General features: G+C 46.3%; 3 protein-coding genes and 1 pseudogene across 9 annotated transcripts; 2 read left to right on the forward strand and 2 right to left on the reverse strand.

Annotated features, from left to right (window-relative positions):
• Window positions 1–22974: 22974 nt before the first annotated feature.
• On the reverse strand, window positions 22975–24730 carry LOC125556300 (rubisco accumulation factor 1, chloroplastic-like). Its single transcript, XM_048719063.2, has one exon. It carries the CDS (start codon window positions 24626–24628, stop codon window positions 23207–23209), a length of 1422 nt encoding a protein of 473 aa, XP_048575020.1. The 5' UTR covers window positions 24629–24730; the 3' UTR covers window positions 22975–23206.
• Window positions 24731–24803: 73 nt separating this feature from the next.
• LOC125556314 (uncharacterized) lies at window positions 24804–26669 on the forward strand. The gene is made up of 3 exons (XM_048719069.2): window positions 24804–25167; window positions 25285–25437; window positions 25917–26669. Exons 1-3 carry the CDS (start codon window positions 25093–25095, stop codon window positions 26490–26492), a joined length of 804 nt encoding a protein of 267 aa, XP_048575026.1. The 5' UTR covers window positions 24804–25092; the 3' UTR covers window positions 26493–26669.
• Window positions 26670–30105: 3436 nt separating this feature from the next.
• Window positions 30106–31775, reverse strand: LOC147990734 (uncharacterized; annotated as a pseudogene).
• A 1169-nt stretch (window positions 31776–32944) lies between these two features.
• Window positions 32945–58118, forward strand: LOC125556325 (transmembrane protein-like protein). 7 transcript variants are annotated; one of them, XM_048719079.2, is made up of 14 exons: window positions 32948–33344; window positions 33818–33876; window positions 35034–35142; window positions 35764–35873; window positions 36672–36740; window positions 36859–37545; window positions 38503–39020; window positions 39172–39236; window positions 41928–42007; window positions 42803–42907; window positions 56418–56557; window positions 56639–56767; window positions 56948–57100; window positions 57380–58118. In XM_048719079.2, the coding sequence occupies exons 1-14, from the start codon at window positions 33191–33193 to the stop codon at window positions 57519–57521; spliced, it is 2520 nt and encodes an 839-aa protein (XP_048575036.1). In that variant the 5' UTR covers window positions 32948–33190; the 3' UTR covers window positions 57522–58118. The 7 variants fall into 7 exon arrangements, with proteins under 7 accessions (XP_087374092.1, XP_087374086.1, XP_087374080.1 ...); XM_087517966.1 differs by lacking the exon at window positions 57380–58118 and having other exon boundaries at window positions 32945–33344; window positions 56659–56767; XM_087517954.1 differs by having other exon boundaries at window positions 32946–33344; window positions 56418–56767.
• Window positions 58119–72089: the final 13971 nt, after the last annotated feature.

The raw sequence follows: 72089 nt of genomic DNA on the forward strand, positions 1-72089 counted from the left end.
GTTAGCCGCTCTATCGCGGTCACAAGGTGGTTGATCCGGCCGGTTGGCCGTTTTTTTTCCGGCTGTGTGGGCTCTAAGGCCTCATCATCGAATTCAGGTAATAGCTTGCGCTTTGGATAGCTCTTTGTGTGGTAGCTTCCACCATACTTTTCTTCTTTGTCGAGCACTTTGTTCCACCTACTGTTGAGCGTATTTTGTGCGGCCTTAAGCCTTTGCTTCTGCTTCTTCAGACTCCTCACTGTGGCAATAAGCCTTCTGCGGAGGTTCTCTTGCTTCAAGTGCGTTTCTGGGATGATGTGTGCATCTTCGTCCGGACTATTTTCCTCCCCAGAGGGGGTTTGATGAGGTTTATCCTTGGCGTCTCCGTATTCGGGCATCGGATCCGTACTATGTTCGCCGTTTGCAGTTTCATCGTGCTCTGCCGCTGGGTCGATGTGGTCGCCGTTTCCTCTGGAGTCGACTGGAGTGTTATTTTCTCTTGCGCCGTTATCGCTGTTTTTGCCGAGGCGGGATTTTGAGCGGCGCCTACGCCGACGCTTTGATTGCTTCTCGAGGGATCTACTCTTTGCTGCATCCTGCCGTTCTTCATCATTATTTTCTTTGGGTGTATCCACCATGTATATGTCATGTGGTGGAGTGGTTGTCCAGCACCCTGTGGGTACTGGTTCCTTTTCCTCTCATGCATCGTTGTCCATGCCGTTGATGTCTTCGGAGTCGAAATCGAGCATGTCGGTTAGATCGTCGACAGTGGCTACTAAGTGGGTGGTGGGCGGGGAGCGAATTTCCTCGTCGTCCGCATCCCATTCTAGTCGGACATAGTTCGTCCAAGGTTCTCCTGACAAGGAGAGAGACCTTAATGAATTTAGCACATCGCCGAAAGGCAAGTGCTGAAAGATATCCGTGGAGGTGAACTCCATGATCGGTGCCCAATCGGGTTCGATAGGCACGGATGCAGGCGGCTCGGAGTCCGTGGCCGGTGACGAATCCAGTGGTTCGGCAACACAGCTCTCATAAGGGTTGAAGTCAGTATCCGGCTCCATCGCCACTGAGAGTGCGGCCTCCATGGCGGGGTCTATCCCTCCATCCTCGGATGGCGCAATTTGCTCCAGATTGAAGGCCGGAGTAGTTGCAGATGCGATCTCCCAAACAATGTCCGACGGCAGAGTTACGTCATGCTCGTCGTGATTGTGCGGTGCACCTGACATGGGCTCGAATCCGTCGAAGATCAAGTCTCCACAGATGTCGGCAGTGTAGTTTAAGTTTCCAAACCTGACCTGATGGCCAGGGGCGTAGCTCTCGATCTGCTCCAGATGGCCAAGCGAATTGGCCTGCAGTGTGAAGCCGTCGAATACGAAGATCTGTCCGGGGAGGAAAACCTCACCCTAGACCACATCGTTACCAATGATCGAAGGGGCCATTGAGCCTTACGGTGACGGCACAGTGGAACTCTCAATGAAAGCACCAATGTCGGTGTCAAAACCGGCGGATCTCGGGTAGGGGGTCCCGAACTGTGCGTCTAAGGCAGATGGTAACAGGAGGCAGGGGACACGATGTTTACCCAGGTTCGGGCCCTCTTGATGGAGGTAATACCCTATGTCCTGCTTGATTGATCTTGATTGTATGAGTATTACAAGAGAGGAGGCAGGGGATACGATGCTAACCCTAGAAGCTAGCCTATGGTATGATTGTTGTTGTCCTATGGACTAAACCCTCCGGTTTATATAGACACCGGAGAGGGCTAGGGTTACACAGAGTCGGTTACAAGGGAGGAGATCCACATATCCGTATTGCCAAGCTTGCCTTCCACGCCAAGGAAAGTCCCATCCGGACACGGGACGAAGTCTTCAATCTTGTATCTTCATAGTCCAACAGTCCGGCCAAAGGATATAGTTCGGCTGTCTGGAGACCCCCAATCCAGGACTCCCTCATGCGGTTTGACCGATAAAGATCTCCGTAGAATATGTAGGAACCAATATGAGCATCCAGGTTCCTCTATTGGTTATTGACCGGAAGTGAGTCTCGGTCATGTCTACATAGTTTTCGAACCCGTAGGGTCCGCACGCTTCACGTTCGATGACGATCGGTATTATGAGTTTATGTGTTTTGATGTATCGAAGGTAGTTCGGAGTCCCGGATGTGATCACAAACATGACGAGGAGTCTCGAAATGGTCGAGACATAAATATTGATATATTGGAAGGCCATGTTTGGACATCAGAATGGTTCTGGATGAGTTCGGGCATTTACCGGAGTACCGGGGGGTTACCGGAACCCCCCGGGGAGTCAATGGGCCTTAATGGGCCCTAGTGGAGAAAGAGGGCAGCACGCAAGTGGTGGGGCACACCCCCCTAGGCCCAAACCAATTTGGTTTAGGGTTTGGGGGGCCGGCCCCCCTTTCCTTCTCCTCTCCTCCTCCTTCCTCCTTCTCCTAGTAGGAACAGGAAAGGGGGGAGGGCGGCAAACCTACTTGGAGTAGGATTGCCCCCCCCCCTTAGGCGCGCCTCCTCCTAGGCCGGCCCTCTCCTCCTCCCCCCATTTATATACGGGGGAGGGGGCACCCCATAGACACACAAGTTGATTGTTTAGCCGTGTGCGGTGCCCCCCTCCACAGATTTCCACCTCGGTCATATCGTCATAGTGCTTAGGCGAAGCCCTGCATCGGTAACTTCATCATCACCGTCATCACGCCATCGTGCTGATGAAACTCTCCCTCGACCTCAGCTGGATCTAGAGTTTGTGGGACATCACCGAGCTGAACGTGTGTAGATCATGGAGGTGTCGTACCTTCGGTGCTAGGATCGGTCCGATCGTGAAGACGTACGACTACATCAACTGCGTTGTCATAACGCTTTCGCTTTCGGTCTACAAGGGTACATGGACAACACTCTCACCCCTCGTTGCTATGCATCACCTAGATAGATCTTGTGTGTGCGTAGGAAATTTTTTGAAATTACTATGTTCCCCAACAGTGGCATCTGAGCCAGGTCTATGCGTAGATGTTATATGCATGAGTAGAACACAAAGGAGTTGTGGGCGTGAGTATATACATATTGCTTGCCGTCACTAGTTGATTCTTGATTCAGCGGTATTGTTGGATGAAGCGGCTCAGACCAACATTACATGTACGCTTACGCGAGACTGGTTCTACCGACGTGCTTCGCACACATGTGGCTAGTGGGTGTCTGTTTCTCCAACTTTAGTTGAATCGGTTTCAATGAACAGGGTTCTTTCTGAAGATCAAAAAGCAATCACTATACTACGTTGTGGTTTTGATGCGTAGGTAAGAATGGTTCTTGCTAGAATCCCGTAGCAGCCATGTAAAACTTGCAACAACAAAGTAGAGGACGTCTAACTTGTTTTTGCAGGGCATGTTGTGATGTGATATGGTCAAGACGTGATTATATAAATTGTTGTATGAGATGATCATGTTTTGTAACACAGTTATCGGCAACTGGCAGGAGCCTATATGGTTGTCGCTTTATTGTATGAAATGCAATCGCCATGTAATTGCTTTACTTTATCACTAAGCGGTAGCGATAGTCATAGAAGCAATAGTAGGCGAGACGACAACGATGCTTCGATGGAGATCAAGGTGTCAAGCCGGTGATGATGGTGATCATGACGGTGCTTTGGAGATGGAGATCAAAGGCACAAGATGATGATGGCCATATCATATCACTTATATTTGATTGCATGTGATGTTTATCCTTTATGCATCTTATTTTTCTTAGTTTGGCGGTAGCATTATAAGATGATCTCTCACTAAATTTCAAGGTACAAGTGTTCTCCCTGAGTATGCATCGTTGCTACAGTTTGTCGTGCCGAGACACCACGTGATGATCGGGTGTGATAAGCTCTACGTTCACATACAACGGGTGCAAGCCAGTTTTGCACACACATAATACTCGGGTTAAACTTGACGAGCCTAACATATGCAGATATGGCGTCGGAACACTGAGATCGAAAGGTCGAGCGTGAATCATATAGTAGATATGATCAACATAGTGATGTTCACCATTGAAAACTACTCCATCTCACGTGATGATCGGACATGGTTTAGTTGATATGGATCACATGATCACTTAGATGATTAGAGGGATGTCTATCTAAGTGGGAGTTCTTAAGTAATATGATTAACTGAATTTTAATTTATCATGAACTTAGTACCTCATAGTATTTTGCATGTCTATGTTGTTGTAGATAGATGGCCCGTGCTGTTGTTCCGTTGAATTTTAATGCGTTCCTAGAGAAAGCTAAGTTGAAAGATGATGGTAGCAACTACACGGAGTGGGTCCGTAACTTGAGGATTATCCTCATTGTTGCATAGAAGAATTACGTCCTGGAAGCACCGCTGGGTGACAATCCTGCTGCAGATGCTGCTGACGATGTTAAGAACATCTGGCAAAGCAAAGCTGATGGCTACTCGATAGTTCAGTGTGCCATGCTTTACGGCTTAGAACCGGGACTTCAACGGCGTTTTGAACGTCATGGAGCATATGAGATGTTCCAGGAGTTGAAGTTAATATTTCAAGCAAATGCCCGGACTGAGAGATATGAAGTCTCCAATAAGTTTTATAGCTGCAAAATGGAGGAGAATAGTTCTGTCAGTGAACATATACTCAGAATATTTGGGTACCACAACCACTTGACTCAGCTGGGAGTTAATCTTCCTGGTGATAGTGTCATTGACAGAGTTCTTCAATCACTACCACCAAGCTACAAGAGCTTCGTGATGAACTATAATATGCAAGGGATGGATCAGACAATTCCCAAGCTCTTGGCAATGCTAAAGGCTGCGGAGGTAGAAATCAAGAAGGAGCATCAAGTGTTGATGGTCAACAAGACCACTAGTTTCAAGAAGGGGAAGAAGGGGAACTTCAAGAAGAATAGCAAGCAAGTTGTTGCTCAAGTGAAGAAGCCCAAGTCTGGACCTAAGCCTGAGACTGAGTGCTTCTACTACAAAGGGACTGGTCACTGGAAGTAGAACTTCCCCAAGTATTTGGCGGATAAGAAGGATGGCAAAGTGAAAGGTATATTTGATATACATGTTATTGATGTGTACCTTACTAATCCTCGCAGTAGCGCCTGGGTATTTGATACTAGTTCTGTTGCTAATATTTGCAACTCGAAACAGGGGCTACGGATTAAGCGAAGATTGCCTAAGGAACGAGGTGACGATGCGTGTGGGAAATGGTTCCAAAGTCGATGTGATCGCCGTTGGCACGCTACCTCTACATCTACCTTTAGGATTAGTATTAGACCTAAATAATTGTTATTTGGTGCCAGCTTTAAGCATGAACATTATATCTAGATCTTGTTTCATGCGAGACGGTTATTCATTTAAATCAGAGAATAATAGTTGTTTTATTTATATGAGTAATATGTTTTATGGTCATGCACCCTTGATGAGTGATCTATTTTTACTAAATCTAGATAGAGTGATACACATATTCATAGTATTGAAGCAAAAGATATAAGTTTAATAATGATAGTGCAACTTATTTGTGGCACTGCCGTTAAGGTCATATTGGTGTAAAGCGCATGAAGGAACTCCATGCTGATGGACTTTTGGAATCACTTGATTATGAATCACTTGATGCTTGTGAACCATGAATCATGGGCAAGATGACTAAGACTCCATTCTGTGGAACAACGAAACGAGCAAGAGATTTATTGGAAATAATACATACTAATGAATGCGGTCTGATGAGTGTTGATGCTCGTGGCGGGTATCGTTATTTTCTGACCTTCACTGATGATTTGAGCAGATATGGGTATATCTACTTGATGAAACATAAGTCTGAAACATTTGAAAACTTCAAAGAATTTCAGAGTGAAGTGGAAAATCATCGTAACAAGAAAATTAAGTTTCTACAATCTAATCGTGGAGGTGAATATTTGAGTTATGAGTTTGGTCTTCATTTGAAACAATGAGGAATAGTTTCGCAACTCACACCACCTGGACCACCACAGCGTAATGGTGTGTCCGGACGTCGTAACCGCACTTTATTATATATGGTGCAATTTGTGATGTCTCTTACTGATTTACCGCTATCGTTTTGGGGTTATGCTTTAGAGACGGCTGCATTCACGTTAAATAGGGCACCATCGAAATATGTTGAGACGACACCTTATGAACTGTGGTTTGGCAAGAAACCCAAGTTGTCGTCTCTTAAAGTTTGGGGATGTGATGCTTATGTGAAAAAGCTTCAACCTGATAAGCTCGAACCCAAATCGGAGAAATGTGTCTTCATAGGATACCCAAAGGAGACTGTTGGGTACACCTTCTATCATAGATCCAAAGGCAAGATACTCGTTGCTAAGAATGGATCCTTTCTAGAGAAGGAGTTTCTCTCGAAATAAGTGAGTGGGAGGAAGGTAGAACTTGATGAGGTAATTGTACCTGCTCCCTTATTGGAAAGTAGTTCATCACAGAAATCAGTTCCAGTGATTCCTACACCAGTAAGTGAGGAAGATAATGATGATGATCATGAAACTTCTGATCAAGTTACTACCGAACCTCGTAGGTCAAACAGAGTAAGATCCGCACCAGAGTGGTACAGTAATATTGTTCTGGAGGTCATGTTACTTGACCATGACGAACCTACGAACTATGAGGAAGCGATGATGAGCCCAGATTCCGCAAAATGGCTTGAGGCCATGAAATCTGAGATGGGATCCATGTATGAGAACAAAGTCTGGACTTTGGTTGACTTGCCCGATGATCGGCAAGCCATAGAGAATAAATGGATCTTCAAGAAGAAGACGGATGCTGACGGTAATGTTACTGTCTACAAAGCTCGACTTGTTGCAAAAGGTTTTCGACAAGTATAAGGAGTTGACTACGATGAGACCTTCTCACCCATAGCGATGCTTAAGTCCGTCCGAATCATGTTAGCAATTGCCACATTTTATGATTATGAAATTTGGCATATGGATGTCAAAATTGCATTCCTTAATGGATATCTTAAAGAAGAGTTGTATGTGATGCAACCAGAAGGTTTTGTCGATCCAAAAGGTGCTAACAAAGTGTGCAAGCTCCAGCGATGCATTTATGGACTGGTGCAAGCCTCTCGGAGTTGGAATATATGCTTTGATGGTGTGATCAAAGCATATGGTTTTATACAGACTTTTGGAGAAGCCTGTATTTACAAGAAAGTGAGTGGGAGTTCTGTAACATTTCTGATATTGTATGTAGATGACATATTGTTGATCTGAAATGATACTGAATTTCTGAATAGCATAAAAGGATACTTGAATAAGAATTTTTCAATGAAAGACCTCGTTGAAGCTGCTTATATATTAGGCATCAAAATCTATAGAGATAGATCAAGACGCTTAATTGGACTTTCACAAAGCACATACCTTGATAAAGTTTTGAAGAAGTTCAAAATGGATCAAGCAAAGAAAGGGTTCTTGCCTGTGTTACAAGGTGTGAAGTTGAGTCAGACTCAATGCCCGACCACTGCAGAAGATAGAGAAAAAATGAAAGTCATTCCGTAAGCCTCAGCCATAGGTTCTATCATGTATGCAATGTTGTGTACCAAACCTGATGTGTGCCTTGCTATTAGTTTAGCAGGGAGGTACCAAAGTAATCCAGGTGTGGATCACTGGACAGCGGTCAAGAACATCATGAGATACCTGAAAAGGACTAAGGATATGTTTCTCGTTTATGGAGGTGACAAAGAGCTCGTCATAAACGGTTACGTCGATGCAAGCTTTAACACTGATCCGGATGACTCTAAGTCACAAACCGGATACGTATTTTTATTGAATGGTGGAGCTGTCAGTTGGTGCAGTTCCAAGCAGAGCGTCGTGGCGGGATCTACGTGTGAAGTGGAGTACATAGATGCTTCGGAAGCAGCAAATGAAGGAGTCTGGGTGAAGGAGTTCATATCCGATCTAGGTGTCATACCTAGTGCATCGGGTCCAATGAAATCTTTTGCGACAATAATGGTGCAATTGCCTTGGCAAAGTAATCCAGATTTCACAAGAGAACCAAGCACATCAAGAGACGCTTCAATTCCATCCGCGATCAAGTCAAGGAGGGAGTCATAGAGATTTGCAAGATACACACGGATCTGAATGTTGCGGACCCGCTGACTAAGCCTCTCTCACGAGCAAAACATGATCAGCACCAAGACTCCATGGGTGTTAGAATCATTACTGTGTAATCTACATTATTGACTCTAGTGCAAGTGGGAGACTGAAGGAAATATGCCCTAGAGGCAATAATAAAGTTGTTATTTATATTTCCTTATATCATGATAAATGTTTATTACTCATGCTAGAATTGTATTAACCGGAAACTTAGTACATGTGTGAATACATAGACAAACAGAGTGTCACTAGTATGCCTCTACTTCACTAGCTCGTTAATCAAAGATGGTTAAGTTTCCTAACAATATGAGTTTTCATTTGATTAATGAGATCACATCAATAGAGAATGATGTGATTCACTTGACCCATCCGTTAGCTTAGCACGATGGTCGTTTAGTTTGTTGCTATTGCTTTCTTCATAACTTTTACATGTTCCTATGACTATGAGATTATGCAACTCCCGAATACCGGAGGAACACTTAGTGTGCTATCAAATGTCACAACGTAACTGGGTGACTATAAAGATGCTCTACATGTGTCTCCGATGGTGTTTGTTGAGTTGGCATAGATTGAGATTAGGATTTGTCACTCCGTGTATCGGAGAGGAATCTCTGGGCCCTCTCGGTAATGCACATCACTATAAGCCTTGCAAGCAATGTGACTAATGAGTTAGTTATGGGATGTTGCATTATGGAATGAGTAAAGAGACTTGCCGGTAACGATATTGAACTAAGTATTGAGATACCGACGATCGAATCTCGGGCAAGTAACATACATATGACAAAGGGAACAACATATGTTGTTGTGCGGTTTTACCGATAAAGATCTTCGTAGAATATGTAGGAACCAATATGAGCATCCAGGTTCCGCTTTTGGTTATTGACCGGAAATGAGTCTCGGTCATGTCTACATAGTTCTCAAACCTGTAGGGTCCGCACACTTAACGTTCGATGACGATCAGTATTATGTGTTTATGTGTTTTGATGTACCAAAGGTAGTTCGGGGTCCCGGATGTGATCATGTACATGACGAGGAGTCTTGAAATGGTCGAGACATAAAGATCGATATATTGGAAGGCTATGTTTGGACATCAGAATGGTTCCAGATGAGTTCGGGCATTTACCGGAGTACCCGGGGGTTACCAGAACACCCCGGGGAGTCAATGGGCCTTAATGGGACCTAGTGAAGAAAGAGGACAGCAGGCAAGTGGTGGGGCACGCCCCCCTAGGCCCAACCCGAATTGGTTTAGGGTTTGGGGGCGGGCCCCCTTTCCTTCTCCTCTCCTCCTCCTTCCTCCTTCTCCTAGTAGGAATAGGAAAGGGGGGGCAAACCTACTTGGAGTAGGATTGCCCCCCCCCCCTGGGCGTGCCTCCTCCTAGGACGGCCCTTTCCTCCCCCCCTTTATATACGGGGGAGGGGGCACCCATAGACACACAAGTTGATTATTTAGCCGTGTGCGGTGCCCCCCTCCAGATTTCCACCTCGGTCATATCGTTGTAGTGCTTAGGCGAAGCCCTGCATCGGTAACTTCATCATCACCGTCATCACGCCGTCATGCTGACAAAACTCTCCCTCGACCTCAGCTGGATCTGGAGTTCGTGGGACATTACCGAGCTGAACGTGTGCAGATCGCGGAGGTGCCGTACCTTTGGTGCTAGGATCGGTCGGATCATGAAGACGTATGACTACATCAACCGCGTTGTCATAATGCTTCTGCTTTCGGTCTACGAGGGTACGTGGACAACACTCTCCCCCTCGTTGCTATGCATCACCTAGATAGATCTTGTGTGTGCGTAGTATTTTTTTGAAATTACTGCGTTCCCCAACAAAATATTTGCCTCCGCGATCAGATCATAGAAACTTTATTTTCTTATCACGATGATTTTCCACTTCACTCTGAAATTTTTTGAATGTTTCAAATGTTTCAGACTTTGTTTCATTAAGTAGATATACTCATATCTTCTCAAATCATGTGTGAAGGTCAGAAAATAACGATACCCGCCGCGAGCCTCAACACTCATTGGACCGCACACATCAGTATGTATTATTTCCAATAAGTAAGTTGCTCGCTCCATTGTTCCGGAGAACGGAGTTTTAGTCATCTTGCCTATGAGGCATGGTTCGCAAACATCAAGTGATTCATAATCAAGTGATTCCAAAAGCCCATCAAGATGGAGTTTCTTCATGCGCTTTACACCAATATGACCTAAACGGCATTGCCATAAATAAGTTGCACTATCATTATTAACTTTGCATCATTTGGCTTCAATATTAAGAATATGTGTATCACTACGATCAAGATTCAATAAACCTTATGACCACAGAAGGTTTTGTTCATGTAAACAGAATAACAATTATTCTTTAACTTAAATGAATAACTGTATTGCAATAAACATTATCCAATCATCTTATGCTCAACGCAAACACCAAATAACATTTATTTTAGGTTCAACACTAATCCCGAAGGTAAAGGGACTATGTGATGGTGATCTTATCAACCTTTGGAATCACTTCCAACACACATCGTCACCTCACCCTCAACTAGTCTTTGTTCATTTTGTAACTCCTATTTCAAGTTACTAATCATAGCAACTGAACCGGTATCAAATACCCAGGGGCTACTATGAACACTAGTAAAGTACACATCAATAACATGTATATCATATATACTTTTGTTCACTTTGCCATCCTTCTTATCCGCCAAGTATTTGGGGCACTTCCATTTCCAGTGACCATTTCATTTGCAGTAGAAGCACTTAGATTCAGGTTAGGTCCAGACTTGGGTTTCTTCACTTGGTCAACAACTTGTTTGCCGTTCTTCTTTAAGTTCCCCTTCTTCCCTTCGCCCCTTTTCTTGAAACTAGTGGTCTTTGTCAACCATCAACACTTAATGCTTTTCTTGATTTCTACCTTCGCCGATTTCAGCACCGCGAAGAGCTCGGGAATTGTTTTCGTCATCCTTTGCATATTATAGTTCATCACGAAGTTCCAGTAACTTGGTGATAGTGACTAGAGAACTCTGTCAATCACTATCTTATCTAGAAGATTAACTCCCTCTTGATTGGAGTGATTGTAGTACCAAGACATTCTGAGCACATGCTCACTAGCTGAGCTATTCTCCTCCATCTTGTAGGCAAAGTACCTGTCAGAGGTCTCATACCTCTTAACATGGGCATGAGTCTGAAATATCATTTTCAGCTCTTGAAACATCTCATATGCTCCATGGCATTCAAAACATTTTTGAAGTCCCGGTTCTAAGCCGTAAAGCATGGTGCACTAAACTATCAAGTAGTCATCATATCGAGCTTGTCAAAAGTTCATAACGTATGCATCTGCTCCTGTAATAGGTATGTCACCTAGCGGTGTATTAAGGACATAATTCTTCTGTGCAGCAATAAGGATAATCCTCAAGTTACGGATTCAGTCTGTATCATTGCTACTATCATTTTTCAGCTTCTAGGAACATATCAAAAATAAACGGGGAGCTAAAACATGAGCTATTGATCTACAACATAATTTGCAAATACTATCAGGACTAAGTTCATGATAAATTAAAGTTCAATTAATCATATTACTTAAGGACTCCCACTTAGATAGACATCCCTCTAGACATCTAAATGATCACGTGATCCATATCAACTAAACCATGTCCGATCATCACGTGAGATGGAGTACTTTTCCATGGTGAACATCACTATGTTGATCATATCTACTCTATGATTCACGTTCGATCTTTCGATCTCAGTGTTCCGAGGCCATATCTGCATATGCTAGGCTCATCAAGTTTAACCCGAGTATTCTGCATGTGCAAAACTGGCTTGCACCCGTTGTATGTGAATGTAGAGCTTATCACACCCGATCATCACATGGAGCACGAAGAACTGTCGCAATGGTGCATACTCAGGGAGAACACATATACCTTGAAATTTAGTGAGGGATCATCTCATAATGCCACCATTGTACAAAGCAAGATAAGATGCATAAAAGATAAACATCACATGCAATCAAAATATGTGACATGATATGGCCATTATCATCTTGTTCCTTTGATCTCCATCTCCAAAGTACCGTCATGATCTCCATCGTCACCGGCATGACACCATGATCTCCATTATCTTGATCTCTATCAACGTGTCGTCACATGGTCGTCTTGCCAACTATTGCTATCTCATAGCGATAAAGTAAAGCAATTATATGGTGCTTGCATCTTATGCAATAAAGAGACAACCATAAGGCTTCTGCCAGTTGCCAATAACTTTAACAAAACTTGATCATCTCATACAACAATTTATATAATCACGTCTTGACCATATCACATCACAACATGCCCTACAAAAACAAGTTAGACGTCCTCTACTTTGTTGTTGCAAGTTTTACGTGGCTGCTACGGGCTTAGCAAGAACCGTTCTTACCTACGCATCAAAAACCACAACGATTTTTCGTCAAGTGTGCTGTTTTAACCTTCAACAAGGACCGGGCGTAGTCAAACTCGATTCAACTATAGCTGGAGAAACAGACACCCACTAGCCACCTGTGTGCGAAGCACGTCGATAGAACCAGTCTCATGAACGCGGTCATGTAATGTCGGTCTGGGCCGCTTCATCCAACAATACCGCCAAATCAAAGTATGACATGCTGGTAAGCAGTATGACTATTATCCCCCACAACTCTTTGTGTTCTACTCGTGCATATAACATCTACGCATAGACCTGGCTCTGATACCACTGTTGGGGAACGTAGTATTTCAAAAAAATCCCTACGATCACGCAAGATCTATCCAGGAGAAGCATAGCAACGAGCGGGGAAGAGTGTGTCTACGTACCCTTGTAGACCGAAAGCAGAAGCATTTAGTAACACGGTTGATGTAGTTGAACTTCTTCGCGATCCAACCGATCAAGTACCGAACGCACGGCACCTCCGCGATCTGCACACGTTCAGCTCGGTGACGTCGCTCAAACTCTTGATCTAGTTGAGGTCGAGGGAGAGTTTCGTTAGCACGACGGCATGGTGACGGTGATGATGAAGTTACCGACGCAGGGCTTCGCCTAAGCACTATGACAATATGACTGAGGTGGAAAACTATGGAGGGGGGCACCGCACACGACTAAAGATCAACTTGTGTGCCTATGGGGTGCCCCCCTCCCCCGTATATAAAGGAGGGGAGGAGGGGGCCGGCTGGCCACAAGGGGCGTGCCCAAGGGGGGAAATCCTACTCCTAGTAGAAGCGCCTGTAATGAATCGATATTCCCAGATATTTAATCGGGAATTGGCCATGTGCGCAACCAAATAGGTCAGCATAATCGGACGCTACCTCATCGTCTTCTCTAAAGCAGAACAATTCGCTTTTATGGAAGTTTATTTTGAGACCCGACATTTGCTCAAACATTGAAAGCAAGAGTTTTGGGTTTCGAGCCTTGTCTAGATCATGCTTCATAAAAGAATTGTGTCATTAGCGTATTGTAAAATAGAGAAGCCACCATCCATAAGTTGTGGCATTACTCCTGCAATCTGGCTGTCCTGCTTTGTGCACTCAATTAGAATAGTCAACATGTCAGCAATGGTGTTAATATTGGAGACATGGGGTCATCCTACCATAGTTCTTTTGTTACCTGAGAGTAATGGTCTACATCATCATTGACTTTGATGGTCACACTACCTTCAGTTACAAAATTGTGGATCCGGCGCCATTTATCGGAGAAACTTTTCATCCTTAGGGCCTGTTGAAGGAAAGACCACTTGACCTTGTCATAGGATTTTCCAAAGTCAATTTTGAATACCACTCCACTCATATTCTTTCGATGCATATCATGGATGGTCTAATGCAGGATTACTACACGATCTAGGGCGTTTTGGTTCAAGTTTTGAATAGTAGCTGCATTGCATACACTTCTCAACCCAGCCTGGTTGAGCAAAAACAACCCCAAATGTGTCATCTGCAAGTTGTTTGGTTGCCTGCATCTAGGCTCCCTGCATTAGGTAATACGCAAGCGCACTTTAGTTGGTTGCCTGCATTGGCCCAAGCGGCACATGAACATGGCATTTGGTTGCATACGGCGTACATGGTGTGCTTACCTTGTACCCTAGTTGGTGAGCTTACCCACAAATGATCACACCTAGCACACCAACGCCACAACACAAGAATGGCGATGAACTGGGCGAAGATAATGAAGTTCTTCATCTTCAGCTCAAACTGACGATCCACCTTAGCACCTTCCACTTTTACACCTCCAACCTTGCCACTGTCAACACTGCTGCCTTCGTGCTTTCGCACCCAGTCGGAGTAAGCTTGTTCTGCTGCCTGCCTAGTCTTGAACCCTCTATGGTGCTGTTGTTATACGATGCCACTTATGCACTGACTTCTTCCCATGAACTATAAACCCTGAAGCCTTACCGATGAACACGACATACCACTTGCCCTAGCAATGCACAATAGCAAGAGTTGAAGCAGCAAATCAATGGAGCACACAAGTAGCAAGCAAAGTAGCACACAAACAACAATGGAGCAGAAGAGAAGAAGTAAAGCATGCATGATCATACGGCATAGCAAGTTCTACCTAGCACTACCATGGTGTTATCCTACCTCCACATTCAAAAGAGGGTGTCGTCCTACCACCGCAAGTTCACCATCATCGTGAGGGGTTAGTATGTATCACCTCACCAAAATATACATACCATCAAATAGTTTTCTAGCCCTAGCTACAAAAAATGTACGTCGTCATCGTCATCGTCGCCACCGCCATCACCGTCGGGGATCATGCACGCTCACAGGCAACACTACTCTAGTAGTAGTTCTTGCCCAGCCAGCTCCTGAGCCACAGCATCCTGTGAGCGTCTGCCATGGCAACGAACCCAACACCTTGGGCCTTGTTGTCAAGCAGGTGGCTGAGAGGTGCCATGAGAGCCTCGTCGCTGAAGCCACCCTGGGTCATGACAGCGCCATACAGGTCAGGGTGGACGTCGAGGGGCTTGCACTCCCTGATGTTTATTGCCACCTCCTTCACCGCCTCAGTCATGCTGCAAAATACATTGATCTCCTCCTCCATCAGGCCTCCTCTCTTCCTTTTCCTATCATGGACGGGGTCAAAGGGCTTGTCGAAGGGCTTCTCGAAGGGCTTGTCAGGGCCATCAAGGACCTCGACGTCCGGGGTCCCAGGGGAAGTCTGGCATGTGAGAACCAAGAGGCTCCCCCAAGCCCATGGCATGCTTCCCAGTTGCCAGCCCGAAGGAGAAGATGTGCTGCATATGGTTGTAGTTCTATATGGGTGTGTTGAGGAACTCAGCATCCCTTGGGTGGTCCTAAGAATGAAACACAAGTGTTGTTAGTTGCGATTAGGAGTAGATAATGGTGGACAATATGAAAAGGAAGAGCACTGTGAGCTAACCGTGACATGGCCGGCATAGTGCTCTGCCTCCAGAACTATGGAGCAAGTGTTCTCATCCCATGAGACGCCGCTAAGGTCTCTCAGCTTGGACACTTGGATCTATCGACCTCTCCACTTCCTCAGTGGTTGTACACCTGGGTGGCGGACACCTCCTGCCCACAGAACTTGAACACATGCTTCGCAACGGTGTTCAAGTGCATCTCCTTGAAGCCCTTGTCAGTCCTAACTCCACTAGAGATGAGCTCACACATCTTATTCAGCACGAACGTGGACATGAACGGCTGCCACTTCATGTTGTTCGAGCTATCATCCTTCTTTGCCTTTGCTGTTGCTACCTTGAGTGCAGCGGCAGCAACAACAGTAGGAGGAGTTTGCTCAACGAGCACTACTGGCACATAGACAGAATCAGACGCGAACACCTCTGGATCAGGTGCCATCTCGGACATAGGTTGCGAGTCCTTGGAAAACAATGGAGGAAACTGGTTGTCGGACAGGACAAGGGCCCGACTAAGATCTTGCGTCTGTGTGGTCATGTCCTATAATCGTAGCACACATTGGCAGTAAGCATATCACACAACATACCGAACAATCCATGAAAGCAGGATCATGCATGTACATGGTTCATCACTATCATACCATGCACATGCTTCATCACTATCATACTAAGCACATGGTTCATCACTATCATACTAAGCATACCAGACAATCTATGAGCAGAAACATACATCTATAACAAACAACATGCTACAAATGGACCACCAATAGCTACAAATCACAGATCTAAGCATGAATCAACACAAGCACAAGATTCAACTTCAAACTCTACTACTAATCTAGCCTACCACATGCTTGAACATCGAACCCTACCACAAATTGCAACCGCAGCATAGCAATCAACCATATGAGCTCACAGATCAGAGCACTAATCAACCATGCATCTACATCAAACCCTAGCTACAACTCAGATCTAGCTAGAAGGAACAGTGAGAAAAGGGGATTGAACTCACAGAGGCCATGGATGCAGCTTGAGGACGAGGGGGGGTCATAGAATATCACCGCCGGCCGGTGAAGGACTGCCGACGCCATGGACCGCCGGCCGATGAAGATGCGCCGCTTACTTGCTCGTCGGCGCCGATGCACGTCGGCGGGAAAGCTCGAAGGGAGGGAGAATGGTGGCCGGAGTTGGGGCAGTGAGGTAGGGGGCTAAATAGGGGCGTACTCGACAGGAGGTGAGCCAAAATCCTCCCGCCGATTTTTCAGCGACGCGGGTGAGCTCGCGCCATCTCCCTGGTCGCACGAGCAGAGAAGCGCGTCACCCTCCCCTGCATCGCACAAGATAGGCTCGCGAGCTACTGCCGATTCGGGGCGTTTCCCCTGGGCCTGGCCTGAAGGTGCTTTAAGTTTCGTGCCATGTGGGCCACACAGTAAACGCAGGCAACCAAACGAGCCAATTTCTTCCCGTGCGGGCCAGGCTGAGCCATATGCAGACAACCAAACACACCCCTAGTATATTCCGTCCTTGAATGAAGGACGTTTGAGATGGACGGACAACATGGTCAACTATCGAGTTTAACCTACTCGTAGCAACTTTGGTCAAAATCTTAGAGCTAACATTAAGGAGTGGCATATGTGTCTGAACCGCTGAATCCGTTCAGCCTCCTTAATACGAGCAATATCATTGTTCCCCATCTCATCTTTTGATTCAGACTAAGGGACTCAAATACTCGTCCGGATACATAAGATGGAAGTATTCAGACTAAAGTATATTTTTCGTCCCTTAATTCTTTCGATAGTATAGAAATGGTCCCTCAACTTCAAAACCAACACATCTTGGTCCCTCAATTTTTCAAACCGGATAACTTTAGTCCCTCTTACCGCTTCTGATGGTTTCGTTGATGACATGGCATGGTATTAACCCTGGTATTTTGAGTTGACTACCACCTCATCATTTTCTTTCTCTCTCACTTCCCATCTTCGTTTTGTTTTCCTATGCATGCGATGTGCACACTCGTAGGCACCTGCTGCATGGGCGCGTTGGCCTCCTGATGCTCTGATCTTTGGAACTGGATTCAAACGGGACCGGAAGAGCAGGATTTGCAGAGACATGGAGAGCTGGGTGGAGCTGGTGTGCATGGTCGATGAGTCAAGGTTCTTGCTGTAGTTCGAGATGTGCAAACTGCCACACCCATTTGCCACAGGCTCTGGCGCCGGCGGCGTGGTCGCGGCCATGCTGGTGGCGTGCGGCGAGGACGACGCGCGGCCGCGCTTCTCCGTGGAGGACGTGCTCCCGTTCTTCGTGCGCACCCATCGCCATGGCCGGTCGTCTTCACCGAGAAGTCTCTGTGCGCTGATCCGAAGTTCGTCCGACGGCCCTGCCTTCTACAAGTTGTTCGGCCACCTAATGTTGGGGACCCGACGCTGCCAGCCTGCCAGTGCTCGTCCAGTGCTATGAACCTTGCTATGGGGAGCCGTACCTCTTCTCCCACCCCATCGAGTAGGCCCACACGCGGCCATTACCATGTTGAGCAGGCACACACGTGCGCCGTCACATGATTGCGAGCGCTTCAACCGTTCGACGAGGTACTGTCGGCGTTGCGCGCTTTGTGACGCACGGCGAGGCGGGCGTGCTCCGGGCGTCGGCCATGCATCTATGCCGTGCCATACTGCCGGGGTCGTCGCCGTACCCGCTGTTGTAACTGCGCCACGGCCCTCCCAGTGTCCACGACCCCGATGTCGGCAGGTGAGCGACGAAGTGGTCGTGGTGGTTGCGTGCCATGGGGCTATGGTACGACGACTTATGGGCGGCGCCGTAGGCCCATGGCCTACCAGCGTGCTCAGCTTGTCGATGGCCGTGGGGGAGGTGACGCATATTGGTGCCGCATTCACCAGATTGCAGCGAGTATTTGTAACGCCCCGGATACAACTTGCCATATTTGTAACTCCGACTCTTTCCATTTTCGGCTTTAAATTACGATATTCCCTTCGTGGTTGGGTTTTGTCTTTGTTTTTCTTTTTGTTCATGTCATGCATTTCATATCATTTCATCATGTGCATCGCATTTGCATTCGTGTTCGTCTCATGCATCCGAGCATTTTCCCCATTGTCCGTTTCGCAACCCAACACTCCCACGTGCACCGGCGCACCCCTCTTGTCTCTTTTCATGAGCGGGTGTTAAACGTTCTCGTAATGGACCAATATTTGCCAAGTGGCCTTGGTACACCACCGGTAGACCGCCTATCAAATTTCGTTCCATTTGGAGGCCGTTTGATGCTCCAACGGTTAACCGGATAACCGCAAAAGCCTCTTTGTGTTGCAGCCCAACACCCCTCCAAAACGGCCCAATAACCCATCTAAACCTTCTCCATGTCCTCCATCATCGGATCACGATCGTGTGGGCGAAAACTACACCTCATTTGGACATTCCTACCTCCCTCTACCTATATATATGTGATCCCCTCTGAATTTTTCGCGCAGTCCAAACCCTAGCACCGCTCCCCTCGCGCCGCCGGACGTTTCTTCCTCCGCCGCCGGACATGTCCGCCCTCCACATCGCTCCAGCCAATCCCGTCGTGCCACCTCAGCTCCGCCGTCTCCCGCGGCCAACCCAGAGGCACCACGTGTTGCCGCCGTCCCCCCCCCCCCCACCGCGCGAGCCCGCGAGCCCGGAGCAGGCCCGCCGGGCCCGGTCGTCGCCGCCCGCACCGCCCGGCTCCCCGAAGCCTTCGCGCCGCCCGAGCGCGCCTCGCTCCTCCCGCCGACGAACCTCCCGCTGCGCCCCCGCATCGCCCAGCCAGCCGTCGTCCGCCTCGCCGGCCCCTCCGCCTCGCCATATCCGGTCTCCTCCCCTCGCCGGAGCGGCTCTCCGTCGCCGGAACCGCCATGGCCGCCGGCTGCCCAGCCGTCGGGAGTCCTCCGTCCCTGGACGTCGTCGTTCCCCGATCCAAACGGTGTCGCCCGCGTCCGGGATCCCGCTATCCCGCTCGGCTCCGTCCAGTTTTTCGTCCACGGGGTATGATTTTCCACTGTCTTTTCCAGTCCCTAATATTTTTATGCCTCCTTCATCGCATCATATCTCGGTGTCCGTGGGTCCAAATCATGCATATGATATGTCAAATTGTTTATCACATTGAGCTCTTCATGTTAGAAGCATTTACATGCATGTTACTGTCTGTTATGATGCCATTTTCATTGATGAAAGAGTGCTATAAAATGTTAGCTGCTGGTGATTACCAGACCATGAGGTTTTGTCATTTTTGTTGCATTTGATGTGTGCATCGTATGAGTATGAGGTCTACATGTGCTTTGAACTACATCATGCCATCTTTACAGAGGTGCTTGTCTTGTATTTTTGTGATCAATATGGTGACTAGCACAAGCATGCAAACTAGGCTTCATGATGTTGCTGTTTTCAGGGACTTAGCATTTTGCTAAGTATTTTTCCTGTTGTTATTTTTTATGCCATGTAAACTTGATGCGACATAGTGATCCATGCTTATTTTGGGATACTTAAGTAAGGGTGTTTTGAACATGTGGTTATGCTCTATCCATCAATGCCCCTGTTTACAATTATGGAGTGCTCTAGCATGTCTTGTTCTTGCTCTACTTTTGCTATAAAATGTTCCAGGCAGAATGTTAACGTGTTAATCAATTTTGCCATGGTTGTTGTTAGTGATCCATGCATCCCATTAACTTGATCTTGCCATGGTTAGCTTCATGAACATGTCATCTTGCTATTGGTATGCTTATATTGTCATGCAATACTTTGTGGTGAGTGACATGAGCTCGCAAAGTTGCCTTCACAAATCTGTTTATGCCATGCTCTGTTTTTCTGCCAAGTCTGAAACTGTTAATAAAACTTGCTATGTTTACATGGGTGCCAACATATCTTCTGTGCCTTTTTGGCTCACGATCAGTAAGGGAAGTTTGATCTATGCATTTAGTACAATCATGCCATGCCTTGTTTTGCTATGATATGTTCCTGTAGCATTTTGTTTGCTTGCTCTAAACTTTGCTTCCTGATGTTATTTTGACATGTTAGTATTTTCACTAAGTTTGTGAAGCTGATATCTTTTGCACTTTTGTCATGCTTGTTTGAACCTGTTCTGGTGTGTTTTAGCCATAGCTCAATGTTCATGTTTTGTCAAGCATCTCTTGTGCATCACTGCCATATGCTTTGTTGCTATGTTGGAGTGTAGTAGCTTAGTTTCTTGTTGCATTCTAGGTGGCATCGTGCTGTTAATCACAGTTTTGCGTCATCCTTGTTTTGCTTGCCATTTGCAAACCGTGCATCCGCTTCCGGTGATCTCTATATCGATTTCGACCGAAATCACCTCATCTTTTCAGCGGCATACTTGGTTTTCCAAGTTAATGTATTGATCATTCTTTCCCTTCCGAAGCACGCATATGCATTGCATATCACATCTCGCATATCATGCCATGTATTGCATCATGTTGCTTGTGCATTGCACCGTGATTGATTATTGTTCCATTGATTGTGTTCTTGCCTTGGGTAGATCCGGGAGACGAGTACGTGAACGAGGAACCTGTTGAGTACGCTTTCGAGGATCAAGCTTTCGACAACTCTGAGTACATTGCAGGCAAGATGACCATACCCTCGAAATCACTTCTATCTTTGCTTTGCTAGTTGTTCGCTCTATTGTTATATCGCACTACCTACCACTTGCTATCATGCCTCCCATATTGCCAAGTCAAGCCTCTAACCCACATTTTCTAGCAAACCGTTGTTTGGCTATGTTACCGCTTTTGCTCGGCCCCTTTTATAGCGTTGCTAGTTGCAGGTGAAGCCGAAGTTTGTTCCATGTTGGAACATGGATATTGTTGGGATATCATTATTATCTCTTATTTAATTAATGCATCTATATACTTGGTAAAGGGTGGAAGGCTCGGCCTTATGCCTGGTGGTTTGTTCCACTCTTGCCGCCCTAGTTTCCGTCATACCGGTGTTATGTTTATTGATTTTGCGTTCCTTACGCGGTTGGGTGTTATGGGAACCCCTTGACAGTTCGCTTTGAATAAAACTCCTCCAGCAAGGCCCAACCTTGGTTTTACCATTTGCCTCACCACCACCTACTTTTCCCTTGGGAGTCGCGCTCCCGAGGGTCATCTTTATTTTAACCCCCTAGGCCAGTGCTTCTCTAAGTGTTGGTCCAACCTGGGCGGCGCCCCCTGGGCAACCAGGGTCTATGCCAACCCGACGTCTTGCGCATCCGGTGTGCCCTGAGAACAAGATATGTGCAGCTCCTATCGGGATTTGTCGGCACATTCAGGCGGTTTTGCTGGTCTTGTTTTACCATTTTCGAAATGTCTTGTAACTGGGATTCCGAGACTGATTGGGTCTTCCCGGGAGAAGGAATATCCTTCGTTGACCGTGAGAGCTTGTGATGGGCTAAGTTGGGACACCCCTGCGGGGTTTGAACTTTCAAAAGTTATGCCCGCGGTTATGTGGCAGATGAGAATTTGTTAATGTCCGGTTGTAGAGAACTTGACACTTAACTTAATTAAAATGAATCAACCACATTTGTAGCCGTGATGGTCTCTTCTCGGCGGAGTCCGGGAAGTGAACACGGTTCTTGTGTTATGCTTGAACGTAAGTAGTTTCAGGATCACTTCTAGTTCACGACCGTTGCGTTGCTTCTTTTCTCGCTCTTATTTGCGTAAGTTAGCCACCATATATGCTTAGTGCTTGCTGCAACTCCACCTCACTATCCTTCCCTACCCATAAGCTTAAATAGTCTTGATCTCGCGTGTGTAAGATTGCTGAGTCCTCGTGACTCACAGATACTTCCAAACAGTTGCAGGTGCCGATGATACCAGTGCAGGTGACGCAACCGAGCTCAAGTGGGAGCTCGATGAAGATCTTGGCCGTTGTTATGTGTCTTTTCCGGATGATCAGTAGTGGTGCCTAGTTGGGACGATCGGGGATCTAGCTTTTGGGGTTGTCTTCTTTTATTTTGGTTCCGTAGTCGGACCTTTGATTATACCTTGGCTGATGTATGGATTATTTTATGTATTGTGTGAAGTGGCGATTGTAAGCCAACTCTTTATCCCTTTCTTATTCAGTACATGGGATGTGGGAAGATTACCCCTCTTGCGACAAGCCTACCATGCGGCTATGCCTCTAAGTCGTGCCGCGACACGTGGGAGATATAGCCGCATTGTGGGTGTTACAGTATTGCTGAGCACCACCTCTCTTCTCGGTCTTCTACTGCTAGCCCCAGTGTCTCCCGCTCTAAGTTAGAGCGGAGGGGGGGGGAGAAGACGAATGTGAGGTGGACAATGATGTGGCGAGGTCAACTGTCAAATCCATGCCACATTAGCTCAAAACCACCAAAGTAATCTAAGGAACGAAAAATATTCGGTTTCAACAATTGAGAGATTAGGTTTTACTGGTTTTGAAGTTGAGGGACTATTTCAAAACTATCGATAAAGTTAAGGGACAAAAAATGTACTTCTCCCTAAGAATAATATGCGTGTATCTAACCAGCTGATTTCAGCAAATATAAGCACTGACAGCAGTAGCAGCATCTAAAGCACTGCACCTGTTTAATACTAAAGCACTGCACATGCCAATTTTCCTACGACTTGCAGAACAAAGGAGGATTGCATTCTCTTATTCATGTACTGCTGTGAAGAGAAGCAGGGAAACTTTTTTACCAAACGAAAACGAAAACGGAAGCATGTGCCAAAAATCCTCTCTAAAACTCTTTAGTCCCACTCGTCGCCGACGATGATGTCTTCCTCGTCTTTGGGTGGCCGGACGACGGTCACCACCTCCGCGGCGGCCTGGCTAATGCCTTCCTCCAACAACTTCTTGCCCCTCTCCACCACCAGCTTCCCTCCCTTCTCCAGCACGTATATCCCCTCGTCCACCACCTCCTTCCGTTTCCGGTCGGCCACCACCAGCACTCTCTCGTTCTCCGCCGACCGCCACGGCAGCACCCGCCCGTCCGCCAACTCGATCACCACCGCCTCGTCGGCCACCGCCATGACTGGGGCCCAGCCCGGCAGCACCGCCCAGCGCGCCCACCCCTTGTCCACCTCCACGATGCCGAGGTCCGCGTCCGTCTGGCTCCTCCTCGGCGCGAGGTCCACGGCCTTGACGCCGTCTGTTTCTTTTACAACCGGCAGCAGCAGCACGATGGACGCCTCGGAGATCTCGCCGTACATGAGCCGCACCACCGGCACCGCGGGCCGTGCGTCGATTTCGGCCTCGAGCTCCTCCACCTCCTCTCCGGCGGCCTTCTTGATGGCCCTCTCAATCTCGAGCTCCACCCGCGCCCTGGCCGACTCGGTCTCGACCACGTCGAGCGAGCGCTCCAGCTCGGGGATGCGGTCCTCGTTGGCGATGGCCTCCCGCGACAGCCGGAAGCGCGCGTACGCGAGGCAGTCGCCGGCGGAGTGCCTGTCGAAGGCGTCCCATCCTTCGTCGCCGCGGCGCTGCGGGAAGTCCTTCATAGAGCGCGCGAGCTCGCGCACGCCCTTGGACTCGAGGCGCCTCTCGATGGTGTGCTTGGTGGCGACGATGCGCTGGCGGGCGTTGAGGAAGCGGAGCTCGTACAGGAGGTCGGGCCCGCCGTAGGAGTCGAAGTAGTGTAGGAGATCGTCGGGGAAGTCGTCGGAGATGAGGGAGTCGCGGACCTGGGAGGCGACGACGAGGCGGTTTTGCTCGACGCCGGACATGCCGGTGGCCTCCTCGATGGAGGCCGGGGTGAAGCCCTCGCGGGAGAGGGAGGAGATGAGGGGCGCGTACTCGTACCAGCGGCCCATGCGGTCGCGGAGCACGGCGAGGCGCTCAGTGAGGTCGAGGTTGCGGTAAGTCTCGGGCAGGGGGTTAGGCGGCGGGTGGAAGGGCTGGTACAGCTGGCCCGGCGGGGCCGTCGGTGGCGGGGTGCGGGGGAGCATTCCACCGCCGCCTCCCCCTCCGCGGCCCCCGCCGCCTCCGCCGCTGCCGGGGAGGATGAGCTTGCCGCCGTTCGGGGGGCTGCCCCGGGGTCCACCGCCTCCGGGGAGGATGAGTGCGGCGATGGTGTAGGTGCATCGACGCCGGCGGTGGTGGGCGGTGGAGAGGGGCTTGCGGTGGCGCGGGCCGGTAGAGGCCGCCGGGTGGGGGTGGGAGACGGAGAGCATGGTGGTGATAAGGTGAAGGGAGGAGCGCAGAGGAAGCAGGGGAGCTTATCTCATCTGCTCTCGTCTCGGGGAGGGAATGGCAGAGGAACGGGGTTCGGTTAAGTGTTGATTCGAGTGAATTGCAAAAAACCATCATATTTGAAGTTGAAGCATCCAATTGCCATCATATTTGTTGCGCGTCCCAAAAATCCATCACTTGACTTGTAAATTTTCTCAATAAAAACAAATGACCGGTTTGCCGCAGTTAACACGATTTCTGACTAGGCTGGCCCACCCGTCAGGTGCCACGTGGGCGAGGCCAGACGGCGAGTGGGTTGACGGCCGTTAGGGCACGCGGTACAAAACAGAGCCCCCACTCCCCGCCGCTCACACTCCACTCCACTCGCACACTCTCTCACTCTCACCCCTCTGCTCTGTCCCCTGTTGCCGCCGCCGGAGGCACGGTTCCCTCCCCGCCGTAGAAGATGTCGTCGTGGAAGGATGGAGAGGAGAGCAGCGATGAGGAGGAGCTGCTCGGCATGGATCTGGAGCAGCACTGGGTAAGATATCTGCTTTGCACCTAGGGTTGGGGTTAGGGTTCAAGTGTTCTTCGATTTAAGACCATGTTTGGAGCAGTTCCTATCTTTTCTGTGGTTCACTAGTGTGCTACAATGCAGGCGAACCCTGGCACCACTATAGATGCATCCTTCTGTGGTAGAGTTGCAGATGCAAGCATCACATGTAGACTGCACTTGGCCCCATGCATGAAATATGTTGCATTTGAAGGAAGGGACACTGGGAGGAGGTTCTATGGATGTGTTGTTCCTCAGGTCAGTAAATTCAGTGGTAGTTAGTCTGCAGATTCAGTTAACTGTGTTAATGGTAGTTAGTCTGCAGTAAATTCAGTTAATTTGGACTATCTGCAGTTGCAACAATCAAATGTTAGTTTGTATGCAGTAAATTTGCACTGTTTGCAGTAAATTTGGTAGTTAGTATGTAGTAAATTTGGACTGTCTGTAGTTGCTGTCAGTAAATTCAGTTAATTGTGTTAGTGGTAGTTAGTCTGCAGTAAATTCAGTAAATTCAGTCATTTTGGACTGTCTCTAGTTGATGAAACATGTTTTTAACAGTGATTTTGCAAGCATCAGTTTGTGTCAGTAAATTGAGTAAATGAAACATGTTTAGGACATTGATTTGAACTTGAAGTTTCCTGAATGTCTATTGTATCTGCAAGTATGACTGAATCACTGGATATCTCATCTATTTTATTTTTGAAGTTAGCATCTTTGTTTTCTAATACTTGATGCAGGATGGTATTGACTGTGGAGTTGCTCAGTGGGTTGATGCCCCATGGCCTTCTATTCTGCAAAGATGTTTGGAGAAGATATGGGAGATGTTTCATGAGGAGAATTATGGCAGAGTGATTGACCATGCTAAGTATAAGAAAGAGTTGGACAAGGTGAACAAGCAGTTGGATACACTTGGGGATCAGTACAGTCAGCTGGTTGAGGAAGTCACCAAGATGTTTGATTGGGCAGATCAGAACAACAGGGTCATGAGTGATGAAGAGTTCAAGCAGAAGCAGATGGATGTGGACAAGGACATGGAGAAGCTAGCTATCAGCAAGGAGAAGTATAGTGCTGACTTTGGCAAGATGAAGCAGATGGAGAAGCTGGCTCAGGAGCTGAAGGAGATGAAGTGCATTCTTAGGTCTCAGGGGAAGATCATTAGGAACACAAGGAAGGAGAGGGATGAGATGAAGAAAGAGAGGGACTGGCTGATAGAGGAGAAGAAGAAGCTGGAGTTTCTGGTGGGTGATCTTATGAAAGCTGGTCATGGCAACAAGGACAAGCTTGCCAAGATCAAGTCAATCCTTGATGAGTGAACAATGTTGTTCATCACCTCAGTTATGTTAAGCTAATATGTGGCCTTGGAACAATATAGCTGGCCTTGAGGTTGTATATTTTGGGAATCCCCTAGTTATGTAATGACTGTGATGTTTATCTGCAAAACTACCTCCAGTTAATTTATGTAATGTATGTAATGACTAGCTGCAAAACTACCCCAGTTATGTAATGTTGTTAGCTTTCTATAGTAAGAGCTATGCTATTATGAATCTGCTTCTTTGGACTACATGGTGAATGGTCAAGACCAACTGGGCATGGCCATTGGGCAAATGCTTACATGATGTAAATTGTTGATCACATAAAGCACAAAGATATGCATTTAACCTATAGGGTACATAATCCTAATAATCCAAAAATATGCATAGTGCACTCACCATCTAGGATTTATTACATTGCACTCATCAACTGATTTGATACATAGATAGATAGCAAGATAGATCTAGGAGCAGTGAAACTTAACATATCATTCATCTAGGTACAGAATCCTACTCCACCTCATCCTAGTAACCTGAAAAGGATGGAAATTGGCCCTCCTCCTTGCCCAGTAGATGATATCATCATCAGTAGGGTTGGAGCCAACTGGGAATGCCTCCACGAACTGCTCCATGTCTTTGCGGTTGCGTGCTGCAAGGATCCGCTGAGCTAGTTGCCTTCTCTCCCTCCTTCTTGCCTCTCTACGCCTGGCCCTGGGCACCTGTTCTTCTTCATCGACAACCTCTCCAAGATCCATCTCTCAAAGGGTTTGCTCTGGCGGCTGGGGGGAGGAGAAGTGATTGTGTTTGGGTTTGAATGTTGTGTGTGGCAATTGGGGGGTGCCTTATATAGTAGAAATGGTGGCTGGTAGGTAGGAAATAGATTAATGGTGTTAGGTAGGCTTTTAATTGGCTAAGAAACCAAGTCCAACTTTCCTTGTCCTCCTTAATTGGCTCTGAATTTTAACTAAACTGAATTTTAACCCAAGCCAACTAAAACAATCATTTAGGCTTTAGGGTGGCTTGGGCTCGACAAAGCCACCCTAAACCTATCATTTAGGTTGTATGGTGGCTTGGGCTCGACAAAACCACCCAAACCACCATTAAATCTTCAAGGTGGCTTGGGCTCGACAAAAACACCCTAAACCTATCATTTAGGCTCATTTAGGCTTTAGGGTGGCTTGGGCTCGACAAAGCCACCCTAAACCTATCATTCAGGCTTTAGGGTGGCTCGGGCTCGACAAAACCACCCTAAACCTATCATTTAGGCTTTAGAGTGCCTTGGGCTCGACAAAACCACCGAAACCATCATTTAGTCTTCAAGGTGGCTTTGGCTCGACAAAGCCACTCAACCTATCATTTAGGCTTTAGGGTGGCTCGGGCTCGACAAAACCACCACTCCAAACTAACCATCAAATGCCAAAATCTCATAGAATAGCAAAAAGCATAAAATCAAAAAAGTAAATTGTTGATGAAACAAACATGTTCTCAACCATAAGAGTTATCATCCATACAAGTTCTCAAACTTAGCATGGTAACACAAACAAGTTCTCAAGCATAGTTCATACATAGCAGTTCTCAGGCTAAATACTGATTACACATAGCAGTTCACACATAGCAGTTCTCAGGCATAGTTTCTGAAATTTAGAAATACTTAAGGCAGGTGGTTCAAAAGACAACAGCCAAATTATGCACTGACTAGTTGCCACTGGCATAAAAGTAACCCCTCATCCTGGTGCTCTGGAACCTCTTCCTTTTGAGACCCTACTGTTGCTCCCTCTATTGTAGTTGCAGCCCTAGGTGCCATGTAGGGCCTTCCACCTCTCCTGCTGGCTGCATTGCTTGAACCTGAAGCTCTTGTGGCAGCCTGGGAAGGAGTAGTAGAAGCATCACTGGTGATGCTTGCCCTTCTAGAAGCAGCAGTTGTTCTTCTTGGCCTTGTAGAAGCAGCAGGCTGGGCAGGACCAGTAGAAGCAGCAGTTGATTTTCTTCCCCTGGTAGATGTAGCAGGCTGGGAATGACCAGTGGCAGTTGATTTTCTTCCCCTGGTAGATGTAGCAGGCTGGGAATGACCAGTAGCAGTTGTTCTTCTAACCCTAGTAGATGCAGCAGGTGGTGCACTGGTTGCAGGCTGTGCAGTAGCAGTAGAACTTCCCCCAGCTCCATGGTAGTGAGTTCTGGTTGTCTAAGAAAGCACACATCATAGCCCAACAATTAGGATGAATCAAATGATTAAAACAATGACAATAGTGTGCATATTCCATACCTTGTGCTTGTCCTTTCTTGCCTGAAGATGAGGCTTCAGGTGCTAAGGGCAGTAGGTGTACCTATGTTTCTGCATATTGCAGTTGCTGCAGGTGATAGTTGCCATCCTTGATGTATCCTTCTTTGTTGGGACCTCAAATTGCCCCTTCCTCCTAGCTGTTTGCTTCCTGCCCTTCTTCTCTTTGAACACTGGTGGATCTATGTCAACAGTTGGTGTCCTAAGCCAACAGTCAGGCCCTGGTACAGGGTAGATGATGTGCTTGTATGTTTCCTTATACAATGGTTTTTTGAAAAACTCATGCACATAGTCTTCTGGCTGTCCCTTCACTCTTGTAATGGCAGAAACTGCATGGTTACATGGCCAACCACATAGGTCCCATTTCTTGCAGTCACAGGTCCACTTATCAAGGTTCACACAGTAGGTAGACTCCCCACTAGTGACTTGCCAAATACCAGGACCTGCCATGTATGCAGTGCATTGCCTTGAGTACTTTTTTGACTCCTCCAACTTCTCCATATAAGTGGGTGTTATCTCCCACTTACTCTTCTCTGTCTTCTCTCTAACTGCTTGGTACTTAACCATCAACTTAGTTCTGAATCCATCTACACAGCTCCTTATTGGCTTGTTCCTCACATCTAGTATCATCTTGTTAAATACTTCACTAAGATTGTTGACTACTAGGTCTGTCTTGCATGTGTGATCCATAGCATGCCTTGCCCAAGTCTCTTTAGGGATATCACAAAGCCACTTCCAAGCATCTTTATCCCCCTTTCTCAGTTCATTCATTGCAACCTCAAAACCATTCTTGGTGTATGAATATGCAGCATTGTCCATATGCTTCTTCAACTCCTCACTTCTGAAGCCAGCTGACTGGAAATTTGCATAGATATGTCTAAGACAATATCTTTGAGGTGAGTGTGGGAACACAGCTTGAATTGCATTCAACAGCCCCTATTTAAGTCATTATATAGATTATTAATCATATAACTTCATAATTGCAGCAAGTATTACAAATTATTAATCATATTACTTCACAATTGCAGCAAGTATAACAAATTATTATTTCTAGAAATTGCTTATTCAATTGTGAAATGAAAAATATACCTTCTGTCTATCAGAGATGATTGTGTATGTGCCCCACTTGTTCCCCTCTCCAATGCAAGCTCTTAATTGGCTAAGAAACCAAGTCCAACTTTCCTTGTCCTCCTTATCAACAATACCAATTGCAATAGGGAATATGTTGTTATTCCCATCCCTACCAGTGGCTGCAAGTATCTGTTGCCCAGTAGAAAGCTTGATAAAGCAACCATCTAAACCTGTATTGAAGCATTGGGTAGTGAAATCATTGCATTATTAAGTACAATATATGGGCAATGAATTGGAGTAATTTGGAATACATATAATACCTATAAAGGGCCTACACCCATTCAAGAAACCTTCTTTTGAAGCATTCAGACAGTAGAACATGTAGTGGAACCTAGGATTTGGGCTAGGATGGAGCTCAAGCTCTCTGGTAGTCACAATGCATCTGCTCCCAGGGTTGGTATCAAGCACAGCTTGAAGATAATCCCTAAACCTTGTGTATTGTCCCTTCATGTCACCTTCCACCACTTCAATGGCCAATGACCTTGCCCTGTAGGCCTTGGTCTTTGGCACTTCCAGCCCATACTTAGTCTTTGTTCTTTTAAAATTGCATCAACACCAGCCCTTGGATTATCTCTCAGTTGCTACTCACATGTTCTAGCCATCCAGTCAACTGTCACTTTGGTTTTTTCTCCATGTGCACCACAAGTGTGCAACAACTGCATCTTCTTGATGCAGAATGTCTTCTCATGAGCAATTGTGAATGTAGTCATGAAAAAAGGACACCCATTGTCCCTTTCTGTGCAATGCACAATGATCCTATCCTTGCAGTTCCTATGGTACTGGAAATTTCTAAGGATTATGATATGAAAATTCCTAAGTGCTCTTCTAAACTGATACACATCAGTGAAGCACATACTCAAGCAAAGTTGGTCATGAGCATCTGGCTTGCTCTCATCATACCAGATCCTAATCCTGGCCCTCTTGGCTTGACTCTTCCTTCCACAAGGGAGTGGTAGACCTGACTCATCATCTGAATCACTAATGCCATAGTCCCCAGGGAAACAAGCAGAATCATCAGATGGAATGAAATCAGGAATTACCTCAATGTCAGCTTCATGGTGTGATCTTGTAGTGGGGCCTGCTTTGCCTACTTTCTTGAATGTTTGAGGAAGAGGTGTCTCAGGTTCTGTGTCTGAGTCCTCTGCCTCTGGACACATCTCTTCCACTTCTGTGTCTCCTTCAAAGTGATGCATGGGATCCTCTCTTTGTTTCCTTTTCTGCTTCAGCTTCTCAATGATTTCATCTTCCTCCTCATTACCTATGTCATGCTCTTCCTCCTCAATGATTTCATCTTCCTCCTCACAGCAGTTCAAATCAACAAACACTTCATCATCAGAGGGGCCAACATCTTCCTGTACTTTCTCTTTGCCCTTTGCTTTCTTCAAATTCATGCTCTGTTGTGTGTTAATATATGCAGACTCTTGACCTGGCTCTACAACAGCAATAGGCACAGCATACAACTCTTCAATTGTGTCTTCAACAGCAATAGGGAACAATACTCCTGCCTCATCTATAGAAATAATGTTGGAATCCCCCACATTACTTATAGGCACTTGTTCCTCCACAATATTTGACCTATAAAACTCTCCTGGATTAGGCTCATTAGCCTTAATTACAGTTATGTTGAGCACCTTCTCCTCAGCATAATAGTCTAACATCTCTTCCACACTATCTTCACTGTCAATAACCTGCATTCCTGCTGCCCCCTTTCCTTCTTCTTTCATATAGAACATGTAGTCAGCTTCAGTATATCCCTCTTCAGTCTCTAGCAGTGCTAACATGTTCATAAAAGTAATTTCTGACAAAGAAATGGTCCTCTCCAAGTTGTCTCTCCCTTGAAAATGGTACCTTATTTCCCATATCTCATCATCCAAACTACATAAAATTGAGGAGAATTAGTGCTTGATTGATTCTGTTTTAATAATGTAACATGTTATTCAGACAAGATATTAGCACTATCTTCACTGTCAATAAGGAGTAAACAAAACATTCATGCATAAACCTATAAACCCAGAGCTATATTTCCTACTGAAACATGTTATACAGAAAAGATATTAACTATATCAGCTACAACACTTGAGTAAACAAACAATAATCTTCAGTAAACAAAGCCCTAAAATCAAACTGCTCTAAAATCTCCTAAAATCTAACAACCCTAAAATTTCCTAAAATCTAACAGCCCTACTGTAACATGATAGGTTTATATGCAATCTAACAACCCTAAAATTTCCAGTGAATCCAATGAAAAGAGGGGTGGAGGGGGAAGAAATCTTACCACACGCCACCGAACCCTGAAGCCCACTGATGGCCTTCTCCAACGCCTGAAGCCCTGATCTTGCGTGCTAGGGCCGCCGCCGCACGACGCTCAATGTCCCACTCCGGTGGCGAGGGGGGCGAAGGGGATCGCTCCGGTGAAGGAGCCCGCTGCGTCGGCAAGCTACTGCTTCCGAACCAGTTGTCCATCTCCGAGAACCCATCGCCATCGCCTCCAGTCCCTCCGTCGCCTGCTGACTCGCCGCCGCCGCTAGGTTTAGCCGCCGCCGCCATCGCATGACAGAGAGAGTGACGAGGGAAAGAGGGGAGAATGGGCCAAGCAGTCAGAGCCGCGAGCGCTTTGACCACGCGCGTGCCCTAACGGCCGTCAACCCACTCGCCGTCTGGCCTCGCCCACGTGGCACCTGACGGGTGGGCCAGCCTAGTCAGAAATCGTGTTAACTGCGACAAATCGGTCATTTGTTTTTATTGAGAAAATTTACAAGTCAAATGATGGATTTTTGGGACGCGCAACAAACGTGATGGCAATTGAATGCTTCAACTTTAAATGTGGTGGTTTTTTGCAATTCACTCCGTTGATTCGGGCCTGAACCCGCCAAATTCAACCGCGGACCATCGCACGGCTCTGACCACTAACCACCAGAACGGAGCCGATTACCGCCATAACACCGGGTTTTGGGGGTCACCAACATCCGCCTAGGGAGTAGATCCGTATAAACTAGCGCGACCAAGACTAGTGCTGTGTGCCACTGCTCGCCGTCGCTTTCCCCCCGCCTCCTTTTCCCCACGCGGTAGCGGTACAAGAAGAATAAAGGCCTTGTGGAAAAAAATACTAGACACTGAAAGCCCAACCCTCTCCTCCTCTCATCTCTTCTTCCTCCAGTCCCCCGATCTCCGCCGCAGTCGCGAGGGTTTAGAGCTCGTAGGGTTCAAGCCTTGCGTTGTGCACTGTGCTGTGGTGCCAGGTAAGTTGTGGACTTGGCGGGTCTGGTCGCGTGCAGTGCGCCGTCCCACTCCCATGGCGGCGCCGTGGTGGGCGGCGGCGCTGGTGACGCTGGGCGTCGTGGGGTTGGCGGCGGGTCCCCGGGGTTGCGCCGCGCAGCCGGTGGTGCTGACCAGCTACGGCCAGCCCAAGCTCTCGCTCAGGCCCTACGACTGGACCTACCTCCGCGGTGAGAGATCGAGTCGCTGCTGCTGCCTGCTTGGGTTTAAGTTATTTTTACTATACTACTAGTATATTTACTGTATTAAAATAGTGTGACCGATCTGTGTCGCGGCCTCTCTTCTTCGTTTTATCTTCTCCGGAGATTAAATGCTCGTTTGATACCAGATTCTATGTGGTTTACCATTTCCTCGCGCCCCGATCCTTGGGCTGGGAGAATTTTCATTTGCCACCAGATGTTGTGGATTCTTTCTGAACGTGCCCCGTGTTTGGGTTACTTGAATTTCGAAATCCAATGCCTATGCCTCTGGTTTTACTTTGCCTTCTCCACTGAGTGTTTGCTTGTTAAATATGTATTTCTTTCCCATTGAGGAACAATTGACGCATATAATTTGTATTTGTTTTGACTCATGTATCTAGTAACTATACCTGAATTTGTCCCACGTGGTTTGAGTTTTTTATCTTTGCTTTCCTTACTAGCAGTTGACTTGCCGGCATCATTTTCTTCTATCACCATGAACTTTGCAACCGACAGAGATATTGTAAGTGAAAGACTCTGGTCTTCTTCTGTGAGTTATATTACTGTACTTGCTTTTCTCACAAAAATAGTACTGTAATTTGTTTATGTGGGGGTGAGCTATGCTGGCTTGTCTTCTCAGAGCGGAGTGGCAATGTTGGTGACTTAAAAAGTGCTTCATCACTAGCAGACAGCAATACTAGCTGAACAATCAAGACATTATGTTCTTTTCATGCTCGTCCTAGTTTACGTTATACATACGTATTTCAAGATGTTGAGACCGCTTATGTATAAAGGCCTTTGGAATGCAGAGAAATGAATAACATAGGATTGAGATATAATGGCTTGTTTGTCTAAAAGAAGAAGAAGATATAATGGCTTGTTGAATGCTGCAGAAACGCAAACACATAAATTTACAAATATGCTAGACGTAAAATTCTTTCCATGAGGTCTATGTTCGAGTTAAAATCATGGATTGAGCCATTCTGTAGGTATTTCACTGGATTCCTGCATGCTCATTCCTTTGTTCTAAATTAAAATTTCCTACACCATTCCAACCCTCCAAAATTTCTATAATCAAAAGATGCCTTAAGTGTCCATCTACAATTTGTACATAGTCCAATTTTTTTTATATCATGCTCTCAAGACAATGAGATGATGGAAGGGTGATCGATATGTTTTTTACAGCCCCCCCCCTCCCTGTATGGCATCGTAAATATTTTGTACACCATTAAATATTTATACACCGCCGGAGTCTTCCATACTTGCCTGTCTGGAATGGACGTAATATTTGTGTGGGCATCGGTATTTAGTTCAAATTTGTACGAAATACCAATGGACACACAAATATTACATCAATTTCAGATAGGTCCTACAGTTTTCCATAAAATAATTACTGGTTTGGTTTAGTTTTACATTTGATAGTTAGTAGAACCTGAATGGTAGAAAAACACTGTAGCTGGATGTTTTGTATTTGCGGTGGTGATCAAATGAAACAAAAACACTTATATGCTTCAAATAAAGCTAGGTAGTGATGCATTCATGCATGACATTGTGAGCTGAAAGATTCTGTTTTTTGAACCTTTTAAATTTTAACAGCATTACTTGTTTATTCCCTATTTTTGAGCATAGGTGCAAACCGACTTATGCACAGCTTATGCAATGTTTCTTTAAATAATGCAGCCCAGGGAGCACTTAAAAGATCTTCCGAAAAGTGATCTTGCTATCATCTGTTTGATGATTGCCAACCCTCCTATTCCTGATACATCTGATTATTATTTGGACAATTTATGTGAGTGCCATATACATTTTCTCATGTGATGACATACTTTACTACTTTATCTATTTTAACAATCTTGTATACCTACACAATTGCGGTGAACTAGTTAAAGATGTGCTATATACGGTTCATGACCATAGTCTTCAAACTGAAAGAGATCTAACTTGTACTAAACTATTGTGAAGCCAATCATATTTTGATGCTATTATTTTGCTTGAAAGTCCATCACGAATTTATTGCAATGAGTGAGAAAATTAAAACAATGATGTAACAGATAGATAAAAATTTCAAGATACTGCAGTTATGAAAGGCGAAGGCTGAAGTAGCTAAGATGCTAATAAAGTGGTGTGTATTTTTCTTCCATCTGGATAGCTATATCCTGTGCTGCCATTTTTCTCGGGGAAAAAGAATAAGAGGAGCATATTTGTGCTGCCATCTAGTCTGTAGCTTTTCTGAAACAGTAGCATGCCACTTGTTTCTTCTAGATGAGGAGTATATTTGTCAAAAAGACACTGATTTGTAAGCATTCTTCTAGCAAGTTAGCTTTATATGTTCTTTGATCCTAGCATAATATTTCGTGTTTACTTAACTTTCTGATTAAACTAATTTTGACAGGAAGGTTCTTTATTGCAGTATCAAACTTTCTTGCTGTTGGATCTTTTGGCAATACGAATAACCAATCAAATCTGGCTCAGTGCATACCATTTCAGAAGAACACAACGATAGTGTTAACGAATGGCCAGGTTAATTATCCTGATGCTCTGACAGTCTGACTTGCAAAGCAATATGTTGTAGGCCCTTGTTTGTAGTAGCACAACAACTGCAGCAATGCTACCATTAGCATTGTATGAAAAATTCTCAAAATTGCTTTATTTTCTAGAAATATTTACCTCCTAGACACACTGGTAGTCTGTTGGGGAACTAGAACTGAGTCTAGTATGATTACTCAATGTAGAACATAATCTTAAATAGGAATGTAGATAGTTTCTTGCACGCTTCCATTTGTTGAAGATAGAAACCAAAACAGATTAAAGCTTTTTACCTGCTTGGTGCATCTGGCTCATTATGACATATGACATATTAGAACCATTAGGTCCTCTGACTTTGAGACCTAGTTTGTGCAAATTTAAGATCATAAATTGCAGCCCCCGTCAAGTCCACAGCATAGGCATGTGGAGCCTCCACCTGAGGGGGGATGTCGAAGTATGCTCACCTTTCCCTAATGGCTTAAGCTTTTGACTGAACTGCTTGGTGCATGAAGCTTAATACCATGGACCGGTAATCTGTAATCTCGTGTAACACTGCAGGGTCCAAATACACCTTAACTTTTGGTTTCTATCCTTGCTTTGCCCAAAAGGTTTAACCTTAGCATGGGTTGCTCCTTTGGCGTTACTTGCACATTATTCAGCAACAGGCTTAAGCTGGTGTAGCACCGAGTATCCTAATCTTAAGTGCAAGGGATTTACGTTATCTTCTGATGTATTAGCTATACACCAAGAAATTATGTGGACTTCTAATGTACTGGCCTTCGGTATGTGCAGATATCGCCAGGGATTTGGTACATTGGTTACTTTAATGGCCTTGGACCTGCTCGCACACAATCAAAGATGGTACGCTCAGTCCAGATTAGGGCATGCCCTGTGCTGCATAATTATTAACTTTATAATTCCGCCATGTGGCATAATTACGTAATACACAACTTGAATCTTGATAATTATACCTTTTCAGATTAGCCGAGGGAGAGCACTATCAGTGAGCACTAGCATTACGGTAGAAGGATGTCCTACTTCAGCACTATGGGGACCCTACTGCAACCAAACTATTGAAACTATTGGTTGTTCTCAGTTTTCAAGATATAACAACTCAAGAGATCTTCTAGGTCTGACTATCAACACCCGGAAAATATTGAAAACTAAAGAAAATACTAGACGTACCAGCTTCTTATCAAGGTCGAACCATCCAATAGGACATCAACTCGAGTCCAATGGTACTAGCGTAGTGGGAGTGGAGAATTTGATCACTTGTGCCATTTCAAATGACTCACTATGCCTCAGGCAAGGCGATATAAAGTTTTACTTCTTGGATATAGTCAACCAAGCACTGCAATTTGAAATTACAGCTGCAAATTTTAGATTATCCCAAAGTGCATCCTTAATCTGTTATCTGCGCTGCAACGCCTTACCTCAGAGAGATTTGCACGATTATTCAGGTGATATTAGCAGTGCTCCCTTGGTTATAAAGCTGCCAAATATTGGACGATGGTATATCGCAATTGAGATTCTGAACAAAACACAGATGAGAAATACAACCGCACCTATGCTGGATACAATTTGTTTCTCATTTGATTGGCAAGTAACTGGATGTCTGAATGGAAAAACTGGAACCGACTGCTCATGGGAAGCATATGTGCTACAGGTAGGTTGAGTAATTGACAGAGATGCATTCTGTATGATTTTTAGTGCATACACTTCCATCTTTTAACTGGATGTCTGAAGGGGAGCCTTGGCGCAGCGGTAAAGCTGTTGCCTTGTGACCATGAGGTCATGGGTTTGAGTCCTGGAAACAGCCTCTTGCAGAAATGTAGGGAAAGGCTGCATGACGTGAACCGGGCTGCCCTTTTAGCCTTGTACCTAACTATCAAGAAAGATAAACATAACCGTGGCAAAGACTGGGTTGATCTTTGTGTTGGCCAGTTAACGGTGTAGTGGCAGCTAAATAATGGTGCCTACCTTCTTTAAAAGTGTAGTGGGTTTACCTCTTTCTCTTCTGTTACAGCATCTTTGAAATAAATGAAATTTTTAGTTTGCCTAGGATCTGTTTAATTACTGCCGTGAAGGCTGATGTGTTACTTTCATGGTAATTCCTGTCTTTTGGTCATGAAAATTATGCAATAAATGAATCAAGGCAGAATGATTAGTGCGAGAAGCTAAATAAGAGCAAAGTAGTTACTTATCACCAACATTTGTGGGATTAGCCAATGTTATGAATCTCACTGCTATTGTCAGGGTTCTAATATTTTTCTCTAATGCTGTGCAATCTTGCAAATATCAGATAATGTTGAATTCGAAAATGTCATATATTTTTTAATGCAAGGAGTACTGGATATTCATCCTGGACGTTATCCAATAATCTCATGTGCTTGCATTTATTTTTTGCAAAGTAGATTTTATTTATTATGGTGCTGCAATTCTGAACGTCTCCTGTTGAGATAAAGCCAGCATGTTGCCACCCAAGGTGGGACACTAGATTGATCTCTTAATTTTAGTTATTACTGCAATTTAAGACTTTTGAGAGTGGTATGTGCACTCTTTGTTTCTATGAACTTCACTTCTTAGTAGGTGTCTTTATTAATTACATATTGTTTACGTGCAGAGAGTTCCTAAAAGAAATCCTTCTGTTCCTTTTGAGTCATATTATGTTCCTACTGATGAGGGGGCATTGCTGGAATATAGTCACTTCTCGCTCGAAAAGTTCTTAACCAACTCATCCTTTGAGCAATTTGCATGGACTTATTTCTTTTTGGATGTTCCCCAAGGTTCAGCAGGTGCACTTATTCATGTCCAGCTAAAGTCAGATAAAGAATTGAATTATGAGCTGTACTCAAAATATGGTGGTCTACCATCAAATGATAGTTGGGATTATTACGCAAGCAGGACAAGCAGCAGTAACGGTTCAGTATTCTATTCGCTACAGAATTCCACGGATTCAGACATGGATCTATCTATTTTCTATGCCAAGGAAGGAACTTGGTGCTTCGGAGTCAAGCATCCAAATTATACTTCAAATTCTCAGACATATATGTCTATATCTCTTCAGGGATGCCATAGAAATTGTAATCAGAAAGGTGTTTGTCATGCTTCAGTTGATGAAAGCGGGTTAACATTCTACAGGTAAATAATCCTCAAGGTTTCCCCTGCTATTTGGATGCATTTGCATTTGTATGCCCTGTATATGATGTTTGATACAGTACTCAACAAAAAAAAGTATTTGTTTCTAGCTACTGTGATAATTCTTAAAGATTTGTTTCTTCTCATTCAACAGCTTCTGCACTTGTGATCGTGATCATGGTGGGTTCGATTGCAGTGATGAATTAGTTTCACCTAATGGTAAGTCTCGTGTTTAGTTTTGAAATTTCAGTGTGCCAGTGATTTTACAGTAGAAGATTCTTCTCCATATAAATGATGAGCAATACTTCAATCAGCTACTACTGTTAGTAGTCAATTATTGATGTAGTCTTTTGACTCATTTCCTCGGCAGTGCACTTTATATTTATCAAGAGAAACGTTGCAAATGTTCGTATGAAATTCTTCGATCATTTAAACATTAACATGTGCTATGTTTGGGCACTCTTAAGGTAACTGATTCTTAGGAAGTTTGCATTCAATAAAATAACATGTACAAGTAAGCAAGTAGCCATATAGTAACATTAGTAGTGTAATGTTACTGAAATAACATGTACATGTAAGCAAGTAGGCCAAATGTTTCCTACCATCCAGTGGCAGTTACCTTCATGTGAGTTTTGTATATTGTATGTAGAATCTGTCAAACCAGAGTATGTACGTGTGGTATGTAGTATGTAAGAATGTTTTGGTAGTATATATACCACTTTTTAGGTAGTATTTATATTATTTTATACATCAAATCTGAAGGTATTTTTGAAATATTAGTAAAAACTATGGATTAACATGCAGTATTTTCATATAGCTCGCTATGAAAAATCTTAGATATAGTATATGAACATACCTAGAATGATAAGTATATAGTACCACATGATAGTATATGAGACGTGAGGGTAACTACCACTGGGTGGTAGGATATATAGGGGCTGTTTGGATTGTGCTACAGCCAGCCCTGCCAATCTATGGGCAAGCCAAATAATCAGTGGAGTAATCCTCCGCTCACGACGCGCCAACGATTTGGAAAAAAATGAACTGGAGGGAGTGAGGTGGGCTAGACATACCAAATAATTGGTGCCCAACCAAACGCGCAGCGATGTCTGGTCAACGACCAATATTTTGGAAGGGCAGCTCATGGCTCCCATCCAGACAGCCCCATAATATATCATCCAATGAAGAAACGGTTGATGTAACGAGTAGATTCTTATTATGTGCCTCACTCTAGTTCCGAACGCTGTCCACAGAATACTCATAAGTTGATGGCAACAAAATGAAAATTGCCAGATGTAAAGTTTTTTTTTTCTCGAGCACACAAATGTCTTGAGTTTCATTTTGTAGAAGAAGGCGTCAAAATGACGCAAGGTTTACAAATTGAAACCAAAAGCAAAACGCAAAAAGGCAACCTAGGCGAAGCAAAAGAAAGAAGTAAACCCAAAACCTCTAAACTGTTAAAACCAGACTTGAGGTAGAGAGGGTGAGCTGAACACGGGAGAGTTGGTTTAGCTCCAGCGAGCATCCACAGCTTGGCTTCACACAGGATCGAGTCAACTAAAGCTGAGCAATCAGGTGTGGCGCCATTGACGACGCAGTCATTGCGCAAGGTCCAGTTGTATAGCTGACTGATGTAGGGTGGAAACCCTAGGGCCGATCTTTCACGATTGGAGTGGATCCTACGGAGAACACGAGGGAAAACACGAGGGGAAACACGAGAGAAAACACTCAAACCAGCAAGATTCGATTACACATGTGCTAGATCCTCGAAACACAAAGAGATACACAATCCACGATCAACAAAGGACGATACAAGTAGCAAGTTCTTCTCCGTGAGGAGGTCTTGAGGGGTCTTCCCGTGAGGGGTCTTGAATCCACTTGGGGGATCTTCTCCGTAGAGGTCGTGAACTCCGATGGAGAAGGGATCAAGTGGAGAGCAAAGCTCTATCTCAAATGAGCTACTACTTTGCTAACCCTAATACGGAGCTAGGGGACGAGTATTTATAGTCCAAGGGGTAAGTTGGGGATACATGGGGCGAAACCCCTTTCGCTGCGCACAGGCAGGGCGGTAGTACCGGTCATGGGGGCGGTTGTACCGCTTGGAGCTCTTGTACTGGATCCTGGAGGTATTTCCGGAGGTGCTTAGCGGTTTTACCGGTGTTTGGAGCGGTTGTACCGGTCTGATGGCTGTTACGGGGATAAACCGGTGCTGTACCAGCCTTGCACCGCTCGATCACAGAAGCTGGACTGGTAGTTGGGCGGTAGTCGAGCGGTTGTACCGCCCGGGCGGTAGTTGGGTGGTTGTACCGGGGTTTCTGGACTGGGCAGATTTTCTTCATGCTCTTGATGTCCATCTTGCACCATAACTTCTCCTTGGTTGCTTTCTTGGTACCTAAGCACGCAAAGCATCTCCGTTTGAGGTAGTAGCCATGTCTCAAGTGGGCCAAAGGGGAGTTCAACAAGGAGAGTTAACCTCGTTCTCGGTAGCCCTTGCACGAGCTCGTGTCATCGGTCTGCGTGATGTCTTGGGAGACGAAGGTAGGTCCATGGGGATGGTCGTAGGATGCTCCGCATCACTGACTATTCAGACTGTAATTATCTTGGCCAGTAAGTCTAATCCATTTTCTTTTATCTGATTCTACAATGGACTCGCATGTTGATAAACTGTGTTAAGTAAACTTCATTTGAGGATCAAAATGCAAGAAATAATGAACCAGCATGTGCCTAGTTGCCGGCATAATGAACCAGCAGTTGGAAATTCTTAACATATCAATGCAGGCTGCAGGTTATTTTCAAGGAGAATGTGTTACCTTATGCAATGAATATCACCCTTTTGACAAGTTGTGATGCATCATTTTACATCTATGCAATAAATTATTAAATTATAATATTGGTTATATCTGAATGCAGGGCACATCAGGCAGTCTGTCTTTCTAATCGCATCAAATGCTGCAGCAATTTTACCTGCCTTCTGGGCCCTCCGGCAAAAGGTATACTTGTGCTTCTACTAGCATGATGGACTGAAAAAAAACCCTCAATAAGTATGATATTTTGCCTACTGGTCCACGGTTCTTCCCTTTCTTCAGTGAGGGGGGATTAGCCAACAAAAAATGTGCCTTTTTGGAAAATAGGGAAAAACTTCTGGACATTCGTTAAACCATTTACTTAAATTTGATGACCTAGATATCTACTTTGCAATTTTATGGATCCTCAATGCAATTTGCTATTTTATTTACATCTATCAGCTGGTGTAAGGAAACTGTCTTATCATTTGGGGATTATTTGTAGTTCATTAGTCATTACACAGAAGTGCTATCTCTGGTTGAACATAAAATTGTTGAAAGACCTGTCAGATTTGAATGAAGGCCTTTGTGCGGTCAGTTGTCTTCATCTCATTTTCAAAACAAGCATCTTATATGATCCAATAGGAATATATACACGACTACACGAGTAAAGTATAAAGTTTCATGTTGAACTATGAGGCAAAACATTCTGCAAGTTATGGAGTTAGGGAGAATAACATGATTGTTAACTCAAATAGATCCTATCGGTATGGCAGGTGTTGAGTTCGGAGGGATGAAACATGTAGGTCCCAAATGAGAAATGACTGATAAGCTGCTAGATTGTCTTATTGCAAAACCATGCCTAAACTAGTTCCATATTATTATATCTTGATATTTTTAAAATATTCTCCACATTCAAAAAGCTAAATTTGAGTTTTCTTTTTATATAAACGGAGTAAATTTGCTCAGTAACATGGTAACCTTTTTCCCATTGCCACCTAGGCGTTTGCCGAATGGATTCTTTACACGTCTAGTGGAATTTCTAGTGCTTTGTACCATTCATGTGATGTGGGCACCTGGTGCATACTATCTTTTCGTGTATTACAGGTAAGATGCTCATCACATACTGCTAGTTTACATATCATTGACATTTATTGGACCAAGTATCATGGCCATGTGTATTATTATTCTAATACGAGGTAGACCACCTTGCACCTTCTGGTTGACAGTCAACTTCAGTTTAGGAAAAGGCCCAAGAGGAACACGAGCATAATTTACAAGTTTACATGTAGTTGCATCCAATGAATATATATTTTTAGCATGCAGGCCCTCGGTGCATGAACTCGTGCAATCATGTATACCTAATTAGTTTACATAATAACATTGATGTATCCTAACGTATAGGCTTCTACTGTATCATAATAACATCGATACAACAAAAACAACAAAGCCTTCGGTCCCAAACAAGTTGGGGTAGGCTAGAGGTGAAACCCATAAGATCTCGCAACCAACTCATGGTTCTGGCACATGGATAGCAAGTTCCCACGCACCCCTGTCCATGGCTAGTTCTTTGGTGATACTCCAGTCCTTACGGACTCCTCCCATGTCAAGTTCGGTCTACCCCGACCTCCCTTGGCATTATCAACACGCTTTAGTCGTCCGTTATGCACTGGAGCTTCTGGAGGCCTACGCTGAATATGCCCAAACCATTTAAGACGATGTTGGACAAGCTTCTCTTCAAACGGTGCTATCCCTATCTCGTATTTTTCATTCTGGACCCAGTCCGTCCTTGTGTGGCCACACATCCATCTTGACATGCGCATCTCCGCGACATCTAACTGTTGAACTTGTCTCCTTTTAGTCGGCCAACACTCAACGCCATACAACATTGCGGGTTGAATCTCCATTCTGTAGAACCTGCCTTTTAGCTTTTGTGGCACTCTCATGTCACAGAGAACGCTAGAAGCTTGGCGCCACTTCATCCATCCGGCTTTGATTCGATGGTTCATATCTTCATTGTTATCTCCATCCTTCTGCAGCATTGACCCCAAGTATCGAAAGGTGTCCTTCTGAGGCACCACCTGCCCATCAAGGCTAACCTTCTCCTCTTCGTGCCTAGTAGTACTAAAACCGCACCTCATGTACTCGGTTTTAGCTCTACTAAGTCTAAAACCTTTTGATACGCAATTTTTATATTTAATGCAATCCTAATAAATTGAAAGCTGATGGATGAAGTTGGAAGTAAGGAACATGATGGCAGTTCCGTCGTGACAAATAGAAGTGACGCAGCATTATTTTTCCTGGTTGATGCTAGTAAGCACCCTTTTTCATGGCGATTAATTGGTTTAACATCGAGGACAAGCATTTTATAGTGAGGTACTGTTATGGACCTTGGTCCAAAACAGGGAGATTTGAGAAGAATTAAGGTCCAACTACCAAGCATAGGGCACTTGCCCTAAAGATGTATGTGGACCTGTTTTCTTGCCCGCTTTCGGACGCACACATCGCCGCGGTGTTGGCCATGTTCGGTTGGGAGTCGCCGGCTGTGCCTCTGGAGGGGGCGGAAGTGTGCTAACGGCCACACCGGCGGCATGGTAGGAGTTTGCAATGAATACGCAACCCTTGAGGATGATGGTGTGGAATGTTCGCGGGCTAAATGCGCCTGCCCGTCGGAACGCTGTTTACCAGGTGGTGACTGCGGCCAGTCCGGCCATAGTGTGTCTCCAAGAAACCAAATTACATGATGTATCGCTAAATGTTATACGACAATGCCTCGGTGCTAAGTTTGGGAAGTTCTTCTACTTGCCTGCGCTGGGAACGCGCGGTGGGATCTTGGTGGCTTGGGATGCCACAATAACTCGACTTTCAAACCCGCATTATACCAACCATATGCTAACGGCGCTAGTCAAGTGCCCCGATGATGAACAACCTTGGTGGCTCACGTGTGTGTATGGGCCACAAGAGGAGAGTGAGAAGGTGGAGTTTCTGCAAGACTTGGTGGATATTCGAGATCTCCACGTGGGGCCTTGGCTTGTGGCCGGGGACTTCAATCTCATTGCTTGTGAGGAGGACAAGAACAATGTCATGATTAACCGCAGGATGCTGGGGAGGTTTCGCGCAAAACTAAACTTCCTAGAGCTAAAGGAGATATATTTAAATGGAAGAAGGTACACGTGGTCAAATGAAAGGAGAGTCGACACTTTGGAAAAGATCGACCACGTGTTTGTTTCTAATGAATGGGATGTGGCGTACCCAGCAAGCTTTCTTTCGGCCTTGGGTACGGCGGTCTCGGATCATTGTCCGTTGGTGCTGGATATGAATGTATGCATCAACACGAAGAGTCGATTCAAATTTAAATCCTTTTGGATTAGAGCAGAAGGATTTATGGATGTGGTGAAGCTGGCTTGGAGCTCAACACCTGCTGCCTCAAACGACTATCTTACGCTGCAAAACAAGCTAAGAGCCACTGCGGTGAGTCTCCAAAGGTGGAGTGACCATTGGATCGGGAATGTGAAGCTGCAAATAGCTATTGCTCTTGAAGTTATAAAGCAACTTGACACCGCCATGGAGGGAAGAGCTCTAACTGATGCCGAGAGGGAGCTAAGGAAATGCCTGAAAAAGAAGCTCATTGGTTTGAGTTCCCTGGAGAGGACGATAATGAGGCAAAGGTCAAGGCTGCTGCAATTGCGTGAGGGGGGGCGGTAACACTTGGCTTTTCCACCAGCAGACCAGCCAGATGCAAAGAAAGAATGTTATAAGATCTGTGAAGCACAATGGGAACCTATATGCTGGGCAGGACGAGGTTGCGTCGGCAGTGGATGCCTACTTTGGTGCGGCATTTGGTACCTCGGATGCTAGGAACCATACTCTCAATTTGGATATGCTAGGCCTGCCGCACCTGGACTTAACACATCTCAAGCACCCGTTTACGGCTGACGAAGTGGAGAAGGTAATCAAGAGCATGCCACTAGATAAAGCTCCGGGACCAGACGGGTTTACCGGGAGGTTTTATGCAACATGTTGGAACATCATCAAGGAGGGCTTCATGAAGGCAATGGACTGTTTCTACAAAGGAGATATGAGAGGTTTAGCCGCAATCAATAAGTCTTTAGTCTCGCTTTTGCCCAAGAAGGAGGGAGCACTGAAGGTGGGCGATTTCCGACCAATAAACCTTGTTCACGGGGCCATCAAGATATTTGAGAATGTGCTTGCTTGTCGGTTGGTGGAGGATCTACCTAAGCTAGTTGGCAACCATCAAAGTGCGATTGTAAAGGGCAGATCATTGCATGGTAACTTCATGCTTGTGCAGAGCATGGCACGACGGTTGCACGCCTTGAAGAATTCAACCGTTCTGCTCAAGCTTTACATATCAAAAGCCTTTGACTCAGTACAATGGCCTTTTCTAATTGAGGTTTTGCAACAGATGGGCTTCGGGCCGAGGTGGAGATCTTGGATATGCAGGATCCTTGCAACATCGACCACCAAGATCATGGTTAATGGTGATCTGGGTGACACGATCTACAACTGTAAAGGGTTGCGGCAGGGTGACCCCATCTCCCCCATGCTTTTCATCCTAACTATGGACCCCTTGTAAAGGATGTTCGAGGTTGCTATGAGTAGAGGAGTGCTGTCACCTCTGGCGCGGGTAGGCATGAGGAAGCGCCTATCCATCTTTGCAGACGATATAGTACTGTTTGTCAAGCCTAATCCGATGGATCTTGAGGTCTGCAAGTGCATTTTCGAGCTGTTTGGGGAGGCGGCAGGGCTGAGAATCAACATGCGCAAATCAGCGGCCCTACCTATCAGATGCTCTGAGGAGAAGATAGCTATGGCATGCAACGAGCTTCAGTGTCCCTTGGGATCGTTCCCAATCAAATGCCTTGGGCTACCACTATCGTTAAGGAAGCAATTAGCGACTCAGTTGCGGTACTTGGTTGATCATATGGCAAATAGATTGCCAAAGTGGAAGGCAACACTTATGCCAAAGAGTGGCCGACTAACTCTGGTGCAGTCCGTCCATGCCAATCCATGCTATGATGGCACTTGATCTCCCTATGAAAACTATCGCGGCAATGAACAAGATTTGCCGAGGCTTCTTATGATGTAGAAGAGCTGAAGCGGATGGCGGCAACTGTGCGGTTGCATGGGACATGGCGTGTACGCCGAAGTGGGCAGGTGGTTTGGGGCTGGCAAACCTAAGATGGATGAATGTCGCCATGCAGGCCCGTTGGCCGTGGCTTAAAAGGACCGATGAGTCAAGGCCGTGGAATGAGTTCCGAATCAAAGTCGCGGACGAAGCAAAATGCTGTGCCAGGCAGCTATGAAGAGTACAGCGCGGTCGGGCCGCACAACACTTTTTTGGGAGGACAGATGGTTACATGGCCAAAGAATTCAGGAGATTGCACTGCGTGTGTATGACCTAGTTACACCCCGAACACGGAGGATGAGATTGGTCAGTACAGCTATGGAGAGCGGATCTTGGGCGATGGACTGCAACCCCAACTTTAGGCCGGGCACCCTACATGAATTTCTCTCACTTTGGCAGGTGGTTAATGCTTGGGATGCATCTGATGATGCGCCGGATGAGATAACATGGTCGTGGGAGGCAAATGGGCGGTTCTATGTGAGCTCAGCGTATGCGGCTAGGTTTTGGGGACGGGAGGTAATCCCAACGGCCGACTTGACATGGAAGTCGAATGCTCCTATGCAATGCAGATTCTTCACCTGGCTGGCCATGAAAGACAGATGCTGGACCTCAGACCGTCTTGTGCGAAGAGGTCTACCTCACCAGGCTGCATGCCCTTTCTGTGATCAAGAGGAGGAAACAATCAACCATATAATGCTCACGTGTGTGTTTGCTAGAACAATTTGGGCGGCAATTTGTGCTGCGTTGGGTTCACCAGATTGGACCCCCTCTCCCCAAGACTCACTGGTGGAGTGGGCAATCGACAAGCGAAGATCGAACAGTGTGAGTATGAAGGATCTGCGCACCATCTTCGCACTTACTTGGTGGGAATTGTGGAAGCATAGGAATGCCATTGTCTTTGAGGGAGCGCAGCCTTCGATCGCGCAGTTGCTACAAAAGGTGAGTTATGAGGGTTTGGTTTGGTCCTCCGCTGGACTACTGAAAGGGAATGTAACTCCCTTCTTTAGTAGGGTAGAGAGGTGGGTGAGTGATGAAGATTAGCATGTACTAAAACCCTGTAAACTATGGTGGAGGCACTCTTTGCCTTTCTTCTTTAATATATGATATGCACACTCGTGCATATTTGAGAACAAAAAAGTTAAGAGGATCAACAAATTGAAGGAGAGAGAAAAAGACAGAAATTGCCGAACCAAACCATCCATTGACACATACACAAACAAAATTAGAGTTCATTGACATATTTAACAACATTTGGCACCATGAAAACAACATTTGCGGGGCTGCATGCATGATGCATCACTCTGATGCAGAGGCCAGGGGTGATCCTCCTTTTCTAAAAAAAATGAAAACAACATTTGCAAGAGAGGCGTCTGCCATTGAATAAACTGAGGCAAATAAGGTATAGTATATATGTGTATTCTTTTCTTTTAGTTTGAAAAAACAATTCAAGAAACATTAGACTAAACCAAATTTAAGGATCCAGATTAGCACTTTCCATTTTATATGTATGTTCCCTGTGAAGACACAAGGCTAAATCCAAAAAGCTCAGAACAAAAACATAAGTAGAAAATATATGCAGCATCTGAGATGAAAAATATATGATCTTTTACAAAAAGAACAAAAAAAACCAAGATTTGCCACAACTGCGACATCTGAGAACACAACTGTTGAAATCTCCTTTCATTAGATAATTAAGTAATTAAGCACACGAAGAACTGCATGCTGTTAATTAACATGGAAATGATATACAGGCTGCAGCACAGCAGTCAACACTCGTCCGAATATCATAACCAGGAGAACAAATTTTAGAAATTCAATCAGATGTACAAATTCTTACTAACAATTTTCACTGTCATTGTGTCTTCCATTTTGCATTTTTTTAGAACTTCCCATTTTGCAGCTAGGACAATAATTTGTTTGGAGTTGTATTTTACGCCCAGTTTGGTCCCAATACCGGACTTCCAAACGGAGCTTAAGAGATACAGATGCTCCGCTCCCACCCCCGCCTAGCTCCCTCCCACCTCTAGCCCCGCTGCCGTCGAATCCCCGCCGGCGGCCCTCCTCCCAACCGCGCGCCCCCTCCAGCCCCTCCCCCGCGGCCCCCGCCATGACTTCCTCCGGCGCTGACCCTGCTGGGCGCCGAGCGACCCTTTCCGACGGCGACCGCGTGTCCTCTGGTGGCTGCGAGTTTGACTCGAAGAGCGAGTCCTCGTTGCGTTCCTACAACGACGTCGTCCGGACTCCGCCGGCTCCTGCCCCGACGCCTCCGGCACTGCCTACCCCGGCGCCCCCCCTGACAGCCCGCCGCAACCCGCCTCGGCCCCCGCTCCGAAGTGCACCGCGTCTTCGGCGGGGTTCAGGTCGACGCCGACGGCTTCCAGCAGCCGCGGCGCAGGCACCGCGGCAACCGCCCGCGCTCTCCGGCCGGGCCAAGTCCCCCGTCGCCGGAGGAGGTCGCGGGGCCCTGCTTCCGCTGCCTCGACCATCGCCATTGTGTCCGAGACTGCACCAATGACATCCGCTACCGTCGATGCCTCGAGTCTTGCCACGACTCGCGCTCCTGCGACAACAGGCGCCGCGAGGCCGCCGGGTGTACCCGCACCACCAACGACCACGTCGGCCCCTCTGTCGTGGATGCTGCCACGCGCCAGGCCACTCCCCCGCCGCCACCCCAGCCGTGCCGGGCCGTGCCTCCGTCGTCGCCCCAGTCGCTGGCGGCCGCCCTGGTCGTGGCGCCTCCCCCTGCACGCCGGAGCCCGAGCCTGTGCGAGTCATCATGGCCCACTCCGTCAAGATGGAGGAGGCGGAGGACGTCCTCAGCCGCGCCATGGTCGCCTCCATCACCGGCAACCGACCACGTGTGTCCGGCGCTGAGGTCTCCGCTGTGCTCATCAACACGTTTGAGTTGGCCGACGGCGACTTCACCGTGCATGAGCACCACCCCGAGGACTTCTTGATCTTCTTCGGCTCCCACACCACCAAGCGCCGCCTCGACGGAGAGCACTTCATCAACTCGCCGCGATTCTCGCTCTCCCTCAGGCCATGGAGCAAACTAGCCCACGCCGGCTCCGGCGAGCTCGAGTACTGCGTCGAACTGGAACTCCGCGGCGTTCCGGCGCAGGCTTGGCACCTGTCCACCGCCGAGCACGTCCTGGGCATGAGCTGCTGGATCGAGCGCCTTCACCCGAGGACGCGTTCCAGGGCCAATCTGGCGACGTTCAAGCTGGCCGCGCGCACTCACCACCCCGACAGCATCCGCTGCGCCGCCGTCCTGGATATTGTTGAGCAGATCCCTGCGCGCCTGAGCCCTGACAAGCCCACCATCAGGACCCTCACTTACCCCATCGCCATTGCTATGGCCCGCGTCGAGCCAACTAGTGCTCCAGTCCTCCGCGCTCAGCATGGCACGGGACAGGGTGGGGATGGTGCGCACGACGGCGCCCACGACAACCGCAACCGCGCACCAGGACCCGGCCAAGGCAGGGCGCGCCGCCGGGGCCGCAAGCGCCGGTGTACGGACGCTCCGCCGCCCGGCCGCGCTGATGGCATGGCCATGGACGACGCGCTGTGGCGGGCACAGAACCGGCCCGGGCGTGTGGACGGACTTGCCATGTCGCATGCTTGGCCTGCTCCCGCCGGCGAGGGCGCGCCGCCGTCCGTACTGGGCCAGGAGCTTTGCATGGCATCGTGGCCTGGTCAGCAGGGGACCCACCCCCCTCGTCGACGTGCCAGAAAAGGAAGAGGCAGAGGATCACAAAGGGGCGCTTTGCAGGCGGGCCCTGTGGATAAGACTGTCGGGGACGCAGCTGTCCCCGCGACCATGACGACCGCGCCAGTTGCCAGCGCCACTTTGGCTGTCGCGGCCCCGATGGTGGGCGTGGTGGCAGGCCAGGCCCCAGATGGCGATCTCTCGTTGGCCGCGAACTCACCAGAACCAGCGCAAGATTTGAACCCGGCTGGGAACGGCGCGCTCGAGGACGATCGCGTGGGGGCCACGTCCGGCTTGTTCGATCCCATGCACTGTCGGGATCTGGACGCCGTCAGCGAGGTTCCTGATACGCCGCCAGCGCTTGCAGGCCATTTTGCGGCTCGGTCGGGGCAAAGCAGCAACCCCCCCCCCCCCCACACACACACGCTAGCGACTGGGGAGATGGGCCCTAGTGGCGGCGACTACCTGCCCCTCGGACCCCACGCGGAGGCCAGCGCGCTGTCCCCGACAGACTCGCAACCACCCAATCCACTACCCCTGACGCCTGAGTCGCGGCTGGACAGGCCCCAAGCCCAGCCCACTATGCAGGAGGCCGCCGCGGGCCTCGTTGTCGCCCATCCCATGCAGATGGGAGCCTAGCATGGCTCCCCACGCCCGACACCGGGGAGGTTCGCGTCGCCGCCAATCACGCTACGCCGATCTCGCGCACGCCCTTGCAAGCCGAAGACTTGGACCCTGGGAGAGTTCCTCGCGGCCGCAACGAAACACATCACCGTGGCTTTGCCAACTCCAGGGAAGAGACCGCGCCGCCCGCTGAACTTCACGCCTAGATGTGGTCGATTGGCCACCATCGCCGTCTCGTCGGCTGCGCCGCCCACTGCTGAGCGCCGCGCGCAAGTTCAGCTCCTCCGCACGCTCGGAATTGTCGGGACCAACCAGAGGATCACTGCCGCCGAGATGAAGGCGTACGATGACATGTTTGCGGTGCCCATCCCGCTCTCGGTGCTCACGGCCATCGCTGCCCTGGTAGACCGAGAGCTACCCGCGGACTTCTCTACCGCGGCTGCTGCGACGGCCACCGCTCGGATGGCCGGCTCGCCATAGGGCTATCGTGATGTCCGTCCCTGTCGATCATGTCCACCCATGGATCACGATATCAAGATAGCTATATGGAATGTGCGCGGCCTTAACGCGCGTGCCCGGCGCTATGCCGCTAGATCGTTGCTTAACACCACCGGAGCCTCTATTGTATGCCTACAAGAAACTAAAATGGCTTTGATCTGCTCGTCCGTTGTCCTCGATGCCCTCGGTTCGGAGTTTGACGACTACACGTACCTCCCAGCGAATGGTACGAGGGGAGGCATCCTGCTCGCGTGGAAGAGCAGGGTCGTGTCCATCACTGCCCCCCTGTTCACCACAAACGCCGTCACGACAAGAGTGGCCACGGCTAGTGGCACGCCGTGGTGGATGTCCGTCGTTTACGGCCCCCAAGAGGACGAGGAAAAGATCGCCTTCCTGCAGGAGATCCGCGATATACGCGCGGACTGCCCCGGGCCGTGGATGCTCTGCGGTGACTTTAACTTGATCTTACGCGATGAAGACAAGAATAACGGCAAATCGCCGCATGATGGGAAGATTCCGCCGCCTCGTCAACGACCTCGCGCTCAAGGAGGTATACCTCAATGGAAGACGATTCACGTGGTCCAACGAGCAAACTCCGCCCACCCTGGTGCACCTGGACCGCGTGTTTTGCACCATGGACTGGGAGGACGCGCATGGTGACTGCCACTTGAGATGCCTCGCCTCCGTCGTGTCCGACCATTGCCCGCTCCTCCTCGATTGCGCGCCCACACATGTAGCGCCCCGGAGGTTCCACTTCGAGGATTTCTGGTTGCGGCTCGACGGATTTCACGACACGGTTGCCGCGGCTTGGGGATCGGTGCACGACCCGGACCCTTTCCGGCGTCTTATGCCGCGCCTTCAGAGCACTGCCCGCACACTGACGAGTTGGAGCGCCAAGTCCAAGGGTTGCATTCGTGACAAGATGGCCATCTCCCGCGAGCTCATATCGCGTTTTGACAAAGCCCAGGAAGACCGCACGCTCTCCCCCGCGGAAGATTGGCTGCGAAAACAGCTCAAGATCTCATACTTGGGGCTGGCTTCTCTCGAGCGCACGATCGCGAGGCAGCGAGCGCGGATCCCCATGCTCAAGGACGGCGATGCTAATACAGCCTTCTTCCACCGGCAATGTTCATTCCGCCGACAGAAGAATCACATATTCAGCCTTGTGGTCGAAGGACAAGCGATCACTGATCAGGAGGGAATGGCCCAAGCGGCCTTCACGTACTTTGACGATCTACTTGGCTCCTCCGCCGCCCGCAACCACATGCTGGATCTATCGCAGATCATCGAACCCCATGACCTAACTGACCTCGAGGCACCATTCAGCCCGGAGGAGATTTGGGACGCCGTCAAGCGCCTCCCGGCCCGCAAAGCGCCAGGGCCGGACGGATTTACCGCGGAATTCTTGCGGGCCTGTTGGAGCATCATCAAGCAGGACTTCTTCGACGTCTTCCAGCAGCTCTTTGAGGGTCGTGGATTCAGCAAGCTCAACCAGGCCCTCTTGACATTACTCCCAAAGCGAGCAGATGCGTGCCAACTCCGTGACTACCGGCCAATATGCCTCATTCACCTTGTGGCGAAGATATTCGCGAAGGTGCTATCGCTCCGCCTAGCGCCCAGATTAGGAGACATGGTTAGCCGCAACCAGAACGCTTTCATCCCGGGACGGAGCCTGCACGACAATTTTGTCCTCGTCAAGCAATCGATGAAGCTGCTGCACCAACTTGGGGCTCCGAGAGTGATGCTCAAGCTAGACCTAACGCGCGCCTTCGACTCCCTATCCTGGCCCTTCCTTTTCGAGGCCCTTGGCCAATACGGATTCGGACCTCGCTTCAGGGAGTGGCTCGCGATCTTGCTATCATCTTCGAGCACTCGGATCATGATCAATGGTGAGCCGGGACCGCTAGTTTGGCATCGCTGCGGGCTGCGCCAGGGCGACCCCGTATCCCCGCAGCTCTTCGTGCTCGCCGTGGACATCCTTGGGCGCCTGATCAGCCGCGCCCACGATGCCGGCATCTTGCAGCGGCTGCACCCCCGACAAGACATTCCGGCCATATCCCTGTACGCCGATGACGTGATGCTATTCTGCCACGCCACGCACAGCGACGTGGAGGCCGTCCGCGCGATCCTGGCCCTATTCAGTGAAGCAAGCGGCCTCCGCGTGACCCTCAATGGCGACCCCGAGGCGGATGCAACAATTGATCAGATGGGATGTGCGAAAGCGGGGCTGCCCATTACTTATCTTGGCATCCCGCTCACGCTACGCCGCCCCTCAGCTGCCCAACTACAACCCCTCGTCGACTCGGTGGCTGCTCGGCTCCCCGCATGGAAAGCATGGCTCATGAACAAAACCGGGCGGCTGGCTTTGGTCAAATCGGTGCTCACCGCGATTCCGATACATCAACTGCTCGTGTTCGCGCCGCCCAAGAAGACCTTGAGACAGCTCGAAAAGGTCCAGCGCGGCACTTTGTGGGCTGGGCGCGCTGTTGCTAATGGCGGACACTGCCACGTCAACTGGCGACGTGTGTGCCGCCCGCTCGAGTACGGCGGCCTCAGGGTCCAGGACCTGGAGCGTGCTGGCCTCGCACTACGCCTGCGCTGGATGTGGTTCTCCCACACGGACGACGAGCGCGCATGGCGAGGCCTCGACCTCCAGTTTTCCCGCGAGGAGCGCGCATTGTTCCTCGCATCGACGACAATGGAGCTTGGCGATGGACTGACGGCACTGTTTTGGGATGACCGATGGCTCAACGGTCAGTCCATGCGTGAACTCGCACCGGCACTCTACCAATGCATCCCCAAACGGCGACGCAAGTCAAGAACGGTGGCCGCAGGCCTAGCGGGCAACGCTTGGGCTCGTGACATTCAAGGAGTGATAGGGATCCATGAGATTGGCCAATATCTCAGACTTTGGCAAGCCGTGCAGCACATCAGCCTATCAAACCGGCCTGACCGAATGCTCTGGAGATGGGCGGCTAGTGGCACCTATTCGGCACGGTCTTGCTACGCTGCAACCTTCCACGGGTCCATGAAATGCCCCTCCTGGAAGCTTACTTGGAAGAGCTGGGCACCGCGCCGCGTCCATTTCTTTCACTGGTTGGCTAGCCGGGACCGGTGTTGGATGGCGGATCGACTCGCCCGTCGCGGCCTGCAGCACCATCCACGATGCCTCCTCTGTGATCAGGCCCCAGAGTTGATGTGGCACCTGCTCCTAGAATGCCCGTTTACGCGGCAAACCTGGCACGACGTGCTGGCTTGGGCGAGGATACCTTCACAACCGCCAAGCAATGAGCCCACCCTCACGGACTGGTGGCAATGAACGAAAGGGCAGACCCCACATGCGTTACGGAAAGGCCTGCAATCCATCGCCATGCTCGTCCCTTGGATGATCTGGAAACAGCGCAATGAGTGCGTCTTCGAGAATGCGCGCCCCTCGGTTACCACACTCGTAGATAGGATTAAGGCCGAAGCCAAATGTTGGGCACAAGCTGGCGCATTGGGTCTCAGGGTAGTCCTTCCCACTAACTGGGATGTTCACTGATAGGGTGCTAACCCATGTAACCACCACCTCCTAGGAGGATTGTATCTTCTCATCTTTCCAATGAAATGAAATGCAAAGAGTCCTTTGCGTTATCTCGAAAAAAAAAGATACAGCTGTATCCAAGTAGTTAATAAACCACAGAAATGCTTAAAAACTGACCCCAGATTCTTAAGATTTCCCAGCGAACGCCCAGAATTGCCATGCGAAAACAGATAAAATTGCCATGATGTTGCAAGGGATTTGCCATGCTCTAAAGCAAAAATTACCATGTACTCCCTCTGTAAACTAATATAAGAACGTTTAGATCACTAGTTTAGTATTCTAAACGCTCTTATATTAGTTTACGGAGGGAGTAGTACAAAAAATAGAAAAACTGCCATGCTGCGCAGTGTAATTGACATGCGTTCAATCTGTATCTGCGGGTCCTAAGGGCGGTCGCTGGGATTGCTTAGAAAACTGACGTTCGCTGGTTAGTGGTGTCCATAAACTAACTCATCTCTATCACACGCCATCCTTAATGGGCATAAATGTTCTTCCAACCGGCCACAGGGCCCATGCCCATCTGACCTTAACATGCCGAAAGTCCAGTACAAACCTACTTACGAGTGGTTGAGAAAGTTCTCACCAGAGAACAATTATATGCGACCTCATGTGCTCCATCTATTGAGTTAACCTTTATAGTACCCTTTGGGAATCTTGATGTCATGATTGATATATTCATAAAGCATAACTTACGCAGTTCTCTAACAGGCCGTGTATTCTAGTAAAGATGGGTTAAGTAGATTTAGAGTAGAGGAAAACTGGGAATGCAATGTCTTGGTTGGATGGTATTTGTTTCCAGTCTGGACTTTGGCCTGTGAAATCATGTCCTTTGGCTGTTTTTCTGTTCAGCCCGTACACTGTAAAATCTCCCTGGCCCACCCTCCATGACCTCTTAATAGTGTTTACGGCCATCACAATTGTGGGCCTTATCAGCAAAATCACGTTCTTGCGATGTTTGAGCTAAAGCCGAAAAAATGTGTGTCGCATAACAAGTTTTTCCTGTTTGAAATACTTCTAATACATCGTTGGCCATGACCACTGGACTGTCTTGCTTCAGTTTTTGGACTTCTGGCTTTCATTCATGGCTGTTGTTGGTACATTCATATATATGGCTACAATTAAAGAAGCTTCAAAGCGAGCAATGCATACTGCTGTGTTTATTCTGACAGCTATTTTAGCTGCAACTGGTGCCACCAGGTATGGAAGTCACTGCTTAGTTTTCTTTGATCAAGTATCATGGACACTGGGTGCATCAATGTATGATAGTTACCATCTCAGATCTGCCAATATTGGTATAGTCGTTGCTATTGGTTCATTTGGCCTGCTTATTGGATGGATATTGGAATTCTCTACCGCACGAAGATTTGTATGCTGCTCGTGGCGAATTAACCTCAATGTGCCCCATAGGTGTGCTTGCATTCATAGTTTCATGAATATATGTCAGAAGCTAATTTGTGTATCCTCTGTATCTTAATTTCACATGCACACATCACGCTAACACTGTTGTGTTTAGGTTATAGCAATCACGTCTTCATTATTTCCTTTGGTTGGCTGATGCATTTTTCCTATTGCTGTTCTTTCTTACAGATGGCCAAACCTCGCGGCTTTGTTCTGGAATACTCTGGAGATGCTGAACAAGCGGTTCCGTTGGCTGTATTTACTTTTTGGTTTCATCACATTATCTTTTGCAGCTTTAAGCTGGAAGCTAGAATCAAATAGTAGCTATTGGATTTGGCACAGGTATGGAATCATTTCTTCAGTATTGAAAATGCTACATCATGTATTTTTTGTACAAGTTGTACTAAAGCTGCGACGAGTAATATGGATTGGTGGGAGTACTAAGTTTTGCAAGAGCACATTTTGTAGCATGATGTATATCATCTTGAAGCACAAAAAATACATTTTGAATATAGAGCGAACGCACTCAGTTGAAGAAAGTCTGCTTTTGTACCAGCACATTTGATGTATATTCTTATCCTTACTATGAACGAACTAAGGTGAAAATTGTTTTCTCTGCAGTATGTGGCACATAACTATCTACACATCTTCATTCTTCTTCTTATGTTCAATGCGTGTCAACACTACGAATCATAGTCCGGAGACAACCTATGAGTTGACAAGGCAAGATACCTTGCCAACGACAGAGTCAAGTCAGACCTAAGGAATATCGGGAGAACTGTACTCCATACCTTCTGGTGGTAAACTAGAGATCCATGGACAAAGGTCTTATCTTACTACAGCGAAGAGCTTGATACCAGATTCTTTCTGGCAGGATATATATGGCTCCCTTGCAATTTGGGATGTAACGCACAGTTATTTGAGGGATATTGGGACTACACATGTAAATTGGTTGTCACCTGCATCACATAATAATTGTAGATAGCATGGTGCAGGGAAAACATTGATTAGGAACTAGGCAGATCACTCGATTGGGTGTCACAGCTAGTCGGATGATATAGGTGGAAAACAAGTAGGCAAGGTTACCCAGGTTCATGCACTCTCGGTGGATGTAAAACTCTACTTCATGCTTGATTGTATTGATAGATGGGGTGTACAAAGTACAGGGATGATCTTGGGGTGTGTTTGATTGGCGAACCAAATGCATTGTAATGAAATGGTTCCATTCCAGTGGAACGGGTCAGTTTCATTCTAGTGTTTGGTAGTAGGCAAAAAGTACAATGGGTTGGTTTCGCTCCTGTATTTGGTTAAAGAGTTGTAATGAAAAGTAGAAAGCATAAAATTTGAATTTTTGTTTGTATTTTCAAGACAAGTAATGTAATGTTAGCTCGTCCCAAATTAATTGTCTTGGATTTGTGTAGATATGGATGTATCTAACACTATTTGTATTTAGACAAATCTAAGACAATTAATTCGGGACAAAGGGAATATATACGTTGACAAGCATGACACATTCAACACATTATGGGAATGTTGCATGAAAAACAAACAAAAAATCCTATGGAACACCTAAGATTTGATCTATGAAGATGCTAGTGTCACGTTCAATATGCAATCCTATCCGAGAGGAACTCGAAGGTCCTATCAAGGATAGAGCCACATGCAATCCTATCTGAGAGGAACTCGAAGGTCCTATCAAGGATAGAGCCACATATTGAACCGCTTTTGCAAGGTGGATATCATTACATCGTGCCATTATATAATAGTTGGGGATATATACAAGGCATACATACGTCACATGAATACATCAAAAACTCATACATGAGAATTGAGAAGAACATTCAACTATGGATGAAATACAAACAAAAACTCAAACGACATCCATCTTGCTAGCCTAAGCTAAAGCTGCCGACCAGGAATCTAACCCAAGACCGATGAAGAAGAAGAACTCCAAAACAAGTAAACATTGCTCTCATGTCATGATCATCGCATTACCTGTACCTGCAACTGTTGTTGTAGTAATGTGTGAGTCATGAGGACTCAGCAATCCCATTACCATGGGTGTCAAGACTAGCAAAACTTAATGGGTATGGAATGGATAAGTGGCGAGGTTGCAGGAGCGCTACGCATTGTTTGGTGGCTAACTTACGAATACAAGAGTAAGATGAGAAAGTACGCAAACGGTCGCAAACTAGTAATGATCAAGAAGTGATCTTGAACTACTTACGTTCAAATATAACCCCATCGTGTTCTCTTCTCGAACTCACTTGAAAAGAAACGATCGCGGTTACGCACGTGGTTGGTGTACTTTAATTGAGTTTAGTTCAAGTCCACTACAACCAGATATTAAAAATTCCCATCTGCCACATAATCGTGGGCACGACCCTCGAAAGTTTAAACCCTGCAGGGGTGTCCCAACTTAGCCCATGACAAGCTCACGATCCGCGGAGACAACCCTCCATCTCGGGACCCTCCGATCAGACTCGGAATCCCGGTGCACAAGACATTTTGACAATGGTAAAACAAATCCAGCAAGACCTCCCGGTGTGCCGACACCCTGATAGTAGCCGCACGTATCTCGTCTCAAGCCATGACCGGATGAACACTACGTACGGCAGCCGAAAACCCCAGGTGAAGGGGTGGCACCGCAAGTGGCTCTGTTTTGGGACCAACACCATCAGCACCGCCCCCTTGTATTATGTGGAATTAAGAATCCTCATGTTGATGATGCCCTATGCCAGTTAATTATTTAATTCAATATTATTATGTTGGCAAATGTTAAAACCGATGTTGGGCCTTGCCGGAAGAGTTTTATTCAAAGCAAACTGTCAAGAGGGGCTCATAAACCCTCGCCGTGTTAGGGACGCAAAATCAAGGAACATAACACCGGTATAACGGAAACTAGGGCGGCAAGAGTGGAACAAAACACCAGGCAAAAGGACGAGTCTTCCATCCTTTATCAAGTATATAGATGCATTAATTAAATAAGAGATATTGTGATATCCCATGATATCCATGTCTCAACATGGAACAACCTGCAACTAGCAACGCTATAAGAGGGGTTGAGAAAAGTGGTAACATAGCCAAACAACGGTTTACTGGGGCGGTGGAAAAGGTTAGAGGTTGTTTCATGGCATATAGGGAGGCTTGTTAACAAGTGGTAGGTAGCGTGACATAGCGGTAGCATCAAGACAACTAGCATAGGAAAGATAGTAGTGAGATCCAGGGTAACGATCATCTTACCTGAAATCCCGCTAGGAAGAAGATCGCGTCCATGAAGAAGACGAACCCACGTAGTCGAACGAATCCTCACGATCGCAACAAAACAGGAACTATCGAGAAGAATCACAACCGGAAAGAAGCAAACAACATGGTAAACACACAACACAAAACATGACAAGATGCTCAACCAAGTATGATGCATGACAAGGCTATATGATGCTACTCATGGCAAGAAATGATGCATACAAGAACAACACATCAAAGTAAGTTTAAATGAGGCCGGAATCAACATGTAACACTTTCGGAAACTCCCCATATGCAAATTTTGAGATTGGTCCAGGTCTGAATAACACATAATGTTGAAGTTGTTAAACAACAAGTTAAAGTGCACCATGATGATCTACGCGTCTTTCTAGTCAAGTTACATGCAAAGTTCATTTAATTTGGAGCTACGGCCTAGAAGATATGAGCAAAACAAGTTAAACATGGCATTGATGCAAATGCAAGCAAAACACAATCACAAACACTCTAAAACATGGATGCAACATGGCATGATGAGACTACATGCAAAACCAAGAAAGTTACGTATAGAGCATGCTCCAAACGGAGCCACAGTTCAACACAAACACACGAAACAAGCTTAAAGGACAAGCTGTCCAAAACAGCAACTAGGCATCTTACAAGCATCATAACAACATGCTACAAGAACAAGATAGGCACAAACATGATATGCACTTAAAGTACAGATTACATGCTTCAATTATCATCAAGGTTCAGGTTCATAGGCATCAAGATTAATCCAACATGATCAATGCAACAAGCCACTTTATAACACAAATTATGACTTGGTGAAAAACTGGACTTACGTGTGAGCAGGAATAACATGTTGACATGTTGGAGGCATGAAACGATGAGGCTACAGTGCAAGAACATAACAAGAAAAAGCATGGCATTAAATTAAAGGTTAAACCTGGCAAAAAATGATTACTAAGCATCTCCGTATAACCTCTAGATCAATGACATTCATCAAGACAAGATTGCAAGTTATAACAGATTCTCAAACTTGGTGAAAAACAGAGTAAGGCTAAAAACAGATTCACGATGCACACTTTGAGACAACAAAAGTATATGCTACAGGAACATTTTATGGCATCAAAGAGCATGAAAAGCATGTACATGTCAAGCACTACAAAACATGAACAATGAGATATTGCTAGAAAACACTAGAACATGATCAAAACATCATGGCAAGATTGCAAATGATAACAGTTTCATAGACTTGGTGGAATTTACTGGACATGGCAGAAACAGCGATAAGTAGGAACTCGTTTACAAGATTGTGCAACTCACCACAAAGCATATCATGGCATATGAATGTAACCAATAGCAAGAATACATAATTATGCAGCTACTCATGGCAAGAGCATGGTCATAGGATGCACATATCACTAGCCATTCACATGAAAAAAATGAACTTACTGTTAACAGACTGACAACAACATTATTTAGCAAATTGAGAGCATAGTAATGACAAGCTACAATACCCCATAATTGCAAACAAGGGCATTTATGGATAAAGCATAACAAAATCTACAAAACATCCTTACTGAGCATCTCCAGATTATGCATGGATTCACTAGTAGCATCAAGTTAACATGGCAACATAATATAGCAGGTTCAGACTTGGCAGAAATCATCGTCGCTGAAATCAGTAACAACAAGTGCCCTACTTTGCAAGCTTGTGCTAGTCACCACAGGGCACATCAAAATACATGGATTGCACCACTGTAAATATGGCATGAATGTGCTCTTAAAACATGTTGACATGGTGCTCAAAAGAAAATCACACAAAATGATATGGAAAAGACAAATAGGCAAGTTACAACAATCTTTAGGAGGTTATATCATTTAGCACTTTTGCAACAAGGATTAAGGCATGAATATAAATAGTAAAATGCATGCAGACAACACCATCATCTAGAGCGTTCAAAGATGAACATTTGTACATATTATGCACGCAAAAACGGAGCAACATGCACAAAGTTACAAGCAATCAAAGATGCACACATAATGTTGAGAATCAGGGGCTTGGAAGAATTTCGACCTCGCGGAAAAGTGGACGAGGAGGTGTGGGACGAGGAGATCCGGGACGGAGACGACCATTTGGATCGGGAACCGGTGGATCTGGTCCACCTGACTAGATCTCGCCGGAGATGACGACGTGGCGGCGGCCGACGACGAGGGCACGGCGGGCGGCGGCGGTGAGCCGAGGCGGCGGCTGCGAGCGGCGGCGGGGCGGCTGGCGCGGGCGCAGGCGGCGGAGGGCGCGCGGACCAGGAGGGCCGCGGATGGGCTTGCGGGCCCACACGGTGCAGCGCGGTGGAGACGGCGGCGGGGGTGACGTGGCGGCGGTTGTACGTGTCCGGTTGCCCGACAGACGTGTCTGGTGGCGCGAGGAGGAGGGAGGCTTGGGTTTGCCCGTGATTTGAGGAGGGGGAGGCTAATTTATAGGTAGAGGGAGCTAGGAGAGGGCTATTGAGGTGCGGTTTTCGCCCACATGATCGTGGTCCAACGACGAAGAGCATGGATGGGGTTTAGATGGGATAGTGGGCTATTGTGGAGGGGTGCTAGGCTGCAAAGAGAAAGGGATCCGGCGGTTAACGCGGTTAACCGTTGGGGCATAAACGACCTCCAAATGGGACGAATTTGACATGCGGTCTACCGGTGATATACCAAGACCACACGTCAACTCTCGGCCCATTCCAAGAACGTTTTTATCCCGCTCATGAAACAAGATCTGGGAGGTGCAGCGGGTGCGTGTGAGAGTGTGGTTGGGCTTAGAACGGACAACGGAGGGAACTGGGAGACCCGAACAGATGCAAGTTTTGGAAAACATGCAGATGAAATGCAGATGATGACATGGAAAAGTGCAACACGCAAACAAATGACATGGCAATGATGACGAATAACTGGAAGACATCTGGCGCATCGGTCTCGGGGCATTACAGCTAGCAATGAGAGGGAAAGTGAAAGTGCAACTAATCCCGAGATGGTTTTGGTAATTAATAATAACATATATGTCATTGATCTAATGAACATTGATGGTAGATTTCCTAAAAAATAAATGATTGGCATGACATGGACTAATTGTGGACCCCTCAAAATGTGAAGAACAAGATGTGGATACCCAAGACTCTATATTTTTGGTTTAGTGATCCAAGATCACATTGAGTCCCTTAGGAAAGTCAATACTATTAAAAGGGGATGAGGTATTGTTGATGAGGTTGTTGCTCAAAGTGTTCAGTGATATTGCCCCGAAAATACTCAATCACTTTCCCACAATCACATCTGTCCAGATCCTAAGTCATCATTTCGGTCCCACCGATACTATCTACCCGGACTCATCGAGATGATCATTCTACTGCCACAGCCAAAACCCTAACGTTTCGGTCTGACCGAATTGGTTCTCGGTCTCATCGAGAAGGCCTTGCCAAGTTTCTGTGATGAAGTCGCTTAATTTCGGAATCATCGAGGCAAAACGATCAGAATTACCGAAGCGTGGCTCTATCCTAGCCATTGCACTTCGGTCTCACCGAGATGGTTTAATCGGTCTCACCGAAAACGCTAACGGTCAAGTCTTTTGCACTAGTCGGTCTCACTGATATTTTCATATCGGTGTCACCTAGTTAAAGGTCAAAGACTTGTAACCGTTGGATTTTTGGTGTTGCCTATTTATACCCCTCCACCACCACTCACTCTCAAGAGAGAGCCACCAGAGCGAAAACACAACTTCCACCATTCATTTTCTGAGAGAGAACCACCTGCTCATCTGTTGAAATCAAGAGATTCCATTCCTACCATTTGAACCTTGATTTCTAGCCTCTCCAAGTTGCTTTCCACTCCAATCCTTCTCCTACCCAAGCCAAGTCTATGTGAGAGAGATTGAGTGTTGAGGAGACTATCATTTGAAGCGCAAGAGCAAGGAGTTCATCACCAACACAACATCTATTACCTTTTGGACAATGGTGTCTCCTAGATTTGTTAAGTGTCGCTTGGGAGCCTCCGACATGATGTGGAGTTGAACCAAGAAGTTTGTAAGGGCAAGGAGATCGCCTACTTCATGAAGATCTACCCGAGTGAGGCTAGTCCTTCGTGGACGGAAGCCATGGTGGAATATGCAAGGTTGCTCCTCCGTCGACCCTTCGTGGATGGAGCCCTTCGTGGACTTGCGCAACCGTTACCCTTCGCGGGTTGAAGTCTCCATCAACGTGGACGTATGATAGCACCACCTATCGAAACCACGCCAAAAATCATTGTGTCTTCATTGCGTTTGAAATCTCCAAACCCCTCCTTTACTTACATGTGCAATGTTTTACTTTCCATTGCTACACTCTTAGAATTGCATGTTTAGGGTGATACTTGACTTGCTAGAATTGCTAAAATCTGCCTACAACTAAAATTGGGAAAATGTTAGGTTTTATTTGGTCAAGTAGTCTAATCACCCCCTCTAGACATACTTTCGATCCTACAAGTGGTATTAGAGCTTGGTCTCCATTGCATTGGTTTCACAACCTAGGAGAGTATGGCGTCTAGTGAGGGAAACTACCACCATAGAGGTCCATATTTTGATGGTACAAACTTTGCTAGTTGGAAGCATAAGATGAAAATACATATTATTGGTCATAACCTCGCCATTTGGGATGTTGTTCATATTGGCTTGCAAGGTGAATTCTTTGAGGATGGTAAAGAACCAGATCATGAAGCAACCACGAAAGAATTGAAGATGTTGCAATACAATGCTCAAGCTTGTGACATTCTCTTCAATGGTTTGTACTCCGATGAGTTCAACAAGATTAGCCGCCTCGAGAATGCAAAGGAAATTTGGGATACTTTGGTTGATATGCACGAAGGTACCGAGACCATCAAAGAATCCAAGTTGGATGTGCTTCAAAGCCAACTTGACAAGTTCAATATGAAGGATGGTGAAGGAGTCGCCGAAATGTACTCTAGGCTTGGTCTCATCACAAATGAGATTGCAGGCTTAGGAAGTGAAGAGATGACCAACAAATTCATCATCAAGAAGATCCTTAGAGCCTTGGAGGGAAAATATGATACCGTGCGCACATTGATCCAAGTGATGCCCAATTACAAAGATCTCAAGCCTATGAAAGTCATTGGAAGAATTGTTGCTCATGAGATGTCACTCAAGGACAAGGAGGAGATCCACAACAAGTCAAGTAGTGCATACAAAGCTTCAAGTGAAGCTCCTGCAACTTTAAGTAAGAGAGAGAAGGAGTAGAGATGATCATTATGAACGAAGAACTTCTCGAAGAAACAAGGAATCGAAAGGGAAATACAAGTCAATCAAGAGCTACTCTAGAAGAAGACATCAAGCTCATGTTGGTGAATGGGTTTCTGGCTCCGACTCCGACAACCACTCCGAGAGAAGTTATCACTCAGACTCCGACTATAGTCAAGATGAAGGTGTTGCTGGACTTGCTCTAGTATCATCCAACTCCCATGACTTATTTGATTCACCATATGAAGGAATTGGAAGATGCTTAATGGCTAAAGGCCCCAAGGTATCACATCCTGAGTATCTTGATTTCAATAGTGATGAGGATGATTTGCTTGGTGATGATGATTTGCTTGTTGATAAAACTAGTGATGTGAGCTATAATGTACGTACTTGGTAGTATTCATGATAGTCAAGATGAAATGAATGACAATGCTAAGAAGGAGATTGAGCGTCTAACTAAAGAACTAAACAGTCTTAAGTAATCTCATAAAACAACTCAAGAAGATCACATAGAGCTTCTAAGAACTCATAAGACGCTTCGAGAAGCTAAATTTAGAGCAAGAACATGAGCTTCTTAAAGCAATCAATGATGATCTTCGAAAGAAGAGTTCTTCTTACATTGCCAAACGTCTCCTCTTGTCTACTTTTATCCCACAAGTTAAAACTACTCAAGCTAGTAACAAGAGTATGAAAGGTTCTTCATATAGTAGTAACAATAACGATGCTAAATCCAATATTGTTACTTCTAGTATTTCTCTTGATTCCACTAATGATTCTCTTAGCCAAGTTACACTTGAGAAAGAAAATAGTTTATTGAAGGGAATTATAGAGAAATGTGTTTACAAGAGTCTTGCCGGGAGTAAGCAATTTGAGGAAATTGTACGCAAGCAAGGAAGACATCGGAAGAACCAAGGTATTGGTTTTGAACGAAAGTTCAATGCCAATGGAGTTGAATGGGAAGAAGATCAATATCCTAGGACGACGTTTGTTCGTCAACAAGAGAAGTATGATCACACTTCTTTTGAGGGAACACAAGCTCAAAATGATCTTCCATCACAAGACCACAAGCCAAAAGGCAAGGACAAGCTTCAAGAAGAGATTGGCTCATTTGAAGAAGAACCTCAAGCCATGGTCAAGTGGGTTCCCAAGACTTCATCAAGTTCAACCACAACTCCAAGGATTCTCATCAAATTGATGCGGGTCCCAAAGAAGAAGAACTAGAGAGTTCTTGAGGGTGACTCCGCCAACAAACTTCACTCACATTCTTTTTGTCAAGAACTTGTGCAAACAACTTCAACATCTTGCACTAGTTCATGGAGTCACAAACCCTCTTGTTGGTAAGACAAGGGACATGGTATTCAATGTATTCATGGACATCATTATATGTGCACTCCACTCTATGTCTATGGATATCCTTGTATGTTCCTTGTGGGACTAACCCATGTAGGTATTGAAAGTGCCCAAATCCAAAGGATCGCTCCCAACTCTTGATGATCCTCATCAACATTATGGATCCACATCTTCAACATCTACATGAAGTCATCGTCGACAAAACAAAAGGTTAGTTCATCCCTCCTTGGGGGGATATCACATCTAGGGGGGATTTGCTCTAAGATTTGAGCTAAAGCAACTCTAATGGTGTGAACACATTAATGATTTATGTAAAAGTGGTAACCCCAGTTGTGCTTAAACGATGAGTATGACCTATGATCAAATGTTCTAATTTGGCTCCTAAGTCAATATACTCATATATAGATGACTATGTCATCGCCCATTGCTTGATAGTTGCTAGAATTGGTTGTGCATGTTTGACACATATTTCATTTGCTATATTATTGTGTGAGCATGTTGGTATGCATGTTTTCTTCATTCAAGGACATCCATTTGTTGTTTTGTTTGTCTTGGTTTTTTTGGCCAAGTGGATGTACAAGAATGCCTAAGCACCTTCTCTAGATATCTATCACAACTCATCTAAATTCATTCATGCGATATCACAAAAACTTGAACAAGTCTCTTTTGGACCCTCTGACTAAGGAGCACTCGGAGCCACCGATCTAACTAGGGCTGACCTTCAAAACCTTCTAAGTGCTTTTCGGTTAGACCAAATCACAACCATTTGGTCCCACCGAAATCACTTGGATAGATTTATTCTTTTCATCTCGGAGAGACCGATTTGAAATGCTCGGTGTCAAAGAGTTGCAGGGCTCATAGCAGTTACTCATCTCGGTGGCACCGATCTGTTTCGCTCGATCTCACCAACAGCTCATGGCTATATATACTCGGGCAGACCATACATTGAAATTTCTCAACAGTTACGTCTCCCGCACCCAGTTACTGCCGTCGCCCATGGTCTCCGGATCGTATTCACATCTCCAGCGCCCTCACCGCCAGACTCCATCGCTGTCAACGGCATTCTCCTCTACCATTGCCACCGTAGAGGATCTGCACCGAGTTAGGGTGAGATTCAATCCCCTAGTGCTTCAACTTTTGATTCAATGCACTAGAGTGTTTTGCGCCCACAAATTTCCCATAGATTGAAAGTTCTATTCCAACAAAATCCGTAGAATTAGATTCGAGTCGAAAATTTTAGGGTTAGGTTTGCGCAGAAATTATCTTGCAATGACCGAACGGAAAGAATCAGAATCACCGATTTGGCCTCTGGCCATTGCACACTGTATGTCTCGGTGCCACCGAGTGGTATAGATCTGTGAGTCCAAGTCTAAAGTTTTTGTAGAACCCTAGCTTGCCAGAGAGACCGAAACACATTTTGGCCTCGCCGAGACTGTGTGGCCTAGTCTCTGTAACAGCTTCGGTGTTACCTAAATTATCTGCTCGGTGACTCCGAAATCATTTATGTGAAAACCTAAAACTGGAGTTTTTACTCAATTTTTTTGGAAAAATGATGTGTTTTTGTGATGCCTATCCATTCCAATCTACCCCATCTACTTCACAGGTGCAGTGTCAGCAATTTCAGATGCAAGTGACAACCAGAACATGTCAGAGGAGCAGAGTGTTGACTTGAGTGCAGGTTCAAGTCCCAAGGACAGTTTCTATGAGGGAGAGAAGCTCTCCAGACTTGCCAAAGGCAGCCACCAGATCCAAGAAGAAGAAAACTTCCGATGATGAAGATGAGGATTTTGTTGGAGGAGAGGCAACATCAAAGAAGAAGAAAGTGGTTCTTGCAAACGAGTATGGGACAGCTGCAAACACCAAGCCATCTGCTAGCTCCAAGGATAGAACAACAGTGATGAAGGTTCCTGTGTCCAAGAAGGATCCAGCCAAGGAAAAGAGGGTGAGGAAGGAGTCAATTCAGGTGACCTTCAAACCCACCTCCATGAGGAGAGATGACATGGCCGAGGAAGATGAAGAGCCTGCTGCAAACCTGATAACCCACAAGTATAGGGGATCGCAACAGTTTTCGATAAGTAAGAGTGTCGAACCCAACGAGGAGCTAAAGGTAGAACAAATATTTCCTCAAGTTCTATCGACCACCGATACAACTCTACGCACGCTTGACGTTTGCTTTACCTAGAACAAGTATGAAACTATAAGTACTTTGTAGGTGTTGGTGGGTAGGTTTGCAAGATAATAAAGAGTACGTAAATAAAAAGTAGGGGCTGTTTAGATAAAGAAACAAAGTGGTGGTAGGAGTTGCAAAATTGTCCCTTAAGCAATTGACTACTTTACTAGACCGATAGCAAGTATTAAGTGGGAGAGGCCACTGCTAGCATGTCATCCCTGACTTGGAATTCTATGCACTTATGATTGGAAGTATTAGCAAGCATCCACAACTACTAATGTTCATTAAGGTAAAACCCAACCATAGCATTAAGATATATCGGTCCCCCTTCAATCCCGTATGCATCAATTTCTATGCTAGGTTGAAGCTTCTGTCACTCTTGCCCTCCAATACATAGTCCTATCAACATACAACTAACCCTAGGGTGTGATCCACGCACGCAATCATATGATGGGAACTAAAGGATAGCAACATAACCACAAGCAAATTAAATCAATCATAACAATTCATCAACCACCGATAGGACAACGAAAATCTACTCAGACATCATAGGATGGCAACACATCATTGGATAATAATATGAAGCATAAAGCACCATGTTCAAGTAGAGGGTACAGCGGGTTGCGGCAGAGTGGACCGTGGTAGATAGAGGGGGGAAGGTGATGGAGATTTTGGTGAAGATTGAGGAGGTGTTGGTGTAGATCGCGGTGATGATGATGGCCCCCGGTGGCACTCTGGTGCCACCGGAAGCGAGGGGGAGAGAGCCCCCTCCTTCTTCTTCTTCCTTGACCTCCTCCCTAGATGGGAGAAGGGTTTCCCCTATGGTCCATGGCCTCCATGGCACGGGAGGGGTGAGAGCCCCTCCCAGATTGGATCTGTCTCTTTGTCTCTCTCTGTGTTTCTGCGTTCCCAGATTCTTCCCTTTCACCGTTTCTTATATTTCCGGAGATCCGTAACTCCGATTGGGCTGAAATTTTGACACGATCTCTATCCGGATATCAGCTTTCTTGCAGCGAAAGAAGGGCACCAACCGCCTTACGGGTGGCCCACGAGGGTCAGGGGCGCGCCCCCCTGCCTCGTGGCCACCTCGGGGACCGTCTCGCGTGGATTTTTCTTCCCAAAAATCATATATATTCCAAAAAAATCTCCTTCAGTTTTTATCCCGTTTGGACTCCGTTTGATATGGATATTCTACAAAACAAAAAACATGCAACAAACAGGAACTCGCACTGGGCACTAGATCAATATGTTAGTCCCAAAAAATAGTATAAAAAGTTGCCAAAAGTATATGAAAGTTGAATAATATTGGCATGGAACAATCAAAAATTATGGATACAACGGAGACGTATCAGCATCCCCAAGCTTAATTCCTGCTCGTCCTCGAGTAGGTAAATGATAAAAAGATAATTTTTGATGTGGAATGCTACCTAGCATAATCTTGATCACATATCTAATCATGGCATGAATATTAAGATACGAGTGATTCAAAGCAATAGTCTATCATTTGACATAAAACAATAATACTTCAAGCCTACTAATAAAGCAATCATGTCTTTTCAAAATAACATGGCCAAAGAAAGTTATCCCTACAAAATCATATAGTTTGGCTATGCTTCATCTTCACCACACAAAATATTCACATCATGCACAACCCCGATGATAAGCCAAGCAATTGTTTCATACTTTTGACGTTCTCAAACCTCAACTTTCACGCAATACATGAGCGTGAGCCATGGACATAGCACTATAGGTGGAATAGAATATGATGGTGGAGAAGACAAAAAGGAGAAGATAGTCTCACATCAACTAGGCATATCAACGGGCTATGGAGATGCCCATCAATAGATATCAATGTGAGTGAGTAGGGATTGCCATGCAACAGATGCACTAGAGCTACAAGTGTATGAAAGCTCTAACTGAAACTAAGTGGGTGTGCATCCAACTTGCTTGCTCATGAAGACCTCGGGCATTTGAGGAAGCCCATCATCGGAATATACAAGCCAAGTTCTATAATGTAAATTCCCACTAGTATATGAAAGTGATAACTCAAGAGACTCTCTATATGAAGAACATGGTCTTACTTTGAAGCACAAGTGTGGAAAAAGGATAGTAGCACTGCCCCTTCTCTCTTTTTCTCTCATTTTTTTATTTTTTTTATTTTTTTGGTGGGATTCTTTGGCCTCTTTTTGTTTATTTGGGCTTCTTTGGCCTCTTTTATTTTTTTGTAAAGTCCAGAGTCTCATCCCGACTTATGGGGGAATCATAGTCTCCATCATCCTTTCCACACTGGGGCAATGCTCTAATAATGATGATCATCACACTTTTATTTACTTACAACTCAATATTACAACTCAATGTCTAGAACAAAGTATGACTCTGTATGGATGCCTCCGGCGGTGTACCGGGATGTGCAATGATCTAGTGTAGCGATGACATCAAAAAACAGAAAAGCCATGAAAACATCATGCTAGCTATCTTACGATCTTGCAAAGCAATATGACAATGAATGCTCAAGTCATGTATATGATGATGATGGAAGTTGCATGGCAATATATCTTGGAATGTCTATGGAAATGCCATAATAGGTAGGTATGGTGGCTGTTTTGAGGAAGGTATATGGTGGGTTTATGGTACCGACGAAAGTTGCGCGGTACTAGAAAGGCTAGCAATGATGGAAGGGTGAGAGTGCGTATAATCCATGGACTCAACATTAGTCATAAAGAACTCACATACTTATTGCGAAAATCTATTAGTCATCGAAACAAAGAACTACGCGCATGCTCCTAGGGGGATAAATTGGTAGGAAAATACCATCGCTCGTCCCCGACCGCCACTCATAAGGAAGACAATCAATAAATACCTCATGCTCCAACTTTGTTACATAACAGTTCACCATACGTGCATGCTACGGGAATCACAAACCTCAACACAAGTATTTCTACAATCCACAACTACCCACTAGCATGACTCTAATATTACCATCTTTATATCGCAAAACTATTGCAAGGAATCAAACATATCATATTCATCGATCTACAAGTTTTATGTAGGATTTTATGACTAACCATGTGAATGACCAGTTCCTATCATCTCTCCAAATAGATATAAGTGAAGCAAGAGAGTTTAATTATTTCTACAAAAGATATGCCCGTGCTCTAACAAATCTAAGTGAAGAAAAAGAGCATTCTACAAATGGCGGTAGTCTATGTAAAGAGAAACAGGCAATCCAAACTTCAAATGATATAAGTGAAGCACATGAAGCATTCTATAAGTCCATACTCAAAAGATAT

Source organism: Triticum urartu, chromosome 1A, assembly GCF_056163025.1.
Source record: "Triticum urartu cultivar PI428250 chromosome 1A, HENAU_Tu73, whole genome shotgun sequence".
Classification (NCBI taxonomy): Eukaryota; Viridiplantae; Streptophyta; class Magnoliopsida; order Poales; family Poaceae; genus Triticum; species Triticum urartu.

Excerpts from the sequence above, each read along its gene's own strand:
- LOC125556300 (XM_048719063.2), bottom strand. The coding sequence starts at position 24,628 with ATGCTCTCCGTCTCCCACCCCCACCCGGCGGCCTCTACCGGCCCGCGC.
- LOC125556314 (XM_048719069.2), top strand. The coding sequence starts at position 25,093 with ATGTCGTCGTGGAAGGATGGAGAGGAGAGCAGCGATGAGGAGGAGCTG. Across the intron at positions 25,168-25,284 it reads TGGATCTGGAGCAGCACTGG|GCGAACCCTGGCACCACTAT; the intron begins GTAAGATATCTG and ends GCTACAATGCAG. Across the intron at positions 25,438-25,916 it reads ATGGATGTGTTGTTCCTCAG|GATGGTATTGACTGTGGAGT; the intron begins GTCAGTAAATTC and ends TACTTGATGCAG.
- LOC125556325 (XM_087517954.1), top strand. The coding sequence starts at position 33,191 with ATGGCGGCGCCGTGGTGGGCGGCGGCGCTGGTGACGCTGGGCGTCGTG. Across the intron at positions 33,345-33,817 it reads CGACTGGACCTACCTCCGCG|TTGACTTGCCGGCATCATTT; the intron begins GTGAGAGATCGA and ends CCTTACTAGCAG. Across the intron at positions 35,143-35,763 it reads TTATTATTTGGACAATTTAT|TATCAAACTTTCTTGCTGTT; the intron begins GTGAGTGCCATA and ends TCTTTATTGCAG.